Source organism: Xiphias gladius, chromosome 22 (assembly GCF_016859285.1).
Source record: "Xiphias gladius isolate SHS-SW01 ecotype Sanya breed wild chromosome 22, ASM1685928v1, whole genome shotgun sequence".
Classification (NCBI taxonomy): Eukaryota; Metazoa; Chordata; class Actinopteri; order Istiophoriformes; family Xiphiidae; genus Xiphias; species Xiphias gladius.
The window spans coordinates 13,666,778-13,727,725 of NC_053421.1; the positions used below are offsets into that span (position 1 = coordinate 13,666,778).

A 60,948-nucleotide genomic window follows, 5' to 3' on the forward strand; every position below is an offset into this window, starting at 1 on the left:
TTGTCAGATTTTTGCAGCAACATGTTTGTCAGGACAGGGTACAAGGAGGGTGGCGTTCAAATACTACTGGATATAATATGCATGGTTATGTAATGCTGGAAGAAATGTGCGCTGCTAGACAGCATCTGAGGACAAGCTGTGGGACACCATCTGGCTTCAGCAAGGTTGGTACTGGACCTCACCTTAGCTGGCTTTCATTTCAGGGCTGCCTTAAGTGACAGGGTTGTAAAAAGACTCAGTTCTAAGTACTGTAAGATTACTTTTTATACCACGTGAATATTCGGTGTAAACACTGAACCCACTGAGACACACAACTTAAAAATAAGTTGTCTTTGCAGCATAAAAGACACAAATATCTGTCTGCGTTCTCTACAACTGTGCAGGCAGGATGTGGGAAAACCTAGTTTCCAACTCATCAAAAAGACCCAGGCTGTCTGTAGTCATACCAAATGTAAATGTGCAATCTACAGAACTTAGTGTTGTTAATACAGAGATAGCTGACGACTGAAGGATTACTGTCTGAACTGAACATGTAAAGAAGTAACGCATTCTAGAGACTTCCAGGAAAACAAGGACACAATGACAATGCTAACGTGCTGATGTTTAACATTGTGATGTGTTCACTGTTGTGGTTTAGCGTGTTAGCAAGTTAAACCCCAACATTTACTAATTAGCACTGATCACAAAGTACTGCTGAGGATGATGGAAATGCCAATAGTTTTGCAGGTGTGTGTGTGTGTGTGTGTGTGTGTGTGTGTGTGTGTGTGTGTGTGTGAAAATTTAAAAATTTGACTTGATGGCTCTAAGAAAAAGGTTATTACAATTTATCCTGAGAAGAACTAGATGTCCATACCAAATTCAATGGAAATCCACCCAATAGAAATTATTCAAAGAGCTTTGTAGAGCCTTGAGAGGGTGAAAAACTGAGACAGAGCAGCGTCCAAATGCTGCTGTTTTAACTGGAGTGGGAGGAAGGATGCAAGGTCAATAAGAAGCTCATGTTTTTCATTATTTCTAAATTTCTAAAAGTACAAAAGTGATGCACTCAGGAACGTCTTTATACAACTTTCTAATACTGAAAATCAAAAAGTGTTCAACAAAAGCAACCATTAAAATAACACCGATGCTTCCCTTTTTGCGTTTTTTATCCTTTTATCTTGCTCTTGGGGAAACAAACTCCAGCAGTCTTTGAATTGGTAATGCTGCCATGGTGGACTTAAAGGCCATGGGATAAGCTGTCAGCAGTACAAAAAAGATGTCCAATATGACATCAATAAAATATGCCTGTAGGTATATGTGGCTGGCATCATAATAATATCAGATTTCCTCAGAAGCTGAAAACATCTGTCCATAATCCTACTTTTCTTTATCTGTCTTCACAAGTCATATTCATCAGAAAGCTTGGGATGTCCTTGTCTCCTTTGCTTTTCACAGCTCAGTGAATACAAGAGGAAACCAGACTCTAAATGTAATGTGGTTTTTAATGTCACAAGGACATTGCTACAGTGTAGTCTGTTTTTAAGAGAAATCGTCTTGGCAAAACAGTGGTGATATAACCTTTTGTTACAGCTCCATTCCTACATTCAGATGACGCTCCTCGCCTGTATTGAGCCAAAAAAAACTGTGATCTGTTTGGAGGTCGATTGAAGCCTGGAGACACCTGGGAAAACACTGTTCCTCACTGTCCTCTGTTATTATAGGGACCAGCACGGAAATTGGACCCAGGGTGAGAGGAGGCAGCTACAGTGTTCATCCTCACTTCGTGGCTGACTAATCTCACCGCAGTGTGATTTCTGGCTAACAACACCCTGTTTCTCAACAAGGACCTAATGAGGGCTTTGGTTTGCAGTCGGCCTTCTCCCATTGAACGCTTTGCCTCCAACATTAGTGTTTGAAGGAAAACAGGAAACTTAGATTGCAATTAGCTGCTCTATTGCCTGCTTTTAAATCTTGCCTTGGAGTCCTCCATTCAACAATTTCCTTCACTGTGTTAGTACAATGTGGGCCCTCTCTGGACTTAATAAAATGGATGTAATTCACATGTTTGCGCGTCCTCAATAACATCCTCTGTGAGATAAATTTACTTCATGCTGCTTTTACAGAATTTTTTTTAATATATTTTCATCTCAGGCATCTCATTTCAATTCATTTTGTTTCATTCTGCATGTTTTGCTGTTGACATTGCTGAAATAAAATAGGAATTTTCTGTGTTTAATGCTGCAACAACCCAGTTTCTCCACACTTAACATCAAAATTTCATTTTATCATCCTTTGTTTAGTGCCCTGGGAGGTTCTGTCAGTCCTAGATGTGCAGACACTTGATCGTATAATCCCTTCTCTTGTCTTCAGAGTTTAACCCAGCTATATGTCACTCCAGCACTGGGAATTGACTCCTCCATCAGACATTCATTAAGTCAAATCCCCTCCTCCCGCTTTGCCGAGCCTGAGGAACCTTCATAATCCTACAGGCTCTCTGACTGAAAAACAGATGACTCTTGAACCAGCCCTATTCTTCACAGTTCAAAGTGAGCTTAATAATGGCCGAATTATTGAAATGAGCCAGTGTGGTTTTGGCACTGAGCCTTTAAGATGGAGACAGAATGGGACTGCTGCCAAACCTATGCAGCACCTGTCATCGCACTACCTGTTAGTGCACTGGCATTGAGCCAAGCGATACATCTTCAGGTAATTGCCTGGTCAGGAAGCATTGTCTAGGCTGAATGGCGCCATGGCCTTTAGACAGCCACAAATGTCAGTGGTCATCTGAAGCTACTAACTCAAATGCTATCATCCAGTGACAACCATAAACAGCAAGACCCGAAGCCTTCTGCATGAGGAATGAAGGCCTGAATGGCATTTACTCTCTAAAATCTACTTTATTTGTAATGCGCGGGCTTCAAAATCTCCTCCCTCCCCATCTCCTTCTCCTTCAGTCTCTATCTTTTTGTTCTCTTCTGCTTTCTTTACGTCCTTCATAGTCAAGCACCCTACTGGCTTGCTAAAGTCACTGCCTCCACTTCAGCTTATTAGCTCTGTTTCAGTCGATCACAGGATGGAGCGGTGACTCCGTTTCAGCTCTATCCTCCTCCTTTATACACTTGGGAATAGTGTTAACATATATGCAGAGTACCTGCTGTAACACCCTGTCAGACCATCCTCCTGCCATTAGCAAAGCTACAGTGACTCTCAACCAACTTTTATTATTTTGTTTCTTTCAAACATCATGAATCATCATCCTTGTGAAAATAAGAGGGCTTTGCACTGAAAAATTATTGACACTATAGCCACATTCTAATCAATACAGTGATTTTAGAGAAATCTGTTCATATTAGTCACACCATTTCTCCTTCAATTCAGTGCTTTGGTTCTAGTATCTATTTAGACACCACAGAATGGGGTACCACTTTCTAGCATCCTTCAAAAATGGATTCAGAAGCTGTTACGATTAAAGAAATTGTTTGACATTTTAGGAAATACCTTTATTCGCTTTCTTGCCAAGAGGTAGATGACAAGATTGATATCACTCTCATATTTGTATGGCAACTATGAAGCTACCACGAGCAAAAGTTTAAGTTGTCTTAGCACAAAGACCAGACACAGGGCGAAGCAGCTAGTCATGCTATGTCTGAAACATAAGCAAGCTCTTTAGTATACATACCAGGGAGACCCCTCCAGTGGACTTACTAACTTTTGCTGATGAGATATTAGAAAGTTAAAAAACCTGTGACCCTTTATTGATAACTTCATGACCCAAGAGTTGTTCTTATTAATGGCCTATAACTGATCTTTAAAGCATTAGAAAATGTGTTATAAACCACCCCTAAAGACTACCACAATACATACAATGTACAAACACTTTATAAAGGGTGTGCCTAATTAAAAAGTTAAGCTAACTTAATTCTTACTCTCCAGGACAGCTGCCAACAGGAGCAGTGGGTCATTTGCAAAGCTGCTTTTGTGAAACAAAATGTTGTGTTGATTTGCAGATGGGAACTAAGCACCATAATGTAATTTACTAAAAATATAGCTGGTGCAATTATACAAAAAAAACAAAAACAGAAAAACCACATAGACCAGGTAGTTACATTAAGTTACAGGGAATGTGAAAAAAACTCGTATCTCTAAAGCTAATGTTTTATTTTGTAAGCTTATTTTGCAGAGAAAATAGAAAGTCGGATAAAGGGCACAAAAATACCATAGTTGCCATTCAAGACTGATGTTTTACATGAAACTTGCATTACATGCTGCACCTCATCTCTCACCACTAAAGGTATTAAATAGTCTTTAATTCATTTTACTTCAAATGAACTCAAATTAAGGGTTAACAGTCTGGCTCACTTTATTACTTTGTTTTAAAATCAAAGTGTCCTTCTGGGTGGCAGACAGCTTTTTATTTTATTCTTCGTCATTTTGTTGAGAAAGCTCTCAGGTGCTGCTCAGCGAAACTGCACTTTACATTCCCTCACCTTCACCGTGCAGTGTCCTTATTGACTGAATTCTAATGTAAACATCTCAGTGTGTGTCACCATGCTCCAGGGGTCACACTGAGGGTGTCAGACCTCTCAGAGGCAGGCTAAAGGCACAATTATTGAAGTGGTCTCCACTGTTCTTTCAGAGAGAATTCATGCGGAGATTAGGGCCGCTGTTTCCTTGACAACCACATCTTTACCAACCTGGTTTTATTTTTTATGTCACACTGATCACTGAGGTCCTCTAACTCACATCTTCTCTTCTCTCTCTTCCAGCTGGTGTAAATGCATTTTTCTCTCAATCTGCTTCAAATATCTGCTTTGAAACTAATTTTCTAGTTTTTTCTTCTCGTCGTAGTTTATTGTTCATTTTCCTCCCTCAGCTTTTTGTCAGCCTCTATGTCAATCAGTCCATCTTTCTGTTAGTCAGTTTGCCCCGTCCATGTTTTTCCTTTGCTGCCTTGATTCATCTCCATATTTCACACCTCTCAGTTCAGTAGATCCATGGATGTTGTCACATTGCTCTGCACACTGTCCATAATCTACAGTCATATGGTGGATCACTAAAAGTGTTGGATTAACGGTTGAAACATCCAGCGTCTGCCAATTCAAGTGGTACTAGTACGAATCCAAACTTGACAAAACCTAGTGACACAAAGAGACTGAACCTGAACATGGACAATTCAAGGATCAGTGTGTCTTTTACAACAGCAACATCCAATGTAACAGTATCCACTGTTTATACCATTTATAGTGTGCCATTAAAATGAAAACGTATGGAACATTATAGTGTTGATGAAGATGTACTTCAGCTCATCTGATATGGCTTTGGAGTAATGTCAGAGAAAAAAAAAGTTGGAAACCACTGCTCTCAACCTTGACCTCAGCTTGTACAGAATCTCCTGGAAACTTACTTTGAAAATAAAAAGGTCTTAAAAGTGGGTGCTAGTGCACTGGCATCGGGATTTTCTAGAGATGAAAGTCAAACCCATTTTCACTCTTTTAGCAGGTTTCCTTTTAGCGAGTCACAGGAAGCCTGGATGATCATCTGCCCCTCCAACGGTAATAATTAGAAGTAGTCTGTGCCTCTTTGCAGTGTTACATAAACCGTCACGCCCCTTCCTTGTTTTTTCATGCGAGTGGCTTTTTTTAAGACAGATGTGTTTAGGTAATAACCATTTTTATACAGTTTTACAAGTCACTCTCTCTCTGTCTGTGCTTACATGAGAGAGAGTGTTTGAGAATCACCATCCAGCGCTGCTCCTCTCTGTACTCTCTTCCATCTCATTTCCCACCTTTCTGAGACCTACCCCCATAGCGCACCTTCACTGTGAATCAGTGCAGATACCTGGTGAACCCGAAGAGGATTGTGCAGTGACAGTAACAATAATAAGGACAGTTGCTGCATCAGGGAAATTAATCTGTGTGTGCGTGTGTGTGGTTGTGTGTGTGACTGTGTGGAGGCCAGCATGTCGACGACAAACATACTGTAAAAACCTATGATTCAGTCAAAAATACCAAGGAGAGCCGACAAGAAATTAAAGGAGAATTACACAGATATCCTCATCCTGTATTTCTATACCTGTACAGCAGGCGTAAATGCCTTGTGTTGCAGAATAACTCTACTTCCGTCAATCTGAGTTTCAACCTCCTCTTGTACAAAATGCATAATTTTGCATCTCATGCCGAAAATTTAATGATACTCTCATTTTCAAGCATAATTTAAATCAATACAAAAAACCAACATTGAATATTAATATCTGCTCGCTGCATGAGCTTGCCTCTGCACAGCAATTCTTTTTGCAGCATTGTTATAATTTACAACTAGCATCCTTGGCAGTAACAGAGAGCATCCAGTATGACAAGACATGATTTGACTTTGGGTCAAGGACAGCTGCTCTGCCATCGCACATAACCCCCAGTGGATGATGGCGATGACTAACACTGCTCTTTCAAAAGAAGAGATGCCTCAGACTTTGACGTAAAGAAAAACATTTTAAAAGAACCTTTTAAAAAAAGTAGATTTCAGTCTTTCTGTACTGAAGGCTGTAACCTGTCTCTGCCCCCTCTCTGCTTTGTTTTGTTGCCTTCATTTGCTCATAATTTCGTGGCATAATTCCCTCTCAAACAGAAATGACAAATGAGACACATTAGCCCTACCTCAGCCTCCCTTCTAACCCTCTCTGCCAAAGAGTGGTCTACAAAACTTTGCGTTTATTTAATGACTCACGCTGTATTACAGTGACAAACATTTTCAATTAGTGCATGTTTTGTCATATCTAGACTGTGCTGGCTGCCTCTGCCAGACGGAAATCAGAAATCAGAAAACTCAAGTCCCAGACAAACTGCTGTTACGTAACTAATTGTCAGCTGAAAAGGGAGAGAGAGGGAGACTGTGAGATTTTAATTCAGAGCTACAGAGTGTCAATATCTGTCAATCACAGCTATCATGCCTGGGCAAGTCTCCCGTTTAAAGTTAGTAGCACTGCAATCAGAGAGACATATTCACAGTTTACATTAGGAATGATTTATTACCTTGCTGATGATGTTGAGAAAGAAAAAAAATACACTAAATGGATTTCGTAAGCATCAGTAACTTTCTAATCAGAGGCACTGATGCAATAAGTATTGTTCGAGGTGATAAACTATTAGTGTGACTAATTAATTTTCTTATAAACCAGTCAACCAACTCTAATTAATATCTATATTTATAACTTATTAATTTTGATTTATTCCATGAGGTGTTTACATTTAAATGTGAAAGAATCAGTCAGGTTCCAGGTCTGTATTTATTTATTGTATGTTATTTATCCAGCTGTAAAGAAAAATATCACAAACATAAAGCTCAGTAGAAGCCTAAACCTCTCTAAGGCACTACACGAATAACAGCAGTGCAGTTTCCTCTAAGCGATTGCACATTGGTGCTGGGATCTCAGTGATTTACAATATCATAACAGGCTAAGTACCTAGAGACACAAAGTCCGTAGACAGAGGCAAAAGAAGAAAAAGACAAGAATGTACCACAAATACATGTGAACTTCATCCTCAACTAAGGGACTATATAAAAATGATGTCATAACTATGGGTGGTGATAACCTGCTTGTGCAAACGACCTATGAGGTCGATTTTTATGGGAGGACGGTCTCTCTCAGTACCAACATCTCAAAACACACACTTTGTCTCCTAAAAATTACATTTATATACAACTAATTTGCAACAGCAAATGCGTTTTGAAGGAAATGTCATGCTGACTGGATTATGTTTTCTACTAGCATAATGAGGAATGGCAGGTGGCAAAGGAGTTGATACTGAATGTATCAGTAAAATGTTCACTGACAACTTTTTCATTTGTTTTCCACCACTATAAACGATCCTTGTTGTGACAGCAGCATTATTAAACTTTGTATGGTCATGTTTCGGCCCCCACAGCACTTGGTTAAGGTAAGAGAAAGATTGTGGTCAGGTTTAATATGGAGAAAGTCCACAGTGACTTGAGACACTGTGTTTACCATTTGTTTAACATTTGACCAAAACCACCATCTTTCCCTAACCTGCCCTGTTGCTTTGGCTTCGACCAGTCTCTGGTGTCATAGTCCTCCTAATTTCTAGGAAACAGGGTTGCAGAACAATATATTTATGGCAAACAAAACAAAATAGTGAAAAAACAGCCACAAAATGACTGAACTGGGCCGAGGCAGCATTTCTCTTTGTGCCGATGGACTCAAGCACTAAAATTATTTAACCCCAGAATGAATTTTTTTTTTAAAAACATTCTAGGATGAAAAAAATGAAAAACCTGAAAAATCCTCCCAGTAGCTCCTACATGGATATAAATAGAGACAAAACCCTCCCTCTAGCACAAATTTTAAAAATGGGAAAGCCTCCTCCTTTTCTGACCCCGATTATTAAATTTCATACAACCCCTAAATGTAGATGTAACCCTCCTTACAGCCATCATGCCAACAGTGTATTTATTATTAATATCCATGATTTAAAAAGAACTCCCACATGATGTAAACATGCTGCAGTTATCCACATATTTCTCAAGCTTTAAGATACTATGCAAAACATTCTGTTTTCGATGTGTAAATATCCTTGGTGTGAGACAGAGTTGGAGGTCACAGCATGCTCCTCTCTGATCGGCACCAAGATTGCATAAATACACAGCAGGGCATCTGGAACTTCTCTGCACATAAACGTGCACGATGCACCATCACATTTCATAAAAGCTTACAGATGTTAAAAAAACAACAACCTGCAACAACATTAAATTTCAAACCCTGTGTTCTTGTTTATATCGTTGAGCCTCTGTCACCACGGCAGTTAATGGCTGTGCTTTATTGACACCGCCCCCACACTCTTTGTCTCTCTCACACACACGCACGCTTTTCATTTGCCTCACAGACAAGCAAAGAGACAATCAGTTCTAACAAAATTTTGACTGTATGTCTCAGTCTGAAAATTAATCAGGTTACTGGCTGCAAAACCCTCAGTGCTGTTAAGGAAAGGGAGCCTGCTGTTTTCTTCTGCTCCAGTCGATTCACTGTGATGACTCTTTTCCTCTGTTTTATTTTTGCTGCTCACTCAGTCCATAAAAGGAAATATTGATCATACAATTATATGACTTGTGTATTCATGAAGTATGTGAACTCTGAATATTACGGATGCCCTGTCTGCACAGATTACTGCACAGAAAATTAACCACTTAAGAAATCCTACAAATATAGTTTCAGGTCATCAGATTGAATCTTTGATGGCACAATTCACACTAATTTCAGTGTATTTAGAGAAACTAAAATCAGCCCACATGAGTTCACACTTGGAGGTTGGACAGGTCAGACTGATCATAATATCCGTGGCTTGATGTGTGACTGTCAGATAGCGATGCAACGTGACAGCATGCAGAAGCTCAGTTCTCCTTCGTGCTTCAGCTCTGACAGCTACAGAACAAACCCGTAACTTAAAACATTACGGAGCCTCAGCAAATGGGTTTTCTTGTAGTTTCTCTCCCATCCAATCCCGTCTGTGCAGAAAGACACTGGCGACGTGGGGAAATAAAATGTCAAGATATAATATGGTATGTATTCAATTTTTCTCCGACCTTTCAGAAGTTATGAAGTATACCAGCTTCTATCAGAACTGCCGTCGTCCACGAGATATTGCAGCCTGACAGCAGATATGAAACACATCCGGTCATAACAGTGGCATCATATTAAATATTAAATGACTGCAACTGCAACAAGTATGACACTTCAACCGATAGAAGATCATATATAGATGATATCTGTGATATATCATCAGCAGAGTCTCCTTGTCTAATATGATCATTAGAAAATCAAATATGCGTCATCATCATCACTCCATTATCATGCATAAACCGAACATCAGGCCCAAACATCAAGTGTCTGCACTCTATGTTCCCTGCCATGGATGTGCTGGGTTGAGAGAGGCAGCGTAATGCTTCCTAAGGTTTCCATCGGGCTGATGAGTGATGCGAGTAATCATGCTGCCTGTACAGACTAATCATGAGTTATTCTCCCCGAGGGGAGAAGAGCAAATGTGTTAACACAATAACAACAACAACAGCAACAGCAGCAGCAAAAGCAGCCTTTGGTTTGTGTCGACTACTGTACCTCCAGACCCATTTCCTTCTGTTTGGAGACAGATTTCCACCAGATCTCAAAATTGTGTACACTCAGCCGGCTGCCATTACAGAGAACACCTACCCCTGCACTCATACATTAAAGTATATTTAGTCGTCTTCATGATCAGATCTGTGACCCGGTATGTCATCATAGCTGCTGCAGCAGAAGCAGGTGTCACACAGCTGTAACAGAAATTAAACTTAGTGAGTTTACTTTCTGAACTGCTGCGTAAGTCATTTCACGCCGGCGAGGTGAGCTGTCCCACTCGGACTATTCTTGCTGAGACTGGGCGCTGTGATCAGAGTTGTGTAGGTATACAGGCTAGATAACTCTCGAGACCAGAATTTACCGCCGAGCCCTCTGGAGGTGTCGTGGGCTGAATTCAATGAAACATAAGTGAAGGGAGGCGTCTGTCTGATAAGTCCCATGACCTCTCCGCCCCCACTGCCTCCCTCCCCTCATCTTACACTCAATGAACACTCACCCATACATTGCACTAGAGACTGTTTTATACAAGCACCTTTCTGACGTTCCCTAATACAGCATGTATTAGCATGTAGCTCTTTCATAACCACACTTTACCCTCTAAACTTTTTGAGATTTTACTCACTCCACTGCTTCTCTTTCTCTGTCCTTGTTTGATTTCATCTTTAGAAAAACTGAAGTAGCACAGCCTGAAATGACACTCTTGCAACTGTATTCTTTTTTTCTTTTCCAGCAATACACTTGTCCTTTACTCCCACACAACTGTAGTGCTTCTCACAACTGAACCCATAAAAAACAAGACTAACAGTCTCGAGCCTAGCAACTCTGTGAGGATGTATTGAGGTACAGCAGGGATTTGAGCTATATGTTACAATATACTAAGATGCTCACAATGACAATGCAAACATGCTGATGTTTAGCAGGTGTAATGGTTACCATGTTAACCATCTTAGTCAGCATGATAACATTTGCTAATTAGCACTAAACAGAAAGCAGTCTACAGCTGACAGAGGAAAGGTCAGAGGATCACCAAAGTCATCAGGATCCACCCTGTGTGGAACATGGATGTCTGCTCAAAATTTCATCGGAATCCTTCTAACAGTTGTCAAGACATTTCACTAAAAATAAAAAAACGTCAACCTCATGGAGGCTCTAGAGGAAAAGTCAGAGGATCACCAGAGTCATTAGGATCCATCCTCTGGGGAACATGAATATTGGTACGAAACTTCACAAAAAATCCATTCAACTTTTGTTGAGATATTTCAGTCTGGACCAATGTGGTGGACCAGCTGAACAACCAACAGACCAACGTTGCCATTCAGCTGACCTGCTAGTTTGGCTGAGAACTTAGTATTAAACACCATTTTGAGAACTATGTTCACCTGTGGATGACCAAAAATGTACACAGAAGCTTGTAACAAATATCCCCCAGTAATGAAAGAGAGATGAGCTTAGTGAACTCCAAAAATGAGGCAGATAATTTCAATTACTGCTCTTCATCTTAGGAAGATGCACATGGTCTATCTTTAGAAGGAATAGTGAAGAGGGAGGCTTCAGAGCTTTTGTTTGGCGAGCCTGCCCTATTCTTCTGACTGTCCCTGCTTTGTGTGGTGCTGATGGTGTTTGCTTAAAGGCGGATTATGTAAAGGTCACTTTGCAGAGTGCATAAAGACTGCTGCAGTTATGAAGAGTACAGCCACATGAGGGTTTTAATCTGTCTGTGTTCAAATAAACAATTCCCCTTGAGAAACGTTCTCGAATAGGCTGCAGACCTGCAGTAATGGGCCATGGACAAAACGCAGCTACAGAAGTGCTTCGCTGAACACTGTAAATTAAGGTAAAACATTTGTGTGGGCTGAATAGGTCAGGCAGCGAATTTTACTGGAAATAAACACTGAATGCTTCAACACATTTTATGCCCAAAAAACACACTCAGTGTTTTACACCAACACGGTAACAGTGAAACTCTTTTATCCAGGAATGAGAAATGTTCCAGATGTATTAAGAATAATCTGAGACAGGAAAATAATTTCTTATCTGGCTAGATACAAGCAGCACTGATAAAATATTGTCCCACAGGGTTTTCAAATGAATATGCCTTCATGTTTGTATGCCTGCGTCAATGTGTTTGCTCATGCACATGTAAATGATACCAACTCAATTACCCAGGCAGCAAATGTAAAAGGTGACATGACAATTTGTCGGATTGCCCTCCAAATCCACACACTTGACTGCTGCCATCGGCTAATCAAAACCATCTGAAATATTTCATCAGGTACGTGCATCACTCCTGTGGTTTAGTAAGGGCATTTCATGGAGGTGACTGCCTGGTGAGAGCAGACAGTCCTCTAATGAAGCCCTGCAAACACAGGCCACAGGCCGTGGAGAGTGGGAAGAAGAGGTACCTCCAGGGTAAAGGCAGGCGGCACTAAGAGGAATGGCTCGATGAGGACATGTCCCTTTGAGCTGTGGAGCTGCAGCTGTGAGAGATGTTGGCTCGGGTTTGACTGACATTGTTTGATGAGCTGTTGGGGGGCAGGTGGAGCATGAGGCTGTTCATTTTGGATAACAGCCAATAACGAGAATCGAAAAACTGACGTGATTGAGCATTATACTATGCTAAATCTAAGTAGAGCACTTTGACAAACGGCGTCCCCCTAGGCAGGGTAAGAACTGGGCAAGAAAGCAGCCTCCTCACATATTGCTTTGTGCGCCAATGCGCTTTGCCAAAGGGAGAGCGCGCAGAGACTCACAGAGAGAGAGAGAGAGAGAGAGAGAGAGAGAGAGAGAGAGAGAGCGCAAACCTCTGTTCTGCGCCTCATCACTAGTTTGCCGCCCAGTTCTCGTGCGCTCCTGTGCCTCTGCTTTCGGAAAATCTCTGCCTTCTCAAAACAAATCTCACCTGAGTTGTAGAAAATGGAGCTCCCCTCGCTTCCTCCCGGCGCCCTGGGCGATTTTGACGAGCGCCACTCGCTCCCCGCAACTCCTTTCAATGTTACACTCCCCGAGGACCTGCTGCTCCTGCCGTCAAAAAGCAACGGGACCAACAAGGCTGCAACCAGAGACACCACAAGTCTCATCCTATCCGTTTGTATCACGGCTCTCTACTCTCTCATCTGTTTGGTGGGACTGCTGGGAAACGTGCTGGTAATGTACGGGGTGGTCAGGTAAGAGATGCATGATAAACAAAGACGCATACATCAGTGAGTAGGGAAACAAATGATTCGTGACCAAGTTCGTATTTATAACCATAATATGCTGCTGGCTACATGCTGATCAGTGAAAACCAACACCCCCACACACGTTTCCTAATAGCATAAGATCCAGTATGGAAATTAAAAAATATAAAATATAAAATTATGAAATATCTTTATTATATTTAAAGAACATTTAATATTCGGTGACTATAATTTTTAATGGGATGTGTCTAAAATACATTTTCACTGCCATATTACTGCCTTTATGATGGTCCTTTGTAATTGCTCACAGTTCCAGTGCGTCCGAGAGCCACTCTCTAACACACCCACACCAACACACACAACTCCTACACATGCGAGAGGAGGAAGGGAGGGGCTGGAGGGCGGCGTGACCTACAGTTTAGCGTTGACATTACAGGAATGATGGTGCTATAAACTCAGGTGATTAATTTCCATTGGGAAACCCTCACCTGCAAGTCCAAAGCAATGAACGTGGCACTGTGGGTTACTTATCCGTGTACTGAAGATTCGTGTCATGTTGGTTTGATGCTCAAATAATGCAGCGTGAAAGTCGCCTCACCGAACCGCCTCCTAAGTTCCTGGAGAAATGTTTTTGGGTTTTTTTTGGTTCAATTTCACAATAATCAAACAAAGTGAATATGAAAGATATTGTGCTCACTCTCTCCCTGGCAAAGAAATTACATTCAGAGTGAGATCAGAATATAATGTAATAAATCTCTTTATGTGCTGGATTAAGAGAGAAAAAAAAAAGGCCAGACATCCCTTTGTCCTCTGTCACCCTATTACAACCTGTTGCTGCAATTTGTTAAAATGCGACCAACTACTGTCATACTGTGGACTCCTGTGGAGGAATCCATCTTTAAACAGCCAGACAACTGCTCAGCAGGCATTCAGACAAGGCTGGTCACTAGCAAAAGAAATAAAAACAAAACAAAACAAACTATTCTATGAATCTGAAATCAAGGAGGAGTTTTGGATGATTTTTCAGCTGGAATCAACTCATTACATAGACGTGCAGTTTAATGGAGGCTCACGGTCACTTTGGCAGAGCGTAGAGGCTCTCATGCATTTAGTGTAGTGCCATAAAAGCATTATGTATCTAAAAAGCTCTTTTATGAGTTCAATATTTTGCGAGGGGAAATAGCAGATGATTGGTTTGAGAACGGAAAAGGATTAGATTAAACAATAAATTGGTTTCTAACCCTGAAATGTTTTAACTGAATTTATGAGTCAACCACACGAGGCATCTTCTTAGCCACACAGGCCTTGAAAAAAATTCAGTATCCTCCAATCATCAACTGCTCCCGTCGACCATGAGACAGAATCAGGTAAAAGTGCCCCGTGCTTTTTCTTCCAACCATCCAGGTACACCAAGATGAAGACCGCTACCAACATCTACATCTTCAACCTGGCTCTCGCCGACGCTCTGGCCACCAGCACCCTTCCCTTCCAGAGCGCCACATATCTGATGAGCACGTGGCCCTTTGGGGAGCTGCTGTGTAAAATGATCATCGCCATTGACTACTACAACATGTTCACCAGCATCTTCACGCTCACCATGATGAGCGTGGACCGCTACATCGCGGTTTGTCATCCGGTGAGGGCCCTGGACTTCCGCACGCCTGCCAAAGCCAAGCTCATCAACGTCTGCATCTGGATCCTCTCCTCTGCTGTCGGAGTCCCTGTGATGATCATAGCTGTTACCAAGGTGACAGATGAGGGTGAGGGACTTTCTTGTTTCAGGAAAAATGCTGAAAATTGCCATCATATTATAAAAACTTCACTTCTCCTCACAGGCTTTTTAGATCAGCAGTTGCAAATGTTGATTTCAAGAAGTATTCATGCTGTAAAAGAGAATACATTTGAGTTGGGTTATTAACTTAAATTAGCTTCTCAACATGGCCCTCTATTAAACCTCTAATTGTTTTAACTCCTCAGGAGCCACTTCCTGCACACTCAGATTTCCCAAACCTGCGTGGTACTGGGAGACAGTTATGAAAATCTGCGTGTTCATCTTTGCCTTTGTGATACCCGTCCTGGTCATCACCATCTGCTATGGTCTGATGATCCTGCGACTCAAGAGCGTCCGTCTGCTCTCTGGCTCCAAAGAGAAAGACAGGAACCTGCGGCGGATCACCCGCATGGTCCTGGTGGTCGTGGCAGCCTTCATCATCTGCTGGACTCCCATTCACATCTTCATCATTGTCAACACCATGGTAGATATTGACCGCAAGGACCTCTTTGTAATGGCCAGCTGGCATCTGTGCATCGCACTGGGCTACACCAACAGCAGTCTCAACCCTGTGCTGTACGCCTTCTTGGACGAGAACTTCAAGAGGTGCTTCAGGGATTTCTGCCTGCCCTATCGGTCCCGACTGGAGCAGAACAGCTTCTTTAGAACGCGCCAGAGCACACAGGAGCCTGCGTCTGTTTGTGCTGCTGCGACAACACAGAGACCGCCAGCTTGACTAGGCATGGATCAGTGGCGGGGGGAGACAGTTCAGGATGACCTCCAGACTGATGTCACACAGGTGTCCACCACAGGAGTCTGAGTCCGCAGATATACAGAAAGCTTTTGACTTAAAATCAAGATAAATTATCGATTGTTTGTTTGAATTCATGTAATGAAATACCTGTGTCCCAATGGGTTTATGAGAGAAGGACATACCCAATGCACTCATAGGAACACACACACACACACACACACACACACACACACACACACACACACACACACAGTACAGTCAGAGAGTATTCGAAGAGTTATATGTTTTTTACTGCTTTGACACTATCTTCACAAGAAAAAGTGCTGAAGTACAGTGCTGACTCTAATTTGTCTATGTTTGTGGGTTTTCACATCCATATTAGGTGAACAACGTAAGACTCATAGCCGTGTTTATACATAGTCTCACAATGTTCAGATTTTTACTAGAGACATTGATCATAAACACTCAGACAAGGCCACCAAGGAATCATTTCATAGCCAAACCGTGGTTGGTGTACGAGTGGTTGAGTCAGTCACCAAACCTCAGAACCACAGATCTTTTTTTTTTTTCACGTGATGGAGACCAGACTTACTGAGAAATCTCTTATAGCAACAAGAAGTGAAGAACGCTGCAGTACAGGCTTAGCAGAGCATCAACAAGGAAGATACTACTGTGAGTCACACACTTCAGCCAGTCATTGATCTGCAGCTAAACACATGATGACTTTATTTAGGTTTAGGTTAGCTTGTAAAATTGCTTTCTATTCCCTTAAATTGGGGGACTGGGGGATACAGTGGGTTTGCTGAAAACATCTGCTTGCTATGGCTGAAAAAACAATGCTATGAGAGTGGTGCCAGTGAACCAAAACAGTAAAGTTGCAGGCCAAAAAAACCAAAACAATAAGCTGAAAGACGCTATAATGCTCTGTAGAGCTGAGGGGGACTGCAGAGTCAAGTGATAATTATCTGTGGGTTTATCACTACAACCAGCCCCTTTCACATAACACATTGCCATCGAATCGATTGTTAATATAAAATGTTTATCTTCAAAGCTGAATTTGCTTTGAGCCTTTACCTGAAAAGTGTTTCATATCCTATCTAGTGCACTGGAGTACAGAGCCAACACAATGAAAACTGTGCCTCTGTCCTGTATATCTTGACTATTAATAGACTTGTCACTCAACCTCACTGGGGAGGTAATGAGAATCCAATAATGTGAATGTTTAGCTGAGACTATGTTTTCATTGTCTCTGTGATATTTAGATTAGAGGATGTATCCAATTTCATGCACGGTTCTGTGGGAGGAGTAATAATACAGATGAAAGCCACACACAGAATTAAGAACATTTTTAAAGGAGGTGAAAATTTATATGACTGCAGCTCAATGTTTCAGTGTTATTTATTCCACTTTTTTTTGAAGCAATACTCCATGAAAGATCCTTGTAAAAGACAGCTTAAATAAAACGATGATTAAAGATTTGATGAGTGGAGCCTCCAGCATATATTCACCATGAACATCAGTGTTCAGCTGACTCACTGTTTCCACTCCTCCAGCAGTTAGGCTGCTCTGTTCTCTTGCACAACCAAAATATTCAGCTGACAGTAAACTGAGGAGCTGCAGTTTCAACTCAAAGTGAGGTGACTGAATGACCCCAAAGTGGCATGGAGGCTGAAGTCCAAATTGGATCAAGTGCATTAGCAAGCAACAACAATCTTCCTATACATACTACGATTTTCCAACGACGATGGTTGGACACTTGCAGGAGGAGATGTGCATATTTTTGACACATTTTGAGAGAACAGTCAAACAGATGCCAGTCATCTTGCCACTGCAGCAATGCAGTTTTGTTTAAAAAGGCAGGCATTTACACTATATACTGTATCAAGTGTAAAGATAATATTGTTTGTAACAGCATATTAAGGGATAATGTGATTCTTTTTTGTTTTGATGTGCTGTCCAGCTGTTGTGCCATTAAGCTTCACTTGTTACCAATTAGAAAAGTCAAATGTTAAAAAAAACTATGTATTTACACTAAGTGCTATAAGTATTAAGCAAAGCATTCAAAATCTACAAAAAAAAAAAGTTCCTGTGTTCAGTCTGGACAATCTCTAACCTTTTTAAGAGCATTAATAAATGTTTTCTTCAGTGTGGTCGATAATATGTTCAGCTGAAGGAAAATCTGTACCATAATGCCTTGTGAATTGTTTTGTAGAGAAAAGTGCTTGATCTTTATAAAATTCTCGTATTTTTTGTTTCAGCAAATACAGTACAGAAAGTATCTTATTGTATAAATGTAGAAAATGCTTTAGTCTTTTGAAAACATTAATACAACTGTCATATGGCATAAACTGTATCTTGTAAGTGCTTTTATTTTTGAAATATTGTTGTTGATAACTTTCAGTTTTAATCCAAAAGATTGTTTTTTGTGGTCATTATTACAGATGTTGTTTGCCCTCTGTAAATATCAGTGAGGGCTCATGGGAGTTATGCATGCAATCAGTTGGTACGATGATTTATGGATTACTGATCGGGTCCATGTTGACCGGAGCTCAAGGGCCGTTGACCCGGAAGCCCCTTGTGGTCTCATGTCACAGGGGTGAGTGGATGCATCTAAATGTGCGTGTAAATGTGACTGAACAAATGAAAGCACAAAGTGGAATCAATCAGGGATGACACCAGATGCCCAGGAGAACTAACTCATTTAACAATGCATCAAGACAAGGTTAAGGCAGGTGATATTCAATATTTCTGTTATTATCAACAAATCCTGCGAAATTCCCCAGCCTGTCTGCGGCTCTCACCCAAAGCTCAGTGACTCCTACAAAGATGTAAATCCTAAAAAACGAGACACAAATATTTACTTAATTAAAATAAAAAAAAGATGAGGAGCGTATTTCTTGGGGATTATTTTCAGCAGTGGATTTGATGTTCTACTAAGTATTTACAACAGCAGGACAGTGTACGAGGGATCGACTCAAAATAAACAGTGCTCATGTTCTTGATAATGAAGGAACATGTCATCCGGTACACAGTGTGTCTCACTGATGTGCTTTTGAGATTTTTTGGACAGTAGTGGGGCTTCATAGCACAGAGGAGTATTTTAGGTCGGCTTTGGCTACACAGGCAATATCTTTTAGTTGGAGCAATTTGGTATCGTTTTTTTTTCGTGCTTCCACACAATTTGTAGACAGTGAAGCAAATGTAGAATATAACCAGACTTATCCTTCAAATTACTCAGGCCCAATGCCCATGAGTGACACAGAGTCAGACTACCACTTTATTCACAGTTTTTGCATACTCATCTAGGTAAAGGAAATCACAAAATGAACCACTGTACTGTCTTTTTAAAATAATTAATTTTCATTGAATGTGGACTGTGCACACGCAACTGCATGGGTCGCACTGGAGTGCAAGTCGAGTACTAACAGCCGTGATTGGTCAACACCCACTGTGACATTATTACAGATATTTTTGTATGATGGTCCATGGATTACATGTTCAAGTGGTCTTTCGTTGAATTTCTTGCACACATTAAAGGGCTGAAATCATTCTCTGCTGAAAGCCTGATGATGTCTCAAAGAATAGAAACCGTTATTGGATGGCGTCCCTCCCCCGCGTGTTTAGGGGGGGCCTGCAGGACCTGCTGAAGATTTCCCTGTGCTACATAGCAGAGCATACAGTTTGTTCTCCATGAAATATACATGTCTATATGTTCACTGTGTAAAAGACAAATGAAAAAGCAAGAAAATGAATAATTTAGTCAAACACCATTAGCTGGCCCCTGATTTGACAAGACTGCATGGTGGCCTTTTTAAAACGTAATTACTAAAGTGCTTTATTCAATAGAGCAGTCAGATGTACAGCGCTACTGTCATGTTTGAACACTCAGTTGTAGCTGTGATCTTTGCCCTTAGAGAAACAGTCTTGTTCTGGATTTTGAAATCTTTCTTTTTTTTTTTTCTGAGAACCTGAATGCACATGCAACATTTTTTTTAATCGTAAGCTATCAAACACGTACAGTTACAGTCAGATAATCTGTAGACCAGTTCCAGGGTGACAAGAAGACAGTTAAAAGCTTTCATCTTCTGACCCTAACTAATGCACAAAAACAAATCGACAGAGAACAGAGATTGAATCTTGTTGAAGCATTTATAACAGCTGTCTCACTGTTCCCCTGCTAGCATTCCCTTCATAGTATCAAAAGCTTAGAACATCCAGTAGTTTGAAGCAAGATATTGTTTTTTGTTTCATCTGGATGTCACTTGTTATCTGACTTCGCCTTCTCATTTGTCTGTGAGGGAGACTTCGTGAATTGAAGTGAGTGAGGGAGATGTCTTGGTCCTCAATAATGCTTTGAAGACATATTTGTTGATTGGCCTGCTGGAACACGATTACCTTGTTTGGCAGCTTGAACGGAAGCACGACTTGAGCTCCATTACGCCACAGTGTTGCAGCCATGTAATTCTTTGGACGTAACAGCAGACACCTACATCCTCTAAGCGAGGCTTTTTCACACAACACAGCATCTTGGCCGATAGTGCACAGCCTGCCAGCGCTCAGTCAAACCATATAATCCCAAAACTAAAGATGTAGCCAAAGGGAATCAGTGAATGAGATGATAATTATGCAGAAATCTGGATAATGCATTTGGTGATTTGGCCTGCTGCTTTGTGCGATACTCTCTGTAGTGAGACGGATCACCAAACCTTGTTTTGCCAGAAGTGCAAAACACTCTGAAGCAAGTTTTTCTTGATGTTTCACAAGGCACCAAATACTTGGGTATACCTTGCTGAGGACCTTTGACAGGGATTCAAAGTGGGTGCCATCTGCCAGCTGAGAGTCATGAGGGACTATATGAAAATGATTGGGGTGGTGAGTGGGGGTGGCTGAACCTAGATTTCACTTTGTAAAAAAAAAGCAAGGCACTCCCCATGGTTGTAAATGTTTTCTTTGAACCATTCTCTTGATTTTTTTAAAAACACTGCGGCAACCTCCCCATGACATGTCAAAATTATATAATAATGTCACGTTCGTACTTTTTGAAATCATGAACCCCAGTAAACTTACTAATGTACGCCCAATTTTACAGGTGTCGGGGAGCTCGCCTCCATATGTGAGCAGTTAAGAAACCCTGTTGTGGCCTTTTGGTCGGGGCTGAGGACCACAAGATTGAAAAGTTTGCATGGACTAAGAAAGATGTGCGCTGATCAGCAGCGTCTCTCTTCAGCTGCTGTCCATAAAGGTGATTTATAAGATCATAGTTTACATGGACTTCTGTTAGTAATTAGCACACAATCAATGTGACAAAGACGTCACGTGAATTACTAGAAAAATAAGTTAAAGGGATGAGTCCCACGTCGGGGTATTTCATTAACAGGGTTTAATGCCCGGTGTCACCCAGTCAACATAACAGATGTGTAAATATGCATGAGATAAAGAGATTGGCCCTTCTTACCAGCCCCTGCACAGCTGTTGGTCCTCCGCTGTGGGACTCACGAGAAGCCATCAACCCACTGGACGAGGAGTCCAATCTATCAAGGCAATCTCCAGTAATTACAAGGTCCACAGGCGATGGAGTACCAGCAGCTTAACAACAAGAGAGATATTCATTTGCTAATGATACCCTATTTAGTTTCCTGCGCACACGCTCACTGAAATCCATGTTTTCTCAGAGTAAACCATCCCCTTATTAGAGCTTTCAGCAGGCTGAAGCCGAACAACATATCCTCTGCCAGGGTAACATTTGAGTATTTCATACATTTAGTATTTTGTACATCACTTGATGCATTAGGAACAGCCAGGGGCATTTGTCGTTGTGTGGTACGACTGCTGAACAGCAGCACTTGCTTTATTTATCCAGACTTTAAGCCACGGGAAGGGTGATGGTATGAGAATTATGTGCTTGTTTGAAGATGATGTTTACACATTTTTGAGGGGTTTGGTGTATTCCCTTAAAGTAAAGAGCAATATTTCTCAGATGTGTTAATCTCCAACTGCAAAATGCAAGCTATTAGACAATGCACTGTCTTCAAAGTGATTTATGACTTATATGGTGACAGAAAGGAGTGGAATGAATGCTTTCTCGCAAACACACACACACACACACACACACACACACACACACACACACACACACACACACACACACACACACACACACACACACACACACACACACAAGGAAAATGGCAAAAGGATGTTAAGTGTTTTAAATGTGTTTTGCAGGTAATGTGTTAAGAAAGAGAAAGAGAAAGAGAGAGAGAGAGAGAGAGACAATGAACAAACTGTGAAGAGTATTATTTCGACAAAAGCCTCCTGCTGCGTCATATTCAACAGGTTCCCACTATGATGGACCATTTGATGAAAACGACCTTGAGTAAAGCATTAAATCATCGTAAAACTTTCAATGTGTCTTGATTAAGACATGTGTTAAGTACAATTTGAAATCTCAAGTTAATCAAAGAAAGCAGCAGGGTGACTCAAGTGCTGCCAGATCCCAATCAAGGCAGAGCTAAATGATGCAAATTGTGTTCTATTGTAGGGTTATAAATTGATGCTAGCATGATGCTACTGTTCATGAATGCACCCTGCAGCCTGTCACGAGCCTGTTACAGATGTGTAGTGTGAAGCACACGCAAAGACAGTGTTGCCAAAACAAAAGCTCATGAAAGCCTTATGCTCTGAGCTCTGAGTGCAGCAGCCAATAGCTGTGATTAATTTGGCTCTCCATTTTTAGAGTGAATGTGTGGCAGTGCAGGTGCTTGAGACTCCCCAGTCTCCTCTGTGATTAGGTTAACAAGAGGAAGATTAGAGCCCACATGCGTTATGAAAAATCACGTTATATTTTCTACGAGCAAGGGATTAATCACAGGATGTCACTGCCGAATTCCTCTGGGTATCTCTCTTTCTGCTGGTAATGTATGAGATTTCTGAGCATTGCGTTTTTTTTTCATTGCTCCATCTTTGACATCTCTTAAACTGTCATATGTTAAAGATGGTTGCTATAAACACCCCTTCTTAACCTCACAGCCTAAATCCCTCCCGTTTACGTACAATGCGTATGCACAGGGAATGTTTTTAAAAGAATTCAGATTTTAATGTACACCGGTCTGAAAGTCTTGAAGATATGGAACCAAAGAGCAACCATGCAAAAACTACATTCTATAACAGGTTCAAGAAATTTAACGTGGTCCAGAGGTTTTAGGAAATTGTCCATAAAACAAAATTTTGTACTTAAAATTCAGACACAGTGACCAAAAAAAATAAAGGATGCATGTCTAAATGTAATTTAATCAGTGTCATCACTCCCTGTAACCGCCTGAAGCATGATATGACTGCATATTTTACTCACCTTGGTGTTTGCCAATGTAACAGCTCCAGGCAACATTTCAAGAGAGAAAATGTTAACTGCAGCCACAGTAAAGAGTGAAATGTCAAATTATCTTTTTGGTTGAGTCATTGCTAAAGCAAATAATATGCTTGTCTTTTGGAGTTGAAAATGTGTCACTTTTTTGTGAGGCAGTGCAGTGGGTTTACGTAACTGTTACTAAAATATACAAAGAAGAAAAACGTTCTTTTCAGAACACTGTTCTGTGATCACCTCTAACTTGTTGAAAAAAAGGTTCGTAGAAGTATTCCAGCGCTCATAAAGAAAGCTCTCTGTCTTCTAATACCAAAAAGTCATTTCAGGTTCAAGAAATTACAGCCAAGTAGCAGAACAAAAGCCTTGGAAAGTTAAGCAGTTAAGTGCAATCCTCTAGCTTGTTTCTGAAACAGTAACAGCCACTGTACAACCATTACTGACGAGCAATGAAACGGTGCTTCTAAATGTATTGCTGACATTTCTTCTTTGTCGCAGAACAGCGATGCAAAAAAAACAGGGGAAGAGGTTCACTCTGATCAGTTAACTGCTTGTGAAAGATACATTAGCATTTCAAAGCTTTTTGAGAGGCTTTTAGCCACGACGGCTTTTCACAGGTCTCAGTCCTTATACTTCATCATCAAACCTTTTGGTCAGATGAGAGAAAGATGAGACAAGCAGGGACCGTGTGCATTTCACCCCAGATAAAACACAAAGGTTTGTAGCTTTGATGTATGTACTTGTACCATCATTTGCATCCTTAAGTGTTTCTGATTTAAAAGCATGACTCCATACATATGGGATGTGGTGTTTGTATCCATAATAGACATACAGTAAAATAACTACGGTGCAGCTGCTGGGCAGCTGTGTCCATATGTGAGCAAAGCAGACAGTTTTTTCAGTGGCTTAAAATGACTTACCTGTAGATCTGATGATAATGCCCTATACTACTGTACGTATTATTGTCTAACTAAATTAAATTTGGTCAAAGATGAAGGGCACTGATAATCAGATCGGACTGTAATGCAATAATGGCACATTTTGCTCCTTCCCTGCAGCAATGCTTTCAACAATATGGGGAGACCAAACTTTAAAGTTTTTTCTTTAAGATATTGAAGTTATGAACAACAAAATGTTTGTTGTACTTGTCATTTCTTAACAAAAGTCTTTCAGATTGACTGAAATATCAAACCTTGTTAAAATAATGTGCATTTTGTTTTATGGTGGATTTTCCCTTTTTCTAATCACAGTTTTAGATTTAACACCCTGTCAACATGTCTGTGGTTACTGCATAGCAGGGCTGAAACTTCAACTTTTATTATTTAGTAATTTTATCACTTCTTTGACTGCAGATTATTTTGCTGATTAGAGTTGAAAGTGACATTTTAAAATGGCTTGTTTTGTCCAACCAACAATCTAAACCAAAAGATATTCTGTTTATTGTCATACAAAAATAAGACAAGCAGCACACCCTCACATCTGAGAAGCTGGAACCAGGGAATGTTTGTATTCTAGATTGGAAAATTACTAGTACTACGACTATGGCTACGACTACTAGTACGACTACTACTGATAAATATAAGAAAAACGACAAACAAATAATTGATTATAAAAAAAAAATAGTTACAATACAGTTGATGTATAGGATAAGAAAAGTCTTAAAAACTTAAAATGTTATCTTTATTTTCAGACAGGGAAACCAAGGATGCAGGATACATTATGACATGTTATCAAATGTCCAAATAGCCACACAACAATTTTGTGTGGCCTGGGTAAAATGAACAGTAGTCTCACATATTAAACCCACTGAGTATACATGTCCTGTCTGAACCAAGGTAAATGGAATTATTGCATTAAAGAAAAGAAGGAAAAAAAAAAAACATTAAAAAGACTATTGTTTGGGGATGTCATTAAAAGGCTTTGCACTCTCATTTCCTTTATGTAGATGCAAACAATCACATTCACAAACGTCACATACGCCATCTTACAGTCATACTGATGATTTTTAATGTAATGAATTCAAAGGGAACATCAAAAACTAGATTTAAAAAAATAGTCTCTCATTTGTCATGAACTACCAAACATCCATCAAAATTTTCCCCACAGGAAGAGCAGAGTTCTCGTAAAAGGGGCTGAACCTCTCCTCTCCCCGCATCGCTCACACTCCCTTGGCTCAGCACAGGAAGTCACATACAGATTAACTCCCTCTCTAAGTTTAGGCAAGGCCCCACCTTGAAACAGGTCAAAAGATCCCCGATCATTCTCTTCCACAGATGGACATCAGCTCTCCTGCTTGTCTTTGACCAAAAGGACTGTGTGCTGCCCTCCACTGGAGGCCATCAGTACTGCACGGTTCTCCAGCTGTTTGCCTGACATCTTCACAGGGCTCCACTCATCATCCTCCACTCCTGTGCCAAGCTGCATGTTGGTACCCATGCCCCAGGCATACACAGATCCTAGAGGAAGCAAAGCCAACAGTAAATGGAGTGAGCATCTTTTTTTTTTTTAACCCACTTAGCTCATTGCAAATATTACACAACTTCAGCTGACAAACAGTTGGAAGAATACAATTCATATCAGCTGTTAGTACAGAGAATGTGCCATTATAAAAGGGTATTTACTTTACATCCAACTACTCTTAGGAGGACAGATGTCTGTTTTCCTGACAAAAGACATCTTGCAATCAAATGATTATTGATGGTCCTCTGTAAACAGCAGAAGAAGAAAGCTGCTTTTTACTGTCGTAAAACCTGTTAGTGCATAGTTCACTGGGGATGGATGTGTGTAGAAAAAGGAGACTTTTGACCAGAACGGTGACCCTCTCCTCACCTTAGCTGTATAAATAACCATTCAGAAAACATACAGTCGAATGGATTGTTTTTAGTGGCACTGTCAAATGACCAGTTTTATTGATGACCAGTTGTTGTAGAAGACTTGTTTTGGTTCACAAGTCAAGCAGTATAACACTCACACAGACTCAGACGTCAGTCACTGAACCGTCCCCTGCATTTGCTTTGTTTCTCACCTTCCCTGGTGACAGCGTAGCTGACAGACGCCCCACATGTCACACCACTGGCCGGCTCCATCCCCATCACAGGTGTGGGCTCACTCTTCTCCTCAGCCCCCTGGCCCAGACCAAGACGACCATACTCTGCTCTGCCCAGGCAATATACCTGTCCTAAAAGATGAGGAAAAAGGGGACTCCTGCTGAGACAAGTGCTAGAACATGACTTCTAACATCAATTGTATATTACTTGAGTACTCAAATCCAATAAGATAAATGTACTCATCAGACTTTGTGATCTAATCGAGACAGATTTTAACAGCCAGACAATGCACATCTGGATCTGATATGGTTGCAGTGTACCTTCAGCATCAAGGCAGACAGTGTGATGTTGTCCTCCAGAGAAGTCAACCCAGGAGGTTGTAGAGTTCTTGAAGCACGTCAGTTTTACTGGGACAAAACACATCTTGGTGCTTTTAGTGCCTGGTCAGATGAAAAAAAAAAAAAAAAAAAAAGAGGTAAGGACACACACAATAACCTCATAATGTCTGATGCAATTACCATGGAGTGTGAGCACCTGACTTCTAGCTAACCATAAAACCTTGTCAGATACCACTAGCGTTATAGTTAAAACACAACTTGGGTCAAATCACATTATCAAGGCCTAAACACTGATGTGCCATACTGACCCAGCTGGTGATAGTTGGAGAGGCCAAATCCATACACATGTCCTTCTTTTGATACAGCAAAAGTGAAGTACGCTCCACAGAAGGCATCTACGAAGTGAACTTTCCCTTTGACTTTTACCACCTGCGGTACCAGCAGCCGGCCTGAAATCACAGGACCGCACAGTCAGCAAGAACGCCTCAGTAATATACATTACACACAAGACAAGAAAACATCTATGGTCAGAATCATACAGTAATGTCAATTTAAAATATTTTACTCTTTTATTCCATCAAAACGTAAGAGGCTTGTGTTACTTACCGAGGCCTTTCCTGCCTCCTCTGTTTGAAAAATGCTCAGGCACTCTTCCCAGCTGACCCTGCTCGGCTGTGCCTGATGTGTAAAGATTTCCCTCGAGTGTTACCAGTACCAGGTGATCATTACCTATTAAAGCATTCATGAAAATTGAACAGAAACATTGTTATGAGTTAATATGCAGTGAACAAATTCAAACATGTGGCACTGAAGTGGACTGTTTCTTACCTGATGCAATTTTCACAACAGGTTCTGTCATGGGGACTTTGACTGGAACAGCAGATGTTTTCATGGGCTCCAGAAGACCTATAACACCATTGTTATCCTGGGAAAAAAAAAATGGTCCAGCATATTACTGGTTTAACCCAGAGATATGAAATGCTCATGTTTTGAGTTATAAAAAAAATACCACAGGGCTGTAAATGTGACCATTCTGATCACCAACCTTCTGAGTCTATGGTAATGATATAAAAATACTCGATGATTAAAAATGGGAACATTGTTTCATCTACAGGGGACATTTGCAGTGTGATTGTATGTCTTTCCTAAAAATTTTATTCTTTTTCTTGGATTAGTTATAAACAAATTCCCTCCTAGATTCTTCCATTAACAACGACAGAGCTGTGTCACGCAGTACAGTACTTGCACATACTTCTAATACATGCTTAGATGCTTCTGTAAATCCTGCTATATTATTATGAATTATTTCACATTTAGGCACATTTTCTCATGTAGTTGAGCAGTGCATTAGTCCACATGCTATATAAGTTTGGGTTCAGGGAATTATGACGATGATATTAATAAATGTAATGTAGTCTGTGTTCACATATATCATATACACTTAAAAGCCATTCAGTTCTGTTACAGTGTTGGTTGGTTAGTCTACTCTCGCCCACCAAAAAACTGAATTGTGCTAACAGGCAAACCAACCTACCTGGCAGTCCCGGTTACCACAAGTATTTCAAACAACTACTTGATGTGCGTTGGGCCAGTCTCATTAAATGTATTATTTGTAACTTTGGATTGTGGATGTTTTTTGTTTGTTTTTGCTATACTTCATTTGAAATTGATAATGTACTTCAAAAGAAAAACGTGGACCTGTAGCAGACAGTATGGGAGATGTGGAAATACTACAGAGTTCAGCAATAAAGGCAAAGCCAAATTTCTTATGAATGGAAATTAGTTGATGGGATGTGTAGTACCCATTTAGAAAACATTAAAAATATAAATGAGATCAGGAATAATTGTTTGAAAGATTTTTCAAAGCAGAGGTTACAGAGTGTTTTACACATAGTTTCAGCACTGTCAAAAATCAAGTGGGAATCTAGAAGGTAGGCAATGGTAATAGAGATTAATTGCCAGTGTGCCGCTGAGGGTAAATAATGAAATTTGTGATGAGTAATCTTGCAGGGGGAGTGATAAGTGCTGAGAGAGGAATAACAGTGAGGACTGGCTTTATGAAAGCTCATCAAACTATAGTTCAATGTTTTCAATTTTCTCTTTTTCATGAGTAAAAATGTGTAGCCCTTTTTGTACCCAAGCCTATAAAATGCTGCAGGTTTTTGGTCATGTAGCCACAAATAGCAGAGACCCCCCCCCCCCCCAAACTAGTCGACACATGATTTTTGTAACTTTTTTTTTAAACCCTCTCTATCCACAAAACTTTACAGTACCAGTAGAAATGTTCTGTACTCATGTTCACCTTCCACATTCACCTGACCATCACAAACACACAGCATGCGCAGTTTGGGTCCAGTCTTTTCAAAAGACATTTTCTGTCAGGATGGATACAAATCACTTATCAACTGGCAGACTGCTTGTCAGCTGGTCACTGGAGCATGTCACCATCATGCAGCATGTTTGGAATTGTAACAACTGTGAATCTCTCTCACACACAAACACACACACTTCCAAGCAAAAGCCTACGTGGCTGAAAACAGCAGGTAACTAACCCTGAAGGAGCCCCAGATGTACACAGTTCCATCCTCTGTGAGTGCAGCTGTGTGGCTGTCTCCTGCCGACACCTGCACCACCTTCTCCTCCAACGTCACCTTTCCTGGAATCATCTCAGACCCCTCCTCTGTTGTGTCCCGACCAAGGGCCCCTTCGTCATTACAGCCAAACGTATAGACCTGTGGTGTGGGGAACAAAGGAAAAAAATCAGTTTATCTAGGAAACTAAAGACACTTAAGTTAAAGTGTTAGCAGGAAATTAGCCATGCAATTTTGACAAAAAATAAGACAGATGTTAACTTACGTGGCCGGTGTCGCTCAGGCAAACAGTGTGCATGCCTCCAGCTATCACTTGCAAAGTTTTCTCTGGCAGGGAAACGAGGGCTGGCTTCTTCCTCTCAATGACGTCCTCGCCTAAACCCAACTGTCCAACATCACCCTGGCCCAGAACAAGAACCTGACCTGCCTCCTTGCCATGACTCCTGTGGGAAACTGATAAGCACACAGACACACAAACAATTTCATACCTGGCTGATTCAATTTGATCTCAGATTTTATTACTCTTTCAAACTTGACTGCAGCATTTAGTAAATAAATAAATAAATGGAGGGAAAAAATGTATGAAAATAAAATAAGCTTGTTAAAACTGTGGTGTTGCAGTGCGACATTTTTATAGCCACATACAATTTGATTTGATTCTTCAAGTTAGAAACATGTCTACAGTGCACGGTTAAAGTTTGGCTCAGTTGGGCTAGCAAGTTAACAATATATATAAAACCAACAAAAAATATTTTGTTGTCCCTGAACAGAGACATGGTTCCATTCAAGCCTTTATCAACTTTTTTTTTACCTTATCAACTTACCTTTCACTTTCTTGGAGTCTTTATCACCCTCCACAATAGCCTCAGACTTCCTCTTGGTGGTGGTCTTTTTAGCAGGCATGACAGCAACACTTTAGGAAAAACTTTGGGACACACATAAGAGGAGACTGGTGTAAGATTTTAATAACTTACCACAGGTTTAAGTCACTGAACTGTACAGCTGGTGGTGCTAAATGCCACAAAAGTCTCAAAAACACAACATAACTGCATCAGTGCCTTTGTGGCCAAGTCCAAACAAACACTATTTATTGGGAGCTTTGTCTTTTCTTTCAAGGTCAATAGACAAAGACATATGATAGATCAGATGGATGTTGAATATAAATAAAAAACCTAATATGGTTGACTTTATATGTGCTGAAATGTTTACATTTGGAGAAAGCCTTAAGATGCTTTCAACCCATAATGTCTATTGCCATCTTAACATTACTAATGATCAGCAATGGTATGAGCAACTACTGGATCTAAGGCCTGAGCTGCACGGTCACATGACAGCCTGGGCATTTGAGGACATATCATGGGTACACGTGTGTCCTATGGTGCAAGTACTCCCAATGAGCATATTTCATAGTTGACATTTCAACATGTTTACAGGAGAACAGAGCCATCAATAATGCTTTTCCTGATGTGACATGTCAAAATGTCTGCACAAACAAAACATTCCATTAGAGCTGGAGCAATTAGTTGATAACGAGAGAATTAATCTACATCAACATTTTGATAATTGATTTAGTCACTGATCAAACAAAAATGTCCTTTTCACTGGTTCTAGCTTCTGAAAGGTGAGGATTACTTGACTTTCTCTCTTTTTAAAAATCCCTAACTGGAGTGTCCTTGGACTGCTGGTCAGACTAAATGAGCAATGTGAAAAAGTCGCTGGACTCAGGGAAGTTGCGATTGGCAGTTTTTATTATGGTCTGATGTTTTATACGTTAAATGATTAATCACAAATGAACACATCATACGGTAATTAATACAAAAGTTTGGTGCAGCCCAACTTGTGATGACATCCAAATATTATCTGTTGTAAGGTGTAAGGGAAAAAGTCAACAATATTGATTCTTCAACATTAATAATGAAGATAACATTTTTTATATATTATTTAAAAAAAAATAGGGCTGGGTGTGGTATGAATAAACTAATGGACCAATTAATGTATTGATTCAATTTTGTGATATACTTGTTTCCTCTTTTGTAACCACCTATTTTTGGGGTTTCCTCTTGGCACCACTGTATCTGATTAAGTGATTGAAATGAATATATTAATAATATTTTTTTTAAAAGTGACATTCCTGTATAATGCCCCCATACAACACTGAAGATCAATAACAATGTCGTGGGGCTTAAAAAGGCATACCAATGTACCAGAGTAATATAGACACTCTCATAAACTCACAAGCCTACAACAAACCGGAAGGAACAATCAGTCTTTATTTTGGTCGTAACACTGACCATAAGCTGTTCAACAGCTGTCGGAGGCTCATTTCAATGGATGGCAGTGTCAGGTTCCTTCACCCCACGCACAGCTGTGCTTCGTTTCGTGTCTGCTCCCATGCTGGTATGAAAATGGTTCCTTGTGCTACAATTTGAACTGGAATCACACTAAGCTTTCATAATAGAGACCAACGTCCGTCTTGAGGACATGTTTAGAGAGAAGTGTCAGTGCTTTAAGATTTAACTTAAATGCGCAGTTTAAAATAAGCAGCGTGATCTAACGTTGGCAGTACCCATGTGTCCTTGCTAACATTTACCATTTTACCTAACGTTAGCTGCAGACGGCTGTCCTTCGGTCTAGTTCTTGATCGCAAATAAAGGTGACACAGCCGGATACTAAAACGGTAAATATAACGTTTTTACCTCATAACCAATGTTAGCAGACTCGCGTCAAAGTGTAGCTAGTCTATAGGACACTGGCTAACTGTCTGCGATCCAGCTAACTAGCTAGCGGCGTTAGCATGACATTCGGGAATGAATGAACCACAGTGATATAATTTATTGAATGAACTTCACATACATCGATTCAGTGGTGTTTATTGTTGCATGTCTTTTCCAGATGGGCAGTTTAGGAGCTGATAATTTACTAACCTGTGATACGTAGAAGACTGTAGTTTGCCTAGAAGTGAACGTGCGCAGCCTGTTCCCGGTCTTGAGACACGCACTACACGCGCGACGTCACGTTCAGCGGGGGCTTAAAGGGACAGTAGCACTCAAACCTGCAGTCATGGAAGAAGAGCTCCGATCATTGACCCACGTAGAAGCGCTGATATGAATGGCCAGCACTGGCCAGCACAGGCCAGACGAGCCGGCTTGGGATGGACCGGCGAGAAGGGGTGAAAGTAAAGCGACCGACAAGTGCAGCACATTTTTGGGAACGTCTGCAATAGTGTTGGGACGAATTCCACAAGCGATACTTGATTTTCATTTACAGACAGAGTGGAACAGATGTGTTTGGCTGTTGAATGAGTCAAAAATTTAGAGATTCCATTATTAATTATTATTTTTTCCATGCTTGAATTTTAATTTCTGGTCTTCTAAAGGTCTTCTAAAACTTTTGACCAATAATGTATAAGATCATGATTTGAAAAGTAACTCGAAACTGTAGCTGTAACACACATGTAACGACGTAAAAAGTACAATAATTACACTATCTCTGAAATCTTGTGGAGCTGGAGTGTACAGTATTATAACATGGAACTACTCAGATAAAGTGCAAGTACCACAAAATTGTACTTGAGTACAGCGCTTGGGTATATGTATTTAGCTACACTCCACCACAGCTCATAACTCAATGTAAAACGAGTCCACAGATGTAAAAGTCCTGCGTTCCGAATTTTGCCTGTACAAAAGTAGTAGAAATAAAACAGGAAGAAAATAGAGACACTCAATTACCCCAGATTGCAAAACTGCAAATAAGAGTTTACATGACACGATGAATTGTGGCCAACGTAAATTTGGATGTACTGCATTGCAGTATATATTAAGAGTTACAAAGTATTCTCATTTTAGTTCAGTCTCTATTCTTAGACTGTTTATTTTATTATACTTTATATGTATCTAGTATTATAAACATAACGATCCGGTTTTTATTTTTAAATTCTAGGTGACTCCTTGTCTCTTGTGCATGAATATTTTCCTATGCTTGGGTATTTATTTTTGTATGATCACCCGGCGTGTGCCCCGCAGCGATCTGTGGATGCTGGTTTTCCTCATCACTCATTTAATCTACACCGTAGGGTTGTTTGGAAACCTGCACATATACTCTGTCTTGATTTGTCAATTTATTCTGCGGCTGCTGCAATGATGCAACTTTGTCACCCTCCAGCATTGCCTCATCATGAAATTACTTATAGGATTTTGCCTTCACCGTTTACAAAACATACGGCTTTAAACCGCCGGGATATATTTATATATATATATTTAGAATAGCAAATGTATTCTGAATACACCTTCGTTATGCATAATGCATTTAAAGCCATATCCAGGTTTAGCTCCTCAAAATAACGAGAAAAAAACAAGCAAACTTACCTGCCACTTGGTGTCACTGCAGCCTCACATTTTCTCTTCACGGGTCCAATTTAAATTGGCCCCTCCAAATCAATAGGTAAGATGGATCTATTGATATGAGCCTGGGGCAGAGTCATTGCACAGAAGGTTCAAGGAATTGTAAGATTTTTAATTAGATCCAGATGTGACTATTTACAATTAAAAAGAAAACTGACAGTCCATACAATTCCACATTCAATTAAAAATGAACAGAAAAGGTACTTTAATATTCCCATTCTTGTAGCATTTAATCATACACTAATATTCTGTGCTTAAAAAAATAGCAACCTATAATGCTTTTATATTTAAAATTTCTTTTCCAAATGAAAGGAAGACAAGATATACACAAGCATCAGTTAAACCTATATCAACCTGTACACAGCATAGAGAACCCTGTAAGCTACTGGCCAGACAACAATACAAGATAAAACACTTCTGCATTTTCAGAAGGTTTCAGCCAAAATGACTCCCTGTTGACCGTTTATACATTTTGTGATCTTTTTGATAAATCCCTGATCTACACTCACAGCAACTTATATTTAACTCTTAGTATAGACACTAGCATGACCTTATTCAAAATGGCTACAGAATGCATTGCATGTTTGATCTTTAAAGGGAAGTACAAAAACTCATAAAAAAGTATAAATGAAGAGAGAATATCCAGAATCCAGGGGCACTGGATTCTGTGTTGGCTCATGCAGTGGATTGCAGAAATCAGTGATATGAAAACCAGTATCCTATAGTCCTTTAGGCATTGGGTACGTTGGCACACATAAAAACACCAACAGCCTCCTGACCTGCACATCTTTCTATATGTAGATTGACGTTTAAATGGCCACCTCACATCACAACCATAAATACAGGCAGGCCAAATAAAAAAAGGCTCAAATAAAAGCTGTCACTACTCAAGTGATCAAAAGTACAATAAAAAATATCTTGTGCATTACAGATTATTTTGTAATTGGATCTCTCCAAGCTTCATTCTAAGGTATCACAATAGCAGTCTGTACACAATTAATATAAAACACACAATATCCCAGAGATGTCCAGTCCTAAAACAGAATATCCCAGTCTTACTCCTCCAGCCTGCTCTTGCTGCTGCCGTTTGTCTCTATTATCTATTATTACTGTGTGGAGTATTATAAGTCATCATCATTATTATTACTATTGTTATTTTATGTTATTACATTAACGAGATGAATTAGCTTTTCCTTATACAGTAAAGAAGAAAAAAGGCAACACAGAATGAGGCCGCATTAAAGGTTGTAACTAGATCCAAGTCCCTGAGGGGTACCACATAACAGCAGAGTGAGAGTAAGCCCTGTAGGTCCTCTGCCTCTTCTCCACTTCATTGGCACGTGGTTCCCCCTGTTGTCTGGGAGAAATACTGCATCTGGTCCTCACCCACCACCACCTCAGTTTAGTGAAAGTAATGTAGTGAGAGGGCGATGGAGGGCAAGCGAGAAGCATCCTTGTTTCGAGTCAGTTCCAGGCTTTCCCTGATAATCTGTACAGTACATTCGGGAATCAGTCTGCATAGGGAGCAGCCTCATTCCACAGAGATCTTAAGTGCTTCATTAACCAGGAAGGGGTGAGGGTGGGGGCAGGGGCGGGTGCGAGGTGGGGAAGCTAAGGCCGATGAAACCTAAAAGTAAAAAAGACAAAGATCTCATGAGACATCAACATACATTCCGTTTAAAGTTATGATCCTTTAGATTTTCAATTAAATCACACCTTGTTTTGCTGCTTTCTATTTATGGTTTGCAATTTTACAGTGATTGCCAGTCAATATATATACATTCTGTAATCACGTCTCTGAACAGTAGTAGTTTTTGTTGTTAGTGGCAGAGACTGCCATTCCCACGCTGGATTGAAACTGCTTTCACACGCATGAGGGAATCGTTGACAGGAAACAATGCATGTATGTAATCCGGTGTTACAGTTTCTAATTTTATCTCACCGATATCAGCCTCACTGTTTACTATTCACTCCCCTCCCCATTCCACAGTGGTATTAAGTTACTGCTAATGAAAACCTCTACTGCTGATAATTCACATTAAAAGTGTTTAGGTGAAACGCGCGGTGGCTTTTATTGTGAAGCAGTCACAGGAAACAATGTATTTGTCACCAAGGTTAGACCTATCATTACTTGACTTCTTTAAACCAGGCAAGTTATGTTGTACTTCTGACGAAGCAGTTAGTAGTAACAAGGTGTATTTGCTGTAGTGTTAAACCACACAGTAACTTCAGGTGTCAAAACGACGAGGACTGAAATCTGAAGGATTGTAATGTCAAGATCCAACTGGTAAAGCTTTACCTTGTGTAAATTCTGCTGTCTTCATGAACCTCCATTTCAGTGCTCTTATAATCGTTGAGCTCCTTACGGATAGCCGCCTGGACGAAACAACAGGAAAGAGATTGTCGGTTAAAAGTAAATTTAAAAAGGTGAAATGCCCTAATCATCGCATTGATGACAATATGATGTTAAACCGTCTTTTATATGTTGGATGCATTTACTGGGTTTGTTAGGCGCTTTCTGGAGATGACACACTGAATGCATACCTTGTCAGCGGGAGTCAACTTAGTCCACGGCTTGTCTGCCCTCCGATCATAGTCTTGGGCATCTGTGACTTCCACGTACTCGTGGAACCGCAGGATTTTTCTCGCCTGTAGTTCAGCAACTGTGGGTCTTTGACTTAGCTAAAATAAACAGAGGTTTTTTTATGTCAGTTTAATATCCAGCAAATACATGATTTGCCACTTGGTTGTCTGCTGTGGATGTGTTGCCTCACCTTTCTGGTCAGCCGCCGCTTGATCTCTCTAACCTCAGCTTGTCTGTCAGCCTGATTTTTGGCTAAAGAAAGAATGAGGGAGGAGGAAAAAAAAGAATCAACCAAGCTTAATTTAGACTAGAGAGTAAAGGCTGTTTCCAAAATTAGACATCTAAACTGTGATCCGTGTTTCCAACAGTCTTTTCAAGTGTAAATTCCTGTCATTATTGTGAGTAAAATCAGATTTTCTTATACATTGTAAAGAAATGGCTCAGTAAAAATGAGATGTGGCTTTATTTACAAAAACAAGAGTAAATCATAAACAAAACAGTCTGTCTGAACTGAGCTGTGATTTTTCATTTAAGCCTATGTCAAGGAGCAGTTGACTCAAAGCAGAATCCCTCATTTGCACTGGTGGGATTATTAGGTTCGGTAATGGATATTAAAAAAAAAAAAAAAAAAAAAAGGTGAAAAGGAAAGGAAGAGTTGATACTGACGCTGAAGGATGTTTCTTTGCTCGAGCTCCTCAGCTGTGGGTCTCTGGCTAAGTCGCCTAAAAAAAAAAAGAAAAGAAAAAAAAAGCAGCACTATTTTTACACAATTTCATCACTTTGTCATTCAGGCAGTAAGTAGGACAAAGATCTAAGAAATGATCGCCTGATTTCTTCAGGAAATGCACATTCACTCTTGTTAGATGAAAGGATACAAAGGCAATGGAATATGCACATAAGTATGACATTGTCTGTGTTTACCTTGTGAGTGCAGTGCCGATCTGTGTGCGGATGGCCTCCCACTGCTCCCTGCTCTGCCAGGTGAGGCCGGTCTGTCCTGGAGGCTGGTCGTCTCTGCTGCTCCTCTCTTGGGTAAACCTGTCCCTGTTTGGAGCAGAGGGACGGCTGCTGAGCTTCAGAGCCAGGGTGTCCTTCCTCTTGACCCTGCTGGCCAGGGCGCCTGGATAAAAGCCAAGCAGAGAGATGTAGTCAGGTGGTCGGGAGCACAAATCACTGCAAGGTGCTTTATAGGAGTCTTGAAACTAAAAACTTTAAATCATTTTTAAATATTTTCATAAAAATTCGTTATGCTTACTGAGTGGGGGCTCATCCTCCTCATCCTCATCTGAGTCTTCATCTTTATGAAGCACAGGACTGTCTGAGTCACTGTCCTCCCCGTGAATCTCATGCTCTTCTTCCTCATCCTCTTCCTCCTCTTCTTCCTCCTCCTCCTCACTGCTGTTTCCCGCTGGGATGACACAAACACCGGCATCACCGACCAAGCACCTACGACTCCGTGGCTCCAGCTCTGGCTGGGGGATCTCCCCATCGTACTCCTCCTCTTCTTCGTCATCTTCCTCCTCTTCCTCCTCCTCCTCCTCTGAGTAGTCATCTTCAGATCTAATGGAAAGAGAGAGAGAGAAAAAATATATATATATGCATTATGCATACAGATAAAGCGTCTATTTCTGTGTATTTAAATCATTTAGAAAAAGCTTTTGCACTTAAAACAAGACTGACGCCATTTTAAACTAGTTTTACCAAATGAAAATTTATGTATCCAACCTTCAACATTACATGCTTCAGCCTAACCAGGAGGTGTATCCCATCCTCACTCTTTTAGCTATACTTGACTTTGCAATGATCAAGGTAAGATTTTCTCCTGCTCTAAATGGAATCAAGTACAAAGTATACAAGGCTTAAAAAAAAAAAGGATGTGGACACTACTCAAGGTCACATGCAAAGCTGGCTTGCATGTTGGTAGAAATATGGCTGAAAGACATTACATATTTCTGTCCTCTTTGTCCGCTCTGGTTGTTTTGCTTGTGCTGACTTGTGATTTTGTGTCGACAGAATAGCTTTGTTTTAAAAAAGTTCCCCTGTTATTATGCGCAGAGCGACTTACAGTTTTAGTGGCTGGATGCTGACAGGCAGGGGGCGACCACGATCTCCTTGGTACTCTGGCGGGGTTTCAAAAAGCAGAGTGTGTGCACGCTGTGACCCGTCTGGATGCGGCTGAGCCGGGCCGGGACTGGACAGGGCTCGCTGGATCATGATATGCAGCGGCACAGGAGCCGGGCGCTGGGGAGACTCATTGGTTGGGCTCGGCGGGTCAAACAGCATGGGTATGGGTTGGGGCAGTGGGTGGGGGTAGGAATGCTGATGATGGAGGTGGTGGGTGTGTATGTGTTGGCGGGGTGGAGAAGGTGGTATGTGAGTTGGCAGGGGAGGGGAGGGAGGAGGGGGAGGCAGCTGGTAACCAACAGGGAGGCTGCTGTGGTCCTCCAGAGAAAGCGGCGAGGGGTTGATAGGATGGCTTGAAGCAGAGGAGTCCTCCGTGTTGCGTTTGGTAACAGGGGTGGTCCTCTTGGGGGGCATCGGTGGAGAGGGCTTGGCTGGCAGAAGACTGGCACCCCCGGGGGCTTGGGTGAAGTCACCTGCAAATGAAACGGTTCATTCCTCCAGTCATAAAGCAAAAAAGCTATAGCTTAGGCCTGTGAGTGATTTGCTACCAAGTGCTTTACTTTTCTATCTAGTTTGAAAGCACATACATCAGCCATACATGTACGATGTACCCCACAGGACAGATTACACATGAACAAATATAAATACTGGGATTACATGTCTGACTGAGCATTACTGTGTACATACAGTGAGTTGGATCACATGACCGTGTCAACATGGACGCACACTGCCCTAACAAACCAGTGTGCAGCATGTGCCCCAGGTCACAGAGACAAAGGAGATACATACAGCCTACATGCCCTACACAGCCAGATTCTAAACCATCTGTAAATTCCTTGTTTATTAGCATATTTCAAGTGCAAAAGCTCAGAAACAAAAAGCTTGAATGCAAAACTCAAATTATTTGCATGCACATTTGTATTTTTGCCACAAGATTCTTATAACTGTGGAATGGCTGTAAAGCATCATCAATGTTAAAAGCCATAGCCGTGCTACTGAGGCATAATAAGAGGTAAGTGTTGCAAGACTTGAAACATGCAGTAGACAAGACTGAACTGGATTACATCTTCCTCTCTAAATTAAGTCAAGCCCTTATGTTAGAACCCTTTCGCCACTCCACCCATCCATCCATTCACACATATCCACCCATCCATCCATGACAAGAAGCTAAGTGGATTAGCGCTATAAAATTCACTTGATGCATTGCAGGCCACAGCTGGAGAGTACAGCACTGAAAACACAACTGCTCAGGCGCACAGAAGTTGTCTTTCATACTAACAACGCACCGAGCACACTCATTATCTGCATGCGGCTCCTATATACCACACCCAAAGAGAAGCAATCAGGGCCAGTCGACAAGATAAAGGCATTGTGCCAAGTGTGTTGGCATTTAAAAAGGACGCGACATGATGAAGAACGCAGACTTTGAAGGAGGGCATTGCAGACACGGGCACCCTGGCCACAGAGATACCAGAGGGCATCTTTTTACCTGAGCGCAGGCCGCCGGCCCGTCGGCACAGGTAGACGGGCAGGGACAGGTAGACATCATAGTCGCACTCTCGCTTCCAGCAGGACCAGTAGAGCGGAAGCTGAGCATTCTCTCCCCCCTGCAGGGCGGAGACTAACAGGGAGGAGACGGAGGCCTTCAGCTGGTGTGTTTAATGAATGCCGGTACATGGTGTACTGTATATGTGGTTGGGGTATTGTCACGCTAAATGCTTTTCAATCTGTCATTCATTGAATAAAAATTTCAACAATCTTAATTATTATGGTTCTCCCCTCTCAAAAGGAATACTTCCACATTCTGGGAAATACGCTTATTTCTTTTCTTGCCAAGAGTTAGATGAGAAGATCAACACCACACTCATGTCTGTCTGTTTAATATGAAGATACAACCAGGAGAAGGTTAGCTTAGTTTAGTCTAAAGATTGGAAGCAAGGGGGAAGCTAGCCTGGCGTACAATACATACAAAACCAAAGTGTAAAAACGTCAAGTTGTGGTTTTTTGTCTCCTGCCTGTGAGACGGCCAGATATGATGTTGTATTGATCTTCTCATCTAACAAGCAAAAAAAAATATATATGAATTTTCCAAATTGTGGGAATATTCCTTTAAAATATCTAGTAACTCTGACTTTGTAGGACAGCTCCAGCGAACTGTCAACAACTGCATCAACAGGTGTTTGTTCTCTAAATTAGATTTCTGGTTGGCCTAGCCTTGGTAGTCCAAATATTGTGAATCTGAAAATGCTGTTAATTTCCAAATTAGTTGCACTGTATACTATTTTATCTGCCAATAACAATAACCAAAATAACCTGACGTTACTACACACAGGACATCTGATAATATTTTTTTCCCTCATGTGACCAGTCATATGACTATCTGATGACGTGAGTGATAAACATGTGACAAATACATAACACCTCACAGCATTTCATAACTACAATAAACCCTGCATGATGCAATCACACAGGAAGTGCACACACTTGTCAGGTAGCAAAGTCATCAGATCTGTTGATAAGATGAAAATGACTCAAAGTAGACAGCCTTGCCCGAGTGGCAAATTAAGGCAAGATCCCAGATTAGACAAACCCACAGTAAACAAGAACAACAACCGCTACATTGCATCTGTGTGAGCAGTGGCCCACAGCCACAAGACTCCCTGTTATCTTCAGAGTGTATAATGCTGGAAGAAGTGGCAGCTAAAATAGTCCAGGCGTAATAAGTAATTAGCTGGGGAAAAGATGCTCAAGCTGTTCAGATAACATCATTACCAGGATTGTGTGTCGAGTGTGCGTTTTTTATGTGTTGCTAGCTGTGAAGACTTCTCTTTGCCATCAGTTGTGCACTGACTCATAAATGTACATACTGCATTCGCCAGTGGGAAAACTACGTGCTAACTGAGCTGACATCTGCGTGTTCATAAGGCACATTTGTGACTGTTGATGCGGGCTGCAAGTTATCACATCCACTCCCTCAATCACCTGTTCAACAGAAGCACCCACTGCTCAGCAGAGCTTACCCAGCATGGTGGCGTTGTTCCTGTTCACCGGCTTAGGTGGAGGCAGAGGGGGCTGTTTGGTGACCTGAGAGGTGGAGATCGGGGCTGCAGATGAAGACTGCTGAGTGGACGCACCCGCAGAGGAGATGCACCGAACAGGTTTGGACGCTGCAGCCGAGGGGGCGGAGAGAGAGGAGTACTGGGTCGTGGGGTGGTTGGATGGGGTGTGAGGTGGAGCCTCGCTGTCAGGTTCAGGGCTGGAGCTCATCAGCCATTTGGGAGGCATGACAGGTTGTTTAGGTGGCAGAGGTTCACGCAGGGTGTTCCGCAGGGCTTCCGGGTCATGGACAAAATGGCTGTCTGGCTCTATGAAAACACAATATTATGGGGATATGTTATATAACAAAAGTTCATTCTACATATCTCAACTGAGATAGAAAAATTAAAAAAAAAAAAAAAAAAAATGCCAGTAAAACTTTAAAATCAGTGTCCAGCTGTGGTGCACACACAATATTCTAAATAGCAGGCATTTAAAAAGTGTACTTTTATCTTTGCCATTATAGACATAGCGTCATCGCATCGTAAAACATATCTCTACATGGCTATAAAAGTTTCAGTTCAGGGACTGAGCAGTGAGCCATTTTCTGCTGCTTCACCACTCCAAGCGCTCTCTGTGATAGCACTTGTTTGAGAATGGCATTATCTAGGGATCAGCTGTGAAGATAAACAGAGTAGGCGGCTGCAATTACCACCAAAAATCCACCTCCCTCTACCCACCCCACCGCACCCCTGAGCACCCCCCACACTGCTACTGCTGCTGCTGCTGTTGTTGCTGTTGCTCCCACGCCATTCCTCAAAGCTGCAGCTCTGAAGTTTAGGGTTATTTATTTATGGTTGAGCCTTTATCACTTTGACGTGATACAACCAAAGAGGAAATAATCTAGAGGAAACTAGGAAGTGAGCATGAGGAACAGAGAGACAGAGAGAGAGAGAGAGAGAGAGAGAGAGAGAGAGAGAGAGAGAGAGAGAGCGAGAGAAAAAGAAGGACTGAAAGCAGATGTGATAAAGACAGAAAGTGAGTGGGAGAGGGAGAGAAAAGCAGAATCAGAGAGAAAGAAAAAAAGGAAAATAAAGGTGAGACAGAGAGAGAAGAGCTGAGCAGTGACACATGAAGGAAAGTGGGAGAAAATCTGTTCACCTTCATATCTGTCCACAGAAAAAATTCTCTTTTCTTTTTGTAGTTCTGCATTGGTGTTGTCAATATGATGATATGACAGTGGTTCATGTGCCAGATACATGACAACTGGACGACTTAAGTCTAAAAACAGCACAAAACACAAATATTTCTCAAAGTGTAACTTTTTAGAGAAAACAATGAGCTGTGGCTCTTCGCCACTTATCACTGAACTGACAGAGTTAGTGTTAAGTGCAAAAGCGGGTATAATGATCATGCCATATTAATTAGGAGAGGAGAAGAGAGGACAAGCTATTTCCTCATGTTCCTGAATAAGAAGCGTAGCTGGAGCAGGGCCCTTGGGAGCCGACAGGAGCCCGTCTATATCTGGGAGGACAGCACATAAGCAGGAAAGTGACAGCAAGAGGGAGGGAAAAAAATACATAGACTGAAGAAACACCTGCTATCTTCAAACACATTTGAAGGAAGTCAAGTTGTAAAATATACACCTTATCTTGGACTTTCTCACACCGAGGAAAACTGAGGGATCTTAAGATTACAGCTTGTCACAATTGGTGGAAGACCTCAGATGACTCACCTCTGTAGGCCCTTCCCTCCTCGGCAGATGCATGTCGAGGGAGTGTAGGCTTCCAGTCCGCTTCCACAGGCCGACTCCTTCTCCCGTCCTCCGATGGGGCCTTCTGCAGCCCGGGCCTCTTCTGCCCGTCCTCAGGGTGAAGCCAGCCTCCACGTCTGCCCTCCTCCATCTGGCTGTGAATCTGGCCCTGCCAGACCATGTTAGGCTTCCACTCGCCCTCCCCGTGTGCACGTGCCGCCATCCCTCCCGCTCTTCGCCCGTCTTCATGGAGTCCTGTACCCCTGGAGCACGGAGCTCCCCGGCGGTCTCCGTCCGAGGGAGGGCGGCCCCTGTGGTCGTCAGGCTGGGTGAGCCAGGTCGGGTTCATCCTGAAGTCTGACTCGGAGGGGAGTTTGCCTTGGTTGCATGGGCTCCTGCCAGTGCTGAATACTCCTCCCCCTCCGGCTCCAACCCCAGCGCTTACAGGCAGAGTGTGACCATTCTTCACGTAGGGCTGCTTCAGGTTTTCTGCATCTGCATCTGCATCTTGAAAGGTTTGGAAAAAAAGAACTAGAGTCCTTGGTGAACAGATATAAAATTGAAATGATCCAACATCATTCTGAGTCATTATGCGAGAGCTGTCAGTGAGACATTAAATGTCCACTTAATCTAAATTATTAAAGTTTAATACTACGGAATATGATGTTCTACATGTGCATGTGATACACACAAAGACAGGTCGATTAATCCATTATTTCATTGATAGAACAGTAAATGGGAACAATTTAATGCCATTGGTTCATTTTTTTGATGTTTTATTAGGAAGAAATTCTGGATATTAGCTAGTACTGCCTTCACAAATATGAGGATTTGCTGCTTCTTTTCTGGTTTATATTATTGTAAATTGAGTACTTGTTGATTCCAACTGTTGTTTGGACAGATCAAGCAATTTTAAGTTGATTCCTTGGTCTCTGAAATATTGTAATGGGCACTTCTCACTATTTTCTGTCACTTTTTAGATTGACAAATTAACAGACAAAATAATCTACTAATTAATCAGTAATGACAATAATCTTTAGTTGCAGCCCTGTCCCACAGTAAAGAACAAAGGTGCCCTTAACCCAAGCTCTGTAGATAGAGCCTGTGTTTGTTGGTTTGATGAAGGAGCAGCTGTAGGTTTAATAAATGGGCTTCTGCAACAGCGGGGCCAGCAGAATGCTTGCACACACCCCTCTCAATGCTGTTTTGCTGCAGGGCACAATTCGTTCCACTTTTCCTCAGCTCTGGAGAGTGGCAAGCCATTTTAAACAGACATTACATTACATACACAAAACAGGAAGGTGAAAGTAAATTTGCCTTTTTAAAAAAATATATGTCTCAGACACCTGCTGGATAGGAGGACAGTGTTCCTGCCATAATGTATTGATGACTTAACTGTATTGTCTGTGTGGGTGTAATAGCCTCGGGGCTACTGCTGACACATGCAGACACCACTGTGCCGAGATATCAGATGAATCACAGAAGCACTCTTACCGTTGTCCGGGACCTCCTTCAGCACTCCCTGTTCGATAAGCTCCTGTCGGGTACGCCTCGTCGACATCTTTCTCTCCAGCTCTGCCATCAATAAACAGAATTAACGTTACATGCTGAGTTTTCTTTTTCAAGATCTCCATGAGGTAAAACATACTGCAGTAAAAATCGGTCACATTTTGTGTGTGACCTCATGCTCCAGAATTCAAAGGCGAACCCACAGGATATTTTGTTTGTAGCTTATTGTCTTATTGTACGTGGACTGAGAACATAAGGAGAACCAAGGGGCCTGTAACATTCAAGCAGGAACACACGCATTGAGGAATTCTGATGAAAACTGAATGTAACTGATATGACCAGTGTGTGTATGTGGGGGGGTCCACTTAGACTACAAACACAATGAGTTCACAACACAAACCTTCTGACGTTTCCTTGAACTTCTCGCTGCTTTTCTTCTTCCGCCACTTCCATGGCTTGAAGATCTTGCCAAGGGTAGAGAACTTGCCCTTACGCTTTGGGGGAGGGGTGCTGTCCCCCGTGCTGCCACCCTCTCCCACCATTGTGCTGTGGTGCTGCTCAGCTTCATCATCTAAAAACAGAGAGAACAGCATTAACGAGATTTGTGCAATTTAGGACCAGACAGGCTAACATGGAAACTAAGATCAGCAGTCACAATATTCTGACAGAGGACTTTCTACTCTTTCTGAGCTCATCTGCTGCCTTTGTAAAGGAGGCCGTGCTCGTTACGGCTGTTATTATCTTTAGCTGTTAGTTCTCGGGGACTGAGTGTGCTTTGGCAGGGTGATGCTGAGAGCTCATGGACTCCTCCACATATCCACAGTTAACAGGAGAGGTCTGATGCTGGCGCTCAGCCAGGATTTCTCACTGTCAAGTGCTCACATTCCTTGGCTGGATGGAGACTACTGCCTTATCAGCCTTTCAACCCTCACTACCTCTATAGCGAAGGGAGGCAAACACATGGATGCAATCACATAGTAGCAGGACAAAGTGTCAGTCGTGATACATACATACAGCTGTGAATCACGGAGCAAAAACTTTATAAGAACAGTGACCATTATGAGATGCCATCAAGACCTGAAGTACTCCATTATATGGCTTTCTGTCATTGTTACATATTCTGGGTTACGTATTTGACAGACCAACCAACAGGGTGATGAGCTTGGAGAGAGTTTCAAACATTAGCTCTCTCAAGGCTGCAGCTGCTGTATTCAGCAGAAATAATATTTAGACATAACACAGTGTAGAGAGAATAGGGTCCAATTTAAAACATCCAGTCTCATGGATACACAGGATGTCTTGGCGACACTAATGCCTTGCTGTCTGATTCCCACAACAATATGCTCCTAACACAGTACTGATGTGGCTTACTTAGCCATCCAATAAAGAACAGAGGAACAAAATAACAACAATATCATTCCTGGAGGGAAGGCAGGGGAAGTCAGGGTTAGCTACGGACCAGCACCCCTGGAGCTGGCAGGGTTTCAGTATCTTGCTAAGGGACACTTAAGCATGGTGGATGGTTGCTGACACAGGATTCAAACCCATTTTTGCAGCTGAAGGACAGTCTTTAACCGCTACGCCACACGGCTACCTCAATGCTGCTGGCAGGGAAAAATTGAACTGAATGCTTACATAGTGTTTAGAAACCTGACCATCTGTAAAACGTACTAAACAGTTGAAATTAAAAAAAATTTCAAGTTCATGCATTGTTGGCAATTTTAAATTAGTTTTTCTCTGTATGTCCTGAATAGTTTTAATTTTGACAAGCCTATCAAAAAACAGACACTGGTCTACCTGGAAGAGGGATGTTAAGCGTCCAGCTTCCATGATGGTGGGACTTGAAACAGCATGCCATGGAGAGGCAGGGAGCATCCGGCAACCCCAAAATCAACTGTCCTGTATATATCCCAACAGTCAAATCAGAAAGGAAGAAAATGCCAGAAGGACAAGTTGCAGGAAACTCTTCGGAACTACAGCAGAGAGGGTCCGGGTTCAAGGAACATGTCCGCACCATGGAAATCCAGCTTATCTTGGTGAGGTAGAAATCTGAGGGTTCAGACCAGCTGCCATAACATCCAGATTAAGCATTGCTTAAGGCAGCTTCCCTGTGATCCAGAACTGAGGTTCTCACACAGCACACTGCTCTGACACAGTGGCTCAGCTGAAGCCAGTGAAGCAGGATAAGGGCTGGCTGTGCCAGGCCTGCACACTCCAAAGCAATGCAGAGATGACGATCACAGACGACTCAGCCCATTCAGCAGGCATCCGTTTGAAAATGATGACTGACCATATCCTTAGAAGATTTGTACGTAAGCCAGTGTTGCCTGATTATAAAATGTGTCACTCCACCGACACAAAAAAATTCTAAAAATGTCAAAAAAAAAATCCAACTCAATTATCAAATTGAAGAGAGTTGTGGATCAACTCAAAATTATTGTTCACAGATACAGAGAAAAGCTCTCCAACATGCCATTGTTTCAATTGTAGTGAGAAGAGGTCTGGTAATGTGTGGTGGGAATGGGAATGGGAGTGGGAGTAAAGGGTAGAAAGAGTCACATAAGAGAGAAAAAGTACAGGACTTATGGAGGGTATGAGGTGGAGGGGGGTGCAGCCTGGAAACACAGGGAGGAAACAGCACTCCACCCTGATTCTGTGACCGAGAACAAAGACAACCTCTTCCCCTCACACTCAACAACACAGTCCACTGTACAAGTCATGGAAACGCAGAGCTGAAAGGTACAGTACAGTGACACCAGTCAAACTAATTGACATTCTTACTTTTAAAACATCTAGATGATATAAAACAAGTTTCCATTCAGAACAAAGCCAGAACCAGAATTCTAGTAGTCATGCTCTGTAATCAGGTCTGCCGAGATAAGGCATACCAGTCAGGAAACACGGGGGTGTGTGACACTGTGTGTGTGTGTGTGTGTGTGTGTGTGTGTGTGTGTGTGTGTGTGTGTGTGTGTGTGTTCCTCTGACGTACCCCTATCCTGAAGCCACACCTACCACTCTCTCAAACATGTCCCAGAGAGGCCAGATTTGTTTTTAACCCCATGGTTCATTGAGTCATGGCAGTCCAGTCAGGTGAGTATATGGTTAAAAGGAGATTGTTGTTTTAAAAAGGACCACAGCCTTTAGCCAATCTGTGACCCAAGCCATCCCGATCACTTGCGTAAGAAACCTGCTTCCACAGGGTGCAATGGTTGGGAAACACTTCCAACCTCATTACAACCCTGGACCTTGCCAGGGCAGATTATTATTAAATGTAATCTGTTTAATTGGAATCTTGTGTGTCCTAAAAATCAGTCAACCACTTAAAACCCAATAGCATAGTAGCACTAAGTCAAATAAATACAATTACAGCAAGCTATTTAAGGTAAGAAATGTTTTAATCTTTCCTATAAATTCATTACTTGCTACTTTGTCAAACTTAAAGTCATGATCTCTGATTAAGGATTAATTAGGCCCGTTTATACTCTTTAATATGAAAAATTGCAATAATTAAAAGGGAAACTGTTGGAATGGATACAAAATTATGTAAAATCTCATCCAGTCAGACACAATTCCTATTTCAAAAAATCCCTAAATAAAACGTCTTTCCAATATCTAATTTCACCTTCTTGTGTATTGTAAGATGAGAAAATAAGTGCGCAACACATGCATGAGTTAGTAAAAACGCAGCTGAGATTCATCCACGTGATCCCAGTGATTTAACATTCCTTGTGGTGGTGAAAGTGAAGGGGGTAGAGAGAGAGAAGACCGTGCAAAGTTGATTATACAATCTCCAAACCTCATATCTCCTCTACGCTTTAAGGCACTGAAAAACTACAAAATAGTAGGAATGGAATGCGTAAGTGAATCCAGAAACTCACCGCCATTGTTGTGTTTTTGTGGGTCCTGAGCTGGGGTCTCCACACGAAGGCTCTGTCCCATGATCCAGCCCCTGAGGGGCCTCTACCTGTCCTGCACCCGGAAATGTGCCCACTACACTATATAGACCAACCGCTGCACCTGCCCTCCTCCTCCTTTAGCACCATACCCTGATCTCCTCTATCTAATGTCTTTTCTTCTTCTCTTTGTTTCTCTCGTCTGCCCTTCTTCTACCCCTTTCAGTTCAGACCTTCCCCTGTCCCTCCCTCTTGCAGTCTCCTTAAGACCTTCCCTCCCTCCAGGAGCTGGACTCCCTCTCCCCCTCCCTCACTGACCCTCCCTCCTTGGCTCATAGCACAGGTCAGCATTCACTGAAAAATGCCTACCATTCCAGGGAGAAAGAAAAGTTATGTTTTCAATTTCATGTGTCTGCAGTATACAGTATGTGGTGCAATGTGTGCATCCAATAATGTATGCACAATGTGATGCATGCTATGTGGTGCAGCGGCTCTCGAGAACAAGGACTTGCGTGATCATTACACTGATCTGGGCCAAACCTTACAGTAAAAGCACTTAACTACCACACAAATAACTAGACTTAAAACCACAGAGCTCAGACCAAATTGTTTGCCCTGAAAACAATTATGTGCCAAACACAGTGGTGTCAGTATTTTTTGTTTCCCTAGAGCTGACAAGGAAAACTATATAAGCCATTCCTAAGTTAGTAAAGCACCTTAACTGGCAAACAAAAACCTTATTTTTGTCTGGTTGTGAAGGATGGGGGAGAAAAAAAATATTTGCAGCAATTTCAATCAATGACCTCAATCAGGAGCCATATTACACAAGATCAGAGACATGACTTTTTGTGGGAGCAGCATAGAGGTCAAGTGTGCCTTAAATGCTGCTCCATCTCCACATTTGAACAAGAGACATGAATCCCAGCAGCAGTACAGCTGCTACTACGACACTGGACTTGTCAAAGGAGGAATGAAAGATCACAAGTCAATCTGGAAAATATGAGGGTGCGTTAAATCCGATATATGCTGCCATTTCTGTATCCAGTATGCACGCTAAGATTAGGGTACTACTGTTGTTCAGAACTAGCAGAGGGCGTTTATCATGCTGCTCACTTCTCTTAATGCCTCCAGACAATGTTTTATGCACATCTCCAGGTCTCTTATCACAATATGAACCATCTCGGAGGCATTAGCATGACTTTGAAACATGTTTGCCAAGGAGCGCTGCCCTGTTTGGGGCCTGAATATAGAGAGGCAGAGCAAGAGGGAAAAAGAGAGACCATTTTCTGTAAAACTAGAAGAAAACAAGAAGTGCGGACTGGAACCCCTGAATTAGTGCTTTGATTCCCTTTGAGGTTTGAGTGTCTTCAGAAAACCCTGTCCACCTATGCCTCAGAGGAATCCAGAGCATTGAGCTATGTCATTATGCCTGGATAGATCAGAGTTTTCTGAGTGTTTGGCTGCATTTCGAGCTGTTTACAAAGATGGAGAGCTACTTCGGCAGTGTTCCTTTTCTCTCCCTGTGCCCCACATACAGCCTCCACATCGGGCCGGCTTTCAGAGAGAGCTGAGCCAATCGGCATGAGCCCAGAACCTGTTGGCCTGACCTGGATAATAGACGAGGCCAGGCCACTTTAGCAGGCAGACAGACTGAGCCAGGTACACACATACATGAACATACACAGCCCTGTCCAACAAGGGGAGAGTATGAAACATGCCCCTTGGATTGTGCTACAAAGCTCTGTGTCACTGCTTCAAGTCTCATTCATGATGGAACATTAGCCTTTTAAAAAAATGTCTTATCGTATTCTTCATAGAATGGTATAAGGGCAGAGTTTTAACTGCTTGTGTAGATGGACATTTTCTTTGATTGCGCTAAAAGCAAGTTTAAAAAAAGGTAAACTGAACACCAGCGTCACAGGGATCACATGAGTAAGGACCAGAGAGAGAACAAGCAGTTATTTCTAAATGTGTTAGTATGCTGGTCAAGGATGGTTTAGAAAATATGCACATTTATTTTCTTACCGAGAGCTAGATGAGAAGATCGCTACCCTCATGTCTGTACACTCAATGAGTCTACTGCCAGCAGGTGGTTAGCTTAGCTTAACATAAAGACTGGAAATGGGGGTAAATGGCTAGCCTGGCTCTGTCCAAAGGTAACCAAAAATACACTTGCAATTCAAAGAAATAATCCAACACATAACCCCCTGTAAAACAACAAACTGTGGTTGTAACACTTTTTTATGGATTAAATACATGAGATATGATGTGTTAGGTAGTGAGCTGTAGAGGTGCCAATGTCAATGTTCCCGCCTCTCTCTCGGCAGGAAGGCGAATAAGTCTATTTCCAAACGGTTGAACTGTTCCTCTAATGCAAATCCCACACTTTTGCGACACACCTGTAGATGTTTTTCACAGCCTTGTAGTGATGAGAATTGTGTATGGCTTTTATTGTGAAGTGTCCGCAGGAAGTCTTAAGTGATAGTCAGAGGGGATGGCTTAGCGTGTGCACATTTAGTACATCTTTACTTTTTTTTTTTGAAAGATTAATTTTACAAAACAGAACTGGTTATCTGAAGGGCTACAGCTGATGGTTTACCAAAAACCACCAGTACACATAATAAAAAATAGCACTTCCTTTTCATACACAGCTGTTAAGAGAGAGGGAAGGGTCAGTGTTTCCAGTGAAAGCGGTTAACACTGGGAGACAAAAGGTGCTGATCTTAATACACAGCAACTCATATTCTCAATATTCACAGTGTAACTTAAACAAAGACAACAGATATTCACCGAAACATGTTTTCTGCAACACACCACAGACGCATAACACACTGACCTATGCTGACCAGGGAAAATCCTGAAAAGCCAAGCTTTGGGAGGGGAAACTGATCCTCAATCAGACCCGGAGGTTGAGAAGATGTATGGCTGTAGTCCTGAGTGGCTCATAAAACGTGCAAGGCTAGACAGACCCCATAAACAAAGTGAATGTACAGCGAGGGATGAGTGGATCTACAGCTCTCTCCACAGCATTAACACTGCACTTAACAAACCACAATGAGCAACTTGGTACTCACCGCGATTTTCCATTACAGAGTTTGAGGCACACCAGTCGACGGTTCCTGAAAAAGAAAAAAGAAAAACAAAACAGTTTGAGCATCAACACCAGTTCAAGATGTGAGCTGAAACACTTTCAGTTAAACCAGTGTCATAGCAGTGGTATTTTGCAAGTGACACTTTCAAAAAAAAAAAAAAAAAAAACCAAGCAACACTGTGGTTTTGCATTCATGAGATTTTTGTTCTTAAAGGTTTTCATTAAAATTCCTTGAAGGCCCTAATTAATCTTCCCAGTATCAAAGCATCTAAAGATAAACAAAATAATTCCTAGCCACTATCAAGCCAAATGTAGTCGTGTCTATTTAGCTGAAGAAATCACATAAACACAGTATATTAACTATTATGTATAGATAAGCTTTTACTAGATTAACTGCTCCACTGGTCTGGTTCAGTGTCATTTAGCTGGTCATTTTTGGTACGATTAAATATTTTTTACCATCTACTCCGCATTCATGACTATTGTTATGATGGACAATATTGCTGCTGATGTTTTTTTTTTTTCTTTATCAAACACATTATTAAACACTAAATCTGAGCGTTCTCTCTCATTCTCCAAAACTTAATAGCCAAGTAATGTATCTGTTTGTTTTTAAAAACAATTTCAGGATGTGTGACATTGTACTCATTATAAATGACTTTAGCATCATTAACTGTAAATTTTTGGGAATATGAAAAAAAGGCGATGACATACACTGTAGAAAGTCATGGGTGGGATAGGGGTGGTAGCAGTAGAGCAGTATCTATTCAGGACTCCCGATCATGATGGCAGCTCCACCCATCTTAACCCCTCTGATGAAGAATAACAAAGAAGATTAGATTATAGTTAGTCATAAACCGAGAGCGCTGCCAAGAAGGAGGGAAGATTAAAGATTAGTGGGGACCCATGGATTCCCAGAAACTTGGATGTATCTCACACACACAAAAAAAAAAAAACCACCAACACATTTAAACCAGAATGTCTGGGCTTGAACAGTAAGACCCCCTTTACACCTGGCATAAAGTGTGAGCTGCATCTTGATATCTTATGTGGAAAGAGCAAAATACGAGGTGTAAGTGACCTCTAAAAACCTACAGCATAAAGGTGACATCGAGCTTCATTTAGAAGATGCAAAAAGCCATCCGCATTTCCTTCCTATCATGTTACAATCGTGCTCAACACCAGACACATTTTTTGTCTAGTCAGAGTCGAGCTCACACACTGCCTCAAGCTGCAGCACTGTGTATAGGTGTCAGAGCCAGAGGGACGATATTGAACCTCAGGAACGAATGTGAACACGTTTGCTACTTATTTTTAGTGCCACTAACTTGAGCAGATCTGCTGTCAGGGCAATAAAGGACAGTTGAAAGAAAGAAGTACGCTAGTTAGTGAAGCTTTACACAATTTGCAGCAGAACATTGTAAAAAAAAAATTGTATGTACCTCAGAACACATAGTTTTGGTAAATTTGAAGTAGATGGACTACAGCAGAGCACCACTCCGGTCAGCTAAAAAAAAAAAAAACCCAACAATAACCCCCCCCCTCCCAAAAAAAGGTTGCTACTACGATTCCTCAAAAGGATGGATGGATGAAGTGAGAGTCGATTTCTGCTACGTCATGCTGATGGTCGTCTTAAAATCTAGTGGAGAAAACGTTACCGGGCATAAACTCAAGACTTTTGGTTCCATCTGGGCATTGTTCAAACTATCCACGCGTCAAAGCGCTCTCACTGAAACACTTCAGTAATGTAATTTAACACTTACATTGACCAAGTGGGTCACCTTTATAACCACAGACTAACCCTTTTAGTACCTGAAGTGGATCATTTATGTTTGACACTAAATACGTTGCTGTGATTATTTTAGTTACAGACCATTCTGGCAAAGCAAATGCAAAACAAGTCGGGTTTGTTAATTTTAGAAATATAAATAAAATTCATTGGAAAAAATGCAAATGTGATATTGACATGCAGCCGTGATCCTTGACATTAATCCCAAAATAAATTGGGGAATAATGTTCTTATGTCACCGTTCCTAGGACTGTAACACTATGGTTGATGCTGCATACCCAGCTAAGCTTTGTGGGACTGCAGTTCACAATAGATCTTTTTGTGCATCCTCTTTTTGTTTTACCTTTGTGCTTTCAAACTGTAATCCAGGACAATTGTAACTCGGAACAGTGCAGAATTTACCAACACAAAGGTTTCCAGTTTTCAACAACTGTTTTATGAAACTGGAGACCATGTGAGTATAAAAGGATACATTGCACATGTCGGTGGTGGGGATTTCATTTGCCAAGTATTTTATCGGCAAGGGAGTTTGCATTTGGGATTAAAGATAAACAGTACTAGGCCATGTTGTAGAAACCAAAGGTCGCATGGTCCTCACAGATATGTAAGTTTATCAATTAAAGGTTAAATAGGAGGCACAGGATTTTCATATTTCTGGATAATAATGTCAAAAGACAGGGCAGACTACAGACCGGGCAGAGAGCAGCAGAGCAAGGGGGAAACAGAGTCAGCTTTGATTTGACTAAGTACAGAGAGGAGACCGAGTTAGACCAGACGGAGGCTGTTATTGAGCAGAATTTCTAATAGGTTCTCATAAACAAAACTGATAAATTGAGCAGACTTACTTTGCTGCACCTACTCGACCTGTTGCATATGCTCACTTTTTGGGAATATGAAATGTATCAACATCTGCTCCTCTCATTTCAAAGAGAAAAGGGGGAATTGGGTATGAATTCTAGGCCGGCACTGCACTATCAGACAGGATGGAAAGACAGCAGAAAGCAGTGAATGATCCATTTCTTGTTGTGCTGAAACTACTAGAAACAAATCAATTAGTCGATTCTGTCAATCGACTAATCACAGATACAGAGAAAATCGACAAAAAATCTGCAGCTCTTCTGATAATTTACTCACTTTTAAGCAAAAATGCCAAATATTTGTTGATTCTATCTCCTCAAATGTGAGGATTTGTTGCTTTTCTTTGCCATACATGATAGTTAACTAAATATCCCTGTGTCTTAGACTGTTGATTAGACAAAACAAGACATGTGAAGAAATTCCCTTGGCCTGTGGGGAATTAAAAATGGTGTTTTTTTTTCTGACATTTTATAGATAACCAATAAAGAAAATGACCCGACAGATTAATCAATAATGAAAATAATCATTAGCGCTAGATGTAGCTGATACCCTTGGCAACAATTTGTAGATCAATTAATTATTTAAGTAGTTTATAAAGTAAAAATCCCAAACATTTGCTTGTTCCAGCTTTTCAGGTCTGCTGCCTCTCTGTGTTTTACATCCATGTCAATTTAATGTTTAGCAATTTTAAGACATCGCATTGGGCTCTGGGGAATTAACTTCTGCATTTGACACTATTTACAGGAATTTTACAGTAAATTATTAATCATCTAATAAAAATAAAATAAATAAATAAAAGGAAAGACAATTAAATCAAAATAATTCTTAGTTGAAGCCCTAAACTCTAGACGTAACAGCACCGTCACACACTGGGCTGAAAATGGTTCATTCTTTGCAATAAAGCAGCTGGCATACTATTAAAGCCACATCCTTTGTAGCAGTCGGGAAAAACAAGCACAGTGATTTGCTTAGCGTGAGAAACCAAAAGTATTATAATGTGAGAAAAAAAAAAAAGCCAACCCTAAATGGGACCACAGAATTCCTTCGGTTCCTCTCTCAACATTACTGATGAATTTCATTGCAAAGCAATCCTTCTGGTGGTCTAGTGGACCTCCATATCATCTTACATTTCAGTGAACCACTGGTCTGACCAAACTGCAGCATCCTTGTCTTGCAGGCTAATGGTTTGGTCTATGTAAGGAGAGTTAAGAGCAAAAGCCCCTCTAGACTCTGTGATGGTGTGCAGGCTGATGCCACAGGAGGCCGTTTGACAAAACCACTGATGTAATCTATGATCAATGTCCTGCCATGTAGTAAGGCTCTGTCTGTCCAAGGCACATGAGTGGCCGTACGGCATTGTGATTCACAAGTCAGGCGTGTAAACTCAGAAATGTTTTCCTACCCATGTAATAAATTCTGCATTTTGGTATTCTTCTCTGTTCCTCTTGCAGGACAATTTACTGGCAGGGTCGAAGGTGAACTTCCCTGTCAGAACAAGAAGCCTGAATAATGACACTTAGGCCAATAATCCGGCCTACAGCCACATTAAAACGGGCTTTGAGTATTGTAGTTTTTTCAGTACCGCCATACAAACAGCCTCGAGGAGAACCCTAACACTACTGAGAGGAGTCAGATGTATCCGTGGTTGGAGATGAAATTTTTTACACTACCGCCCAGTGCCACAGCCTTGGCTGGATGACTCAAAATAATCGAGCTGAGCGGTGAGCGTTTCTCTCTGTCCAGGGAAAGAGAAAATATATTTGGTGTCTGCAAGTACGAGCGGAATCGAGGCAGTGAGGGGGTAGAGCTACAAATATAGAGAATTTTCCAACGTTTCAGCCACAGCCTCATATGTTATGTATGCATAACGCCTGCTTGCCTAGCTGCGTGTCAACTACAACATACATGATCCAAAGGGGGTGGGGTGGGGAGAAAAGAAAGAAAAGAACTGGCCGGAGCAGACGAATTCCACAATCAAATGTTACTCTGTTTCACTTGTTGTTTGTGTCACGCTCACAGCAAGTCTCAGAATGTGCCCATGAAAATGGGATGTTGATGGCCTAGTTCCCTTTCGAGATGTTAACCCTCTCACTGCTCTCTGTCGTACAGAACAGAGCCGATGAAAGTGATGAGTCCTAACTGTAGGGGACCTCTGTCACTCAGTGTCTTCACCGTCATGAAAGATATATTCTCTGAAGCCGTAGACGGGCATCGCAAGTCACTTCACAGTATTGGGCAGACGGACAATAAGAGGACATGACCCGCACAACAAATTAGTGGCATAAACACCTAATCAGAGCTCAAATATTGGGATAGAGGAGCAAATAAAGGAGCCAAAAGTCACCTCAGTTCCCAGCTTTCATCAGTCTCTAACCTTCACAGGACTCTATACATCAGAATGAACTAGCTTGCTTGAAAACTCAAAATTAAGAGCCCACATCATTTTCATGGATGATAGTTTTAGGATGGATGATACCAGCGGGGATTTTGTCCTTTTCTCAGCTTCCGTCCCACGAACGCACTCACCACAAATAGGAGCCACCAGTCAGGTATGTGAAAGTAGCCGTCACAGCCCGCCTAGAAGTCCCGACTGTATAATCTTCTGTGGAGCGCACACACCCTCACTGGCGCACTTTGCTAGCGCTGATTCAATTACGATGGGAGCGGAAACGGCAGCCGCTGGCTGGCTTATGCCATCTTTAAATAGCAGTTCACTTCTCACTCCAGCGCTTGGGTTTCGGGCACAAAAAGCCGCCAAGTCAGTGGAGGAATATCATTAACTCCCCACTGTAGACCTCTGTCTGAATCAAACTTCCAAACAATTCACATTCTTACTAACAGAAAACGGCGAGTAACTGATTTAATGCCAGTTGATAGATGAGACAGGTGGACTGAGCTGAAGCATACTTACAGGCCTGCTTCCAGGGAGGTATCAATGAAAGATCTGTAGATGGAAAAAAGTTGCAACCAAGTCAGATGAGCAGTCTCTCTGCTTTCTGCTGCGTGTAGCCGAGCTGCACAGCTTCCGCACCCCTCTCCGAAATGGATGGACGAGGGTGTCTGTTCCCAATCAGGGCTGGGTGAGCGTCATCGCCGAGCCTGCCCCAGAAAAAGCACCATTCACCGCAGGGACCAGTGGCCCACTTTTAGAAGGAGCCCAAAATGCTCCTTGCCATTGCTAAACTTTTCTTCATCAGTGTCCCTCCACCTGTGTGAAGAAGACCGCACTGCAGGGGGGCGGAGCATAACTATTCATCATGGAACCCAATGCGTCTTCACTACACCGAAGGCAATTGATAATACACAACAAGGGTTAACATGGTACGCTTGTATGCTCGCTTTACGTTCAGCGCCTGCAGCTTGAAGCAAATCAATCCACCTCTGCTCCCTGCCAGCGGCTGCTGCCTGAAGGAGGGTGGGGGTGGAGGAGAGACATTTAGCCGAGAGCTCCGGAGGAATCTCAGGCACAGATCAGTCTCATCTGTGATCTAACCGAATCAATCAGGCCCAGCTGACAGCTTAACCATCCCGGTTGCCTCTAAATGGCCCATTAAAGGAGGATGGGGGGGGGGACTTCCAATGGTTAGTGGAAAGAGCGAAGCCATGAGGCAGCATTTCTTTTTCCCCTCAGAAGAGCAAATTAACTTTGAGAGCTATTATACCACGGGCAGATGAAACCAGAGGAAATGCATGTTAGGGTATGAGAGAGGATACGGAGGATGGAGAAGGAGAGGAGGCACCTGACCAGACTGATAGCCAGGCTTTAAGAGGTCCCACACGTATTAATGTGAGTAGAATAAATACTATAAAACGAGAGGCACACATTAAAACAATCATTATGAACATATACACACACTTTTTTTTTTAAATGCCTTTTGAAAACACACTCTTACAAAAAGAGCTTCCATCACTCGCTTTTCTGAAAGGAAGTGTCTTAGCCTGCTCCTGGACTGACACTTGTAATCTGAATAAATGACTGGACGTTCCTTATGGCATCCAACATCTTGTAATGTCCTCGAAGGAAAAAAAAAAAAAAAATCTTTTCTCTCTTCGCCTATAATGAATAATAAAAAAAAGTAAATGTCTGGGGGGGGGCTTCACTCGGCTACCTACCATCTCTCGAATTACACTTTAATATCAGAGCCATGCCAGCGCAGTCTTCGCCGCGAAGATGTAGATGCGAGAGTATCGCGTCTTCCATCTTTGCCCTAACAATCCATGTCCTAATTAGATCTAAATGGAGCGCCGGCTTCTAATTGTAGGCTCTCGCCGAGATTAGACCGACTATTACTTAACCGCTTTCTGTCCCGAGGCAAAAACGCAAATTACCTGCGAGGTTGACTCGGCCTATCGCGTGAAAAGCGTCAAAACGAAGCAGCTGTTGCTCCCGGCGCAGACGGAGAGGACGGAGCCGTCCGCGTGTGCGTGTGTGTGTGTGTGTGCGTGCGTGTGTGTGTGTGTGAGAGAAGGCTTTCGACACCGACCTGCCTCCCGCTCCGTCTCTCTCCGCGAGCGGGATCTCGCGCCAGTGGACTCAAGATGCGGGTGAGTGAACGTAGTCAAGAGAGAGTCGGGCCGGCCTCGGTGAACGCGACGCCTTCCGGTCGCGCTTTTTTCAAAAATAAAAGCACTGCCAATCAACGCGTACTGCCACGTTTTGTACAAAATACCGCAATTAAAACGTAAGTTGGTATTTGTTGTGCATGGACTTGTCATTGTTACTGACATTCGAGTCAAATTTTGCTTTTCCATACATCAAGACAGACCATGAAGCAATTATCCATTTAGTAATTTCCTAATTATTATTTTTGGATCAGTGGTTTTAAGGGTTTCCTTTAAACGCATCCTTGTGCAAAATCCGGCGCCTAAAAAATAAAACTATAAATTACAAATCAGAGTGACACTCGGAAAACTGATCTTTTTTTTTTTCAGGTGCAGGCAGCATCCTCATCTGACGACTAGAGACAAGATAACACATGCAGGGAAAAGCGTTTGTAAGAGGCCTCGAAATGTTTTGGGGGGTTTTACCCCACAATATGAGGCGCTGTAATGGGGGTAAAAAACGACACTCGGACGTCCGAGGTGCACCTCACCAAGAGGTCTCCGACCACAGACGTCGACACACGCCGGAGATCACGCGCATCCTTTGTTGTGAGCGTGGACGCCTATGCGGAGCATCAGTGGAAAAATGGAGTTTTCAGGTGGTGGACCGGCAGCAGTGATTTCAGCGAAGGGGCAGCACAAAGACATGAACCCCGTGGCGCCCGGGATCTGCAGGGAAGCCGAGGTGTTCTGGCGCAACGTCGCACGGCGGACGTGCAGTTTACCAGTGATAGCGTTTCGTCTCGTATCGGCCAAGTTGGAGCGCAACTTGAGTTATTGTCTGCGGAGAGACGTCCCCTCCAAACTCCGCGGCTCATTCGCTCGCACGGGACCTTAGCACTCGCATTACCTCTCTCCTGACTTGCCCTCCTCCGCCTTCTCCTCTGAAACTAGTTACAGACGATTTAGAAACAGCAGCCCGGTCATTTCCTCACCTCACTTTCCCCCTCTTCCAGCGCACAGTCCAAACATTTTTACGCACTTACCGGAAACCATCCCGAGCCTGGCATCTCGGTACCGGTAGTTCTCGGTGGAGGCTGCATCTCCTCTGTGGGCGTTGCAAACACGGCTCCTCTTTGTTTTGTGAAGACTTCAGTACCCACCAGGCATTGCAGTGCATTGATCTGGGGAAGGTTGGGGGGGGGTGATACCGTTATATTATCAGGCTTCCAACCGTGAAAATGAAGAGTGAAGAGGCATTCACTTTCCCCATCCTATCATTTTATTTATGAATTCAATAAATAATATAAAGGTAGCTCCCACATATAGACCATGCTATCATAATCTACCCCCATATGACATCTAATTAACCTCACACCATAGACTATGATGCTGTGTGAATGGGGTCAAGTTTGACAATACAGCTCAGAGTTTTGGATAACGTGTACTATGAGTGACATTGTTGGCATTCTGTGTTTTATTCAGTGTTTTTCTTTTCACGCCCAGTTGCCGTCCCCAGAATTGCCACGCGAAAGCCCCCTGAGTAGATTTGCGTGACTGGTTCTGAGGCAGAAGTGAGACGTGCGGTTACAGAGGCCTCGGGAGCCGCCGGGGGATCCCTTCGCAAGCTGCAAGTGTGGAGCCATAATTCGTGTTTTCAGAAGAAGTGAATTATCCTGTATCTTTTTTTTAAATATATATATTAACTCTTGTCATGGTGTAGATTGTTTTTCAGTAATTTTCAAGGTGCAAAGTTGAGCTTATAAAGGGGTGTTACAGTTAGAGCAGACAGCCTGTGACTTACTACGGACTCACTCCGTCAGTAAACCAGTAGCACCGTAATGTCAAACTAGTCCCACATTGAGAAATCTATAGTGAAAGCCTTGTTGGTAGCATCGTTGGTAAAATGTCACGTGGAAGAAGTGATTCTGTGGGTAGTAGTTTTTAGGAGGAAATCCTGGAACAAAACCAACATTTAGCTATTCAGGGCCACTTGTACAATGAATTTTAGCGTGTCTGCAAACCTAAATTACAGTCTCCCAAAGCTGAGAATCGGAGCAGCAAGTCTTGATGTGACGGCGTCGTCAGGTGACACTTCACCAGGGTCAAAAACGAGTCTGGAACCGCTTGTAGTTGGAGTTTATGGTAGCCAGGGGCCATCTGCTGGCCAACTGCAGTGACAGCAAACCCCATAAAATGAAAGCAGTACATGAGTTTTGCTTTATCTGAT

The 60,948-nt window shown here is 41.8% G+C and overlaps 3 protein-coding genes and 1 long non-coding RNA gene across 22 annotated transcripts; 2 read left to right on the plus strand and 2 right to left on the minus strand.

Annotated features, from left to right (window-relative positions):
* The first annotated feature begins 12,949 nt into the window (after nucleotides 1–12,949).
* oprd1b (opioid receptor, delta 1b) lies at nucleotides 12,950–15,988 on the plus strand. Its single transcript, XM_040118911.1, has 3 exons — nucleotides 12,950–13,266; nucleotides 14,683–15,038; nucleotides 15,256–15,988. Exons 1-3 carry the CDS (start codon nucleotides 13,016–13,018, stop codon nucleotides 15,783–15,785), a joined length of 1,137 nt encoding a protein of 378 aa, XP_039974845.1. The 5' UTR covers nucleotides 12,950–13,015; the 3' UTR covers nucleotides 15,786–15,988.
* Nucleotides 15,989–24,826: 8,838 nt separating this feature from the next.
* On the minus strand, nucleotides 24,827–32,251 carry rcc1 (regulator of chromosome condensation 1). Its single transcript, XM_040118896.1, has 10 exons — nucleotides 32,064–32,251; nucleotides 29,964–30,064; nucleotides 29,405–29,592; nucleotides 29,101–29,280; nucleotides 27,377–27,473; nucleotides 27,155–27,277; nucleotides 26,857–26,997; nucleotides 26,531–26,650; nucleotides 26,189–26,341; nucleotides 24,827–25,619 (listed from the first exon to the last, which is right to left on the minus strand). The coding sequence occupies exons 2-10, from the start codon at nucleotides 30,040–30,042 to the stop codon at nucleotides 25,444–25,446; spliced, it is 1,257 nt and encodes a 418-aa protein (XP_039974830.1). The 5' UTR covers nucleotides 30,043–30,064; nucleotides 32,064–32,251; the 3' UTR covers nucleotides 24,827–25,443.
* Nucleotides 31,413–32,635, plus strand: LOC120784801. The gene is made up of 3 exons (XR_005706495.1): nucleotides 31,413–31,536; nucleotides 31,748–31,816; nucleotides 32,032–32,635. It is a non-coding gene; the product is annotated as an uncharacterized LOC120784801 (long non-coding RNA).
* A 2,137-nt stretch (nucleotides 32,636–34,772) lies between these two features.
* phactr4b (phosphatase and actin regulator 4b) lies at nucleotides 34,773–59,853 on the minus strand. 19 transcript variants are annotated; one of them, XM_040117926.1, is made up of 18 exons: nucleotides 59,765–59,782; nucleotides 57,088–57,275; nucleotides 52,244–52,341; nucleotides 51,513–51,557; nucleotides 44,946–45,116; nucleotides 44,531–44,611; nucleotides 43,019–43,567; nucleotides 42,445–42,564; nucleotides 41,268–41,612; nucleotides 39,737–39,868; nucleotides 38,189–38,720; nucleotides 37,379–37,683; nucleotides 37,045–37,243; nucleotides 36,790–36,845; nucleotides 36,314–36,375; nucleotides 36,084–36,221; nucleotides 35,839–35,915; nucleotides 34,773–35,166 (listed from the first exon to the last, which is right to left on the minus strand). In XM_040117926.1, the coding sequence occupies exons 4-18, from the start codon at nucleotides 51,523–51,525 to the stop codon at nucleotides 35,151–35,153; spliced, it is 2,796 nt and encodes a 931-aa protein (XP_039973860.1). In that variant the 5' UTR covers nucleotides 51,526–51,557; nucleotides 52,244–52,341; nucleotides 57,088–57,275; nucleotides 59,765–59,782; the 3' UTR covers nucleotides 34,773–35,150. The 19 variants fall into 19 exon arrangements, with proteins under 19 accessions (XP_039973860.1, XP_039973859.1, XP_039973858.1 ...); XM_040117925.1 differs by lacking the exon at nucleotides 59,765–59,782 and adding an exon at nucleotides 58,661–58,731; XM_040117924.1 differs by lacking the exon at nucleotides 57,088–57,275 and having other exon boundaries at nucleotides 59,765–59,853.
* Nucleotides 59,854–60,948: the final 1,095 nt, after the last annotated feature.

What these genes read in the sequence shown, in the direction of transcription:
- rcc1 (XM_040118896.1), bottom strand. Translation starts at nt 30,042, where the DNA reads ATGCCTGCTAAAAAGACCACCACCAAGAGGAAGTCTGAGGCTATTGTG. An exon ending in ACATCTGGGGCTCCTTCAGG is followed by an intron (nt 27,474 to 29,100) that starts GTTAGTTACCTG and finishes TTTTTTTCCCAG; the next exon opens with GATAACAATGGTGTTATAGG. An exon ending in CTCCAACTATCACCAGCTGG is followed by an intron (nt 26,651 to 26,856) that starts GTCAGTATGGCA and finishes TCATCTGACCAG; the next exon opens with GCACTAAAAGCACCAAGATG.
- oprd1b (XM_040118911.1), top strand. Translation starts at nt 13,016, where the DNA reads ATGGAGCTCCCCTCGCTTCCTCCCGGCGCCCTGGGCGATTTTGACGAG. An exon ending in GTAATGTACGGGGTGGTCAG is followed by an intron (nt 13,267 to 14,682) that starts GTAAGAGATGCA and finishes CCAACCATCCAG; the next exon opens with GTACACCAAGATGAAGACCG. An exon ending in TACCAAGGTGACAGATGAGG is followed by an intron (nt 15,039 to 15,255) that starts GTGAGGGACTTT and finishes TTAACTCCTCAG; the next exon opens with GAGCCACTTCCTGCACACTC.
- phactr4b (XM_040117912.1), bottom strand. Translation starts at nt 46,562, where the DNA reads ATGGTGCGGACATGTTCCTTGAACCCGGACCCTCTCTGCTGTAGTTCC. An exon ending in AGCATCCAGCCACTAAAACT is followed by an intron (nt 37,684 to 38,188) that starts GTAAGTCGCTCT and finishes TCTTTCCATTAG; the next exon opens with ATCTGAAGATGACTACTCAG. An exon ending in AGTTGACTCCCGCTGACAAG is followed by an intron (nt 35,916 to 36,083) that starts GTATGCATTCAG and finishes TGTTTCGTCCAG; the next exon opens with GCGGCTATCCGTAAGGAGCT.